This window comes from Diceros bicornis, chromosome 41 (genome assembly GCF_020826845.1).
Source record: "Diceros bicornis minor isolate mBicDic1 chromosome 41, mDicBic1.mat.cur, whole genome shotgun sequence".
Classification (NCBI taxonomy): Eukaryota; Metazoa; Chordata; class Mammalia; order Perissodactyla; family Rhinocerotidae; genus Diceros; species Diceros bicornis.
The window spans coordinates 10,324,051-10,396,139 of NC_080780.1; the positions used below are offsets into that span (position 1 = coordinate 10,324,051).

Consider the following 72,089-nt stretch of genomic DNA (forward strand, 5'->3'; position numbering starts at 1 on the left):
GTGTGTGTAGGATATGTTGTATCAATATTCTTAAAAATGTTCATGTACTTTGACTCAATAATTTAATGTTTGAGAATACACCTAAGGGTATAATTAAATATACACATCATGATTTATGAGCCATGATTTATTATATATTATTTTAAAAGTTTAAAATTATAAAATAACATCAGACTCAAATAATAGGAGAATTGTTAATTAAACTCTGTGCTAATAGTACAAAACATGTTATTATAATACATTTAAGGTGAAGGAAAAGTTCTCATGGAACTTTTTTTCCTTGATGGAAAAAAGAGTATGTTAAAATAATCATTTTGTAGGACAAAAGAAAAAGAAAATTATATGGAATATTTAGAAGAAAGCTGGGTTTTGTTTTGTTTTGTTTGCGATTGTCCTTCTAGTTGGCAAAGAGTAAAAGAATAACAACAAACATTTGGCAATTATCTCATGCATTGAATGATTACATTGATAGAGAAGAGGCAGATAATTTATTTATGAATTTTGAGTATATTTTACAAAATGCTTACTTGCTAAAACATTTTCTAGGAGCTGTACAAAAGTTCACAATAGAAAATCAATCTTAATTATGAAAATTATCAAGAAGAAAAGATATAGGATCCAACATTACAATTTGGAAAACTGAGCAGGCAAAGCAAATAAAACTAAAATATTCTGGTTTTGGATGGTAGATGTGTGATATCAGTAAAAAAAATGGTAAGAATAAGAATCTCTTTGCTTTGTGTCCCTCAACTACAGAAAGGTGACTTCTTGCATATAAACTGATTTCTTTGAAGTTAAGAGAGACATAAGGCAGTTTCAATGGGCCCCAGGCTTTCCCCTTACACAGCCGGAGCCCGGCTCACCCTAGGTTACTGAGCTTTGTTCATGTGCCCCAGTCTGGGAAAACTTCTCTCAACATGTATTTCCATATTCAGAAGAATATGTGGACAACAAAATGATATAATACACCACATCCTACACCACAGCCTTTATGGTGAAGAACAACAAACCACCAACCGACAGACAGACAAAAAACTTAATATGTTTCCTGTAAAAACAAATGAATACAATCCATTCATATAAATTCAAAAACATTTTGAAAAGAAAGTCTCATCTTCAGTTTCTACACCGCATATTCCATAAAGAAATAATTAAAGGGCCGGCCTCATGGCTTAGCGGTTAAGTGCGCGGGCTCCACTACTGGCAGCCCGGGTTCAGATCCCGGGCGCGCACCAACGCACTGCTTCTCCGGCCATGCTGAGGCCGCATCCCACATACAGCAACTAGAAGGATGTGCAACTATGACATACAACTGTCTACTGGGGCTTTGGGGGGACAAAATAAAAAAAAAAAAACGGAGGAGGATTGGCAATAGATGTTCGCTCAGAGCCTGTCCTCCTCAGCAAAAAGAGGAGGATTAGTATGGATGTTAGCTCAGGGCTGATCTTCCTCACAAAAAAAAAAAGAAAAAAGAAAAAGAAATAATTAAAGATGGAAATACAGTAAAAATACAAACCTCTTTGAATTTATATAGTAGTGGCATCAGCAAGGTGGTGGAGCAGGAAGCCTAGTCTTTATATTTGGCATATCTTTTTAAAATGCAGTTAGAAAGAACGAAGTTACATTTAATTCAGGGTTTAGAAAAATCTTATATGAAAAATTTCAATGAAATCTTCTAATGAAAGATACGCATCTTTAAACTGAAGCAAAATCCATTTGGAGTATTTTATATGCAAAAAATACTTTTATATATTTACACTTCTGTGTTTAGTTATATTTTATACGTAAAAATCATGTATTCTGTGGTTATATATATAGATATATACGCACACATATATTCATATTCAGAAATACACAAATCTACCTACATTTCAAAAGATTTTTTCTTAATTAAAATATTATAAGCAGTAAGGTTTAATAATTAGGAGTAAATAAAAAGAATTTCCTCCACAAAATCTTACCATTTCCCTACTAAAAACCTTCTTTAATTTTCTCTACATCTTGCTAAGAAAACTTAGGCTAATAGTTAAGTATTTTGAAAGTTTGTTTGTAATGTTAAACAGCCTGAGATGTTGCCACAGAAGATCAGCTAAGGCTATAGTGAGCCTGACTATGCCTGTCGTTTTTGATTGATGATAGCTATTTGAACAAACAAACAAAGCCTCAAGGCAGCTATTGAAGTAGACAGAGTAACCCATTAAATTATTTTAAGATAAAACCATAGTAAATGTCTGACACCATAGATTATTCACATGAGATTTCCCTTATTGTGTTTTCATCAGGAGAAAATTACATATTTCAAACCACGTTAAGCACATAGTTTTCATTAACTCTTGGTTTTATTTTGAACCGTTTAGTAAGCTGGAAAGCAGGAAACAAAGCTAAGTACTGGCCATTGACAGAATAACCTGTACTAAAATGTAAAAATTATGAAACTACTCTTTAAGTTGCTAATATAAATCTTTTTTTGTGATTTTATAAGTACTTCATGTAGAAATAGAGAAAATGTTAGGTCAAAATCTGCTTTGTATTGGCGATGAATGTTATCTGCTAACACAAGGAGCATACGTTTTTCCTTGGTAATTTAATTGCCACAGCATTATATTCCATAAGACTCTGAGACCCTGTCATTTTAATTACAGGTGAGAGAGCATGCTCTTTTCCACTTGTTCCATCCGAACCTACCTTGAAGCACCATATAAAACCAAATGATTACTTGGGACATTTCAAACTAAATTGCTTTCCGTCTGTGCTCTCTCTCAGGACCACCTCACTCACTACTCTATATCTCTAAAATCATTTTAGAAATTGTCTTCAGGGCAATAAGAATAAAAAAGGAATGACAGCCCATGAGCTACAGATATTTAACATATAAATATGCTATTTATAAGCAACAGATTTTTGCACTCTGGAATTTCAAGGTAGGTAATGGTTTATAATAAGAGATATACATTTAGGTTAAAGGACCCAAGTGCTTTGAGGGACATAATATTCCAGAATGTTCTGCTTCAGAGAACACTCTTTCTGAAAATCACTATCAAGGAGAGGGTCTGTTTTGGCTGAGTGTTGAATGACTGCCTTCCCAACACCGCTGTCCACTGGGGATCTGTGGTGTCAGAGAGACTGAAAGAAGCACCTGTTGTTATCTCAGAAGACACGTGGGAATGTGCCTGTCAGTGGGCTACTGAAATCTATGAATGTCACCAAAAGATTTGAAGATCATCTGTCATACCAGGAAAGATAATAGCTTTCTGAAAACAAAGAGTTCAAATACTTGGAATACCATATGGAGGAAATAGAAAGGAAGCATTTATCTTTGGCAATAGAACAAAGTAAAATCTACTGAATTTGAATTTAAACTAGTCTGCAAACCAAATTCTATAGGCAAAACCATCTTTATTTGTCTTTACATTTAAAAAAATAAAAACTACATTTGATTTTCAGAACATGAATGACTAAGAAATCATGATAATATAGTAATGACCTTGTTGAATAAATAACTTCCTTCAAATGACTTCTAGTTTTTATTGTTGTTTTTTTAATTGTTTGGTTTGGCAATAATTTTTTGAATCTGACACCAAAAGCAAAGGCAACTAAAGCAAAAATAAACAAGTGGGACTTCATCAAACTAAAAAGCTTCTGCACAGCAAAGAAAACCATCAACAAAATGGCAACCTATGGAATGGAAGAAAATATTAGCAAATCATATATCCAATAAGGGGTTAATATCCAAAATATATAAGGAACACATAAAACTCAATAGCAAAAAAACAAATAATCCAATTAAAAAATGGACAAAGGACCTGAATAGACATTTTTCTTTTAATTTTTTTATCTTTATTTTTTTTATTGTGGTAACATTGGCTTATAACATTATATAAATTTCAGATGTGCATCATTATATTTCGATTTCTGTATAGATTACATCATGTTCACCACCCAAAGACTTATTACAATCCATCACCACACACATGTGCTTAATCAGCCCTTTCCATCTCCTCCCTTCCCGATTCCCATCTGATACCCACTAATCCAATCCCTGTCTCTATGTAATTGTTTGTTGTTGTTTTTATCTTCTATTTATGAGTGAAATCATACGGTATTTGACTTTCTCTCTCTGACTTATTTCACATAGCATAATACACTCAAGGTCCATCTAGGTTGTTACAAATGGCCAGATTTCATCGTTTCTTATGGCTGAGTAGTATTCCATTGTGTATATATACCACATCTTCTTTATCCATTCATGCCTTGATGGGCACATAGGTTGCTTCCAAGTCTTGACTATTGCGAATAACACTGCAATGAATACAGGGGTGCATGTATCTTTACACATTCTTGTTTTCATGTTCTTTGGATAAATATCCAGCAGTGGAATAGCTGGATCATATGGTACTTCTATTCTTAATTTTTTGAGGAATATCCATACTGTTTTCCATAGTGTCTGAACCGATTTGCACTCCCACCAGCAGTGTATGAGTGTTCCCTTCTCTGGACATCCTCTCCAACACTTGTTGTTTCTTGTCTTGTTAATTATAGCCATTATAGGAGTGAGATGATATCTTACTGTAGTTTTGATTTGCATTTCCCTGATAGTTAATGATGTTGAACATCTTTTCATGTGCCTGTTGGCCATATGTATATCTTCTTTGGAGAAATGTCTGTTCAGATCTTTTGTCCATTTTTTAATTGGGTTGTTAATTTTTGGGGTTGAGATGTATAAGTTCTTTATATATTTTAGATATTAACTCCTTTTCAGATGTATGGTTTGCAAATATCGTCTCCTAATTGTTAGGTTGCTTTTTCATTTTGTTGATAGTTTCTTTTGCTGTGCAGAAGTTTTTAGTTTGATGTAGTCCCATATGTTTATTTTTTCTATAATTTCTCTTGCCTGGTCAGACATAGCGCTTGAAAATATGCAGCTAAGACTGATGTCGAAGAGTGTATTGCCTATGTTTTCTTTTGGAAGTTTCATGGTTTCAGGTCTTACATTCAAGTCTTTAATAAATTTTGAGTTAATTTTTGAGTGTGGTGTAAGATAATGGTCTACTTTCCTTCTTTTGCATGTTGCTGTCCAGTTTTCCCAACACCATTTATCGAAGAGACTTTCTTTTTTCCATTGTGTGTTCTTGGCTCCCTTGTCGAAAATTAGCTGTTCATAGATGTGTGGGTTTATTTCTGGGCTCTTGATTCTGTTCCATTGATCTGTGTGTCTGTATTTGTGCCAGTACCATGCTGTTTTGGTTACTGTAGCTTTGTAGTATATCTGAAATCAGGGAGTGTGATACCTCCAGCTTTGTCCTTTTTTTTCGGATTCCTTTGGCTATTTGGGGTCTTTTGTTGTTCCATATAAATTTTAGGGTTCTTTGTTCTATTTCTGTGAAAACTGTTGTTGGAATTTTGATAGGGATTGCATTGAATCTGTAGACTGCTTTAGGAAGTATAAACATTTTTAACTATATGTTAATTCTTCTAATCCAAGATCATGGAATATCTTTCCATTTCTTTGTGTGTTCTTCAATTTCTTTCAACAGTGTTTTATAGTTTTCAGTGTACAGATCGTCCACCTCTTTAGTTAAGTTTATTCCTAGGTATTTTATTCTTTTTGCTGCAACTGTAAATGGGATTGTATTCTTAATTTCTCTTTCTGCTACTTCGTTGTTATTGTGTAGAAATGCCACTGATTTTTGTGCATTGATTTTGTATCCTGCAACTTTACCATGTTCATTTATTATTTCTAAAAGTTTTTTGGTGGATTCTTTAGAGTTTTCTATATATAAAATCATGTCATCTGCAAATACTGACAGTTTCACTTCTTCCTTTCCAATTTGGATCCCTTTTATTTCTTTTTCTTGCCTGATTGTTCTGGCTAGGACTTCCAATACTGTGTTAAATGAGAGTGATGAAAGTGGGTATCCTTATCTAGTTCCTGTTCTTAGAGGGATAGCATACAGTTTTTCACCATTGAGAATGATATTAGATGTGATGTTGTCATATATGTCCTTTACTGTGTTGAGGTAGTTTCCGTCTATAATTATTTTATTCAGAGTTTCTATCATCAAAGGATGCTGTATCTTGTCAAATGTTTTCCGTGCATCTGTTGAGAAAATCGTGTGATTTTTACTCTTCATTTTGTTAATGTAGTGTATCACGTTGATTGATTTGCGGATGTTGAACCATCTCTGAATCCCTGGAATACATCCCACTTGATCGTGGTGGATGATTTGCTTAATGTATTATTGTATTCAATTTGCTAGTATTTTGTTGAGGATTTTTGCATCCATGTTCATCCGTGATATTGGCCTGTAATTTTCTTTCTGTGTGTTGTCCTTGTCTTGTTTTAGTATCAGGGTAATGTTGGCTTCATAGAATGAGTTAGGAAGCTGCCCCTGCTCTTCAATTTTTTGGAAGAGTTTGAGAAGGATAGGTATTAAGTCTTCTTTGAATGTTTGGAAGAATTCACCAGGAAAGCTGTCTGTTCCTGGGCTTTTATTTTTTGGGAGGTTTTTGATTACTGTTTTGATCTCCTTACTGGTGATTGGTCTATTCAAATTCTCTATTTCTTCTTGGTTCAGTTTTGGAAGGTTTGTATGATTCTAAATTTTTATCCATTTCTTCTAGATTATCCCATTTGGTGGTGTATAGCTTTTTGTAGTATTCTCTTATAATCTTTTGTATTTCTGAGGTGTGCATTGTAATTTCTCTTCTTTCATTCTGATTTCATTTATTTGAGCCTTCTCTCTTTTACCCTTTTTTCTTGGTGAGTCTAGCTAAATGTTTGTCCATTTTGTTTGTCTTTTCAAAGAACCAGCTCTTACTTTCATTGACTTTTTCTACTGTCTTTTTAGTCTCTATTTCATTTACTTCCACTTTGATTTTCATCATCTCCTCCCTTCTACTGATTTGGGGTCTGTTTGTTCTTCTTTTGCTGCTTCCTTTAGGCACACGGTTAGGTTGTTTATTTGAGATTTTTCTTGTTTGTTGGGGTAGGCCTGTATTGCTATAAACTTTCCTCTTAGAGCTGCTTTTGCTGTATCCCATAAATTTTGATATGTTGTATTTTCATTTTCATTTGTCTCCAGGTATTTTTCAATTTCCCCTTTGATTTCTTCATTGACTCAATCATTGTTCAGGAGAATTTTGTTTAATCTCCATATATTTTTGGCTTTTCTGAATTTCTTCCTATAGTTGATTTCTAGTTTCATACCATTGTGTTCAGAAAAGTTGCTTGGTATTATTTCAATCTTCTTAAATTTATTGAGACTTGTTTTGTGGCCTAATATGTGATTAATCTTGGGGAATAATCCATGTGCTGTTGAAAAGAATGTGTATTCTGTGGTTTTTGGATGGAATGTTCTGTATATATCTACTAAGTCCATCTGGTCTAATGTGTCATTTAAGGCCACTGTTTCCTTATTGATCTTCTGTTTGGATGATCTACCCATTTGTATAACTGGAGTGTTAAAGTCCCCTAATATTATTGTGTTACTGTCTATTTTTCTTTTTATGTCTGTTAATAATTGCTTTATACATTTAGGTGCTCCTACATTGGGTGCATAGATATTTACAAGTGTTATATCCTCCTGTTGGATTGGTCCCTTGATTATTATATAGTGCCCTTTTTGTCTCTTGTTACAGTTTTTAAGTCTATTTTGTCTGATATAAACATTGCTACCCCAACTTTCTTTTTATTGCCATTTGCATGGAGTATCTTTTTCCATCCCTTCACTTTCAGTTTGAGAGTGTCTTTAGGTCTGAAATGTGTCTCTTGTATGCAGCATATATATGGGTCTTGTGTTTTTATCCAATTGGCCACCCTCACCCTATGCCTTTTGATGGAGGATTTAGTCCACTGACATTTAAAGCTATTGATAAGTATGTGCTTATTACCATTTTGTTACTTTTTTTCTAGGTATTTTAGTAGTTCTTCTCTGTTCCATTCTTCTCTTGCTCTCTTCTCTTCTGGTTTTATGGCTTTCTTTAGTATTATGTTTTAGTTCCTTTCTCTTAGTTTTTTGTATATATATTATAGTTTTCTGGTTTGTGATTACCATGTGGTTCATATATAATAACCTACATATATAACAATCTATATTAATTTGTCTCTATAGTTTGACCTCTTTCTAAAAGCTCTCCTCTCTTACTCCCCTCCTGCCACATTTTATGTTTCTTATATCATATTTAACCTCTATTTTTATGTGTATGTATCCATTACCCTCTTGCCATGGAAACAGATAATCTTAGTACTTTTGTCTTTTAATCTTCATATTATATTCATAGGTGGTTGATCTGATAACTTTACTGTATTTTTGCCTTTACCAGTGATTTTACTGCTTTTTTTTTTTTGAAAATTTTCTTATTCTTATTTGTGGTCTTCTATTTCCCATTTAAATAAGTCCCTTTAGCATTTCTTGTAAGACTGATTTCTCGATGATAAACTCATTTAATTTTTGCTTTTCTTGAAAACTCTTTATCTTTGCTTCCACTCTGAATAATAACCTTGCTGGGTAAAGTATTCTTGGCTGTAGGTTTTTTGCTTCAGCACTGTAAATATATCATGCCACTCCCTTCTAGCCTGTAAGGTTTCTGTTGAGAAGTCAGATGATAGCCTTATGGGGTTTCCTTTGTATGTGACTTGTTGTCTTTCTCTTGCAGCTTTTAGGATTCTCTCTTTATCTTTAATTCTTGACATTTTAATTATAATGTGTCTTGGTGTGGGCCTCTTTGGGTTTATCTTGTTTGGGGCTCTCTGTGCTTCCTGTACCTGGATGTCTGTTTCCTTCCTTAGCTTAGGAAAGTTTTCAGCTATTATTTCTTCAAATAGATTTTCTGTCCCTTTGTCTCTCTCTTCTCCTTCTGGGACACCTATAACATGGATGTTACTGCCCTTGATGTTGTCCCAGAGGTCCCTTAGACTGTCCTCATTCTTTTTAATTCTTTTTTCTTTTAACTCTTCGGCTTTGGTGATTTCCTCTAGTCTTTTGCCCAGCTCGCTGATCCATTCTCCTGTATCATCTGCTCTGCTTTTGAGCCCCTTTAGTGAATTTTTCATTTCCAGTATTGTATTCTTCATTTCTGACTGGTTCTTTTTTATATTTTCCAATTCTTTGTAAACATTGTCACTTAATTCATCCAGTCTTCTCCCAAGAGCAGTGAGCATTCTTACAATTTTTTGTTTGAACTCTTTGTTAGTTAGATTCCTCATTTCTGTTTCATTTATTTCTTTTTCTGTGGTTTTGCCCTGTACCTTTACTTGGAACATACTCCTTTGCCTCCTTATTTTGCCTCTTCCTCTGTGCTTATATCTATGTATTGGGTAGGTCCACTATATCTCCTGATCTTAGAGAGGTGACCATATGTAAGAGGTGCCTTATGAGGCCCAGAAGTGTGCTTCTTTATCATCACCAGTTCCGAATATCTCAGGAATGTCCCTTGTGTGGGCTACATGTGTCCTTCTGTTGTGGCAGAGTTGTTCTTGCTGCAGGTGCCTGGGAAGTCTAGGCTATCCCTCTGGCTGTCTGGTTGTAAAATGCTGAACTGCATGTGGCTGCTATGGACCTTCAGTCACTTTATTGGGTGTGGGGAACCACAGCACAATTGGCTGCAAGGTCTAACAGCACATTCTTGTTGTAGTTTTTCTGTTAGTGAGTAGACCCCCAGTGTGGCTGGTTGTTAGGCTCAGGGGCTTACAATTGCTGAAGGCCACCAGCCTACAAGGCTCTTGTCAGCCTTCTCAGGATAGGAGCTGAGTGGGACTGGCCCCAGGCATGGGAGCACCCAGTTGTTTTAGGCTTTGGAAGGTGGGGCCAATCCCCTATGTGGCTGTTTGAGAAGCACAAGTCTTCTGCAGCTGACAAGCCCCACCGCACACAGGGCCACACATTTGTCAACACATTCCTGCCCCATGTGTTCACCCCAACCCCCTGAAGCAGACCCAGTCACCCCACTATAGAGGCCCCACATAGCCCACCAATACCCCACACACTCCATCTGCTCCTCACACATGCCCTGCCCCACAGAGGTGGACCCACTCATCTGGCTGCAGGCGATCCAGGCACCCAGCCTATGCAGGCCCACCAGTTGCCAGAGGGCTTGCTCTTGGGTGGGGCTAGTCCCTGGGGGGCCTGCCTGCCCTGGCTGAGCTGAATTAAATCATTGCTCTAGTGGGTGGGGCAGACCCTGTGCTAACAGGCCCCAGGGAGAACTCCAATGGTGTCTGCCAGTGACTGTGTCAGAATGCCCACACTAGGTCACAACAATGGCCACCACCAATGTCCCACTGGAGAGGGCTCACCTCTCACCAAGGTGCACCCAGAGCCTATCAGGTGAGTCTCTTTTCACCAAAGGACTGTGCCCCTTTCTTTCTGGTGATTTTAGGTTGCTTTCTGAAATGGATGAATTTGTGCATGGGCCCTTTAAGAGCCAGCTCCTTTTTCCCTTATGTCTGATAGCTTTTCTGGGGGTATTCCCAGTTGTTGTTAGCAGCCAGCAAAGCCAGATATTATGACTCTTGTTTCAGTTGTGCTGAGTCCAAAAGATGCTTATAGCAGTAATGCTCCCCCACTCAGGTCCCCGCTTCTCCAGGGAAGGCTGCATACTTTTGGATTGCTTCCAGGCAGCCATGAAGCACGATGGCTTGCAAAAGTGGCTTTTTTTTCTCTCCAGAAGGGAATTTCTGCCTCTTCCACCTCAGTCAGGACTGTCCCTTGTTGTGAGGGTTCTTTTTATCCAGATTTCAGTTCTCTCTCAGGGGTAACTGTTTCAAGAGTACTAGTAAATTTGTTGTGTCCATGGGAGGAGGTGAGTTCAGAGTCTGCCTACACTGCCATCTTGACATCAACCAAATAGACATTTTTCTAAAGAAAACATACAAATGGCCAACAGATACATGAAAAGATGCTCAATGTCACTAATCATTAGGGAAATGCAAATCAAAGCCACAGTGAGATAACACCTCATATCTGTTAGAATGGTTATTATCAAAAAGACTAGAAATGACAAGTGTTGGTGAAGATGTGGAGGAAAGGGAATGCTTGTGCCCTGTTAGTGAGAATGTAAATTGGCACAGTCATTATGGAATGCAATATGGAGGTTTCAAGAAATTAAAAATAGAACTACCATATGATCCAGCAATCTCACTTCTGGGTATATATCCAAAGAAAATGAAACCACTATCTCTAAGAGATATCTGCACTCTGACATTCATTGCAGCATTATTCACAGCAACCAAGGCATGGAGCAAACTAAATGTCCATCAAGTGATGAATGAATAAAGAAAATATGGTATATATATATACAATGAAACATTATTCAGCCATAAAAATGAAGGAATTCCTGTCATTTACAACAACATAAGATGAAACTGGAGGGTATAATGCTAAGTGAAATGAACAAGACAGAGAAAGAAAAATACTTACGTGTGGAATCTAAAAAAAAAAAATGATTGAACTCAAAGAAACAGAGTAAATTGGTGGTTGCCAGGGGCTGGGGGGTTGAGAGAAATGGAGACATGTTAGTTAAAGAGTACAAACTTCTAGTTATATGATGAATGAATTCTGGGGATCTAAAGGACAGCATGGTGACTGTAGTTAATAGTACTCTATTGTATATTTGAAATTAGCTAAGAGAGTAGATCTTAAGTGTTCTCACCAAAAAACTATAATAATAATAATAATGTGAGTTGATGGATGTGTTAATTAACTTGATTGTGGTCATCACTTCACAACATATACATATGTCAAATCATCACGTTGTATACTTTAAATATAGTATAATTTTATTTGCCAATTATACCTAAGTAAATCTGGAAAAAATATATCAAATATACTAAAATCAAATGTATAAAAGCATATGACTAATATTTTTCAGCTTAAAAAATGATGTTAAAACCAGTGTATTCATCTTATGAATCAGAATGTCATCAGTCCCTGTGAAACCTGCTCTTACCCCTCCCAACATGTCACTGCTCTCCACCTCAGAGGTAAGCACCTGCTATTCTGAATTCCTGTGGATTATCACCCTGAATTTCTTTAAAGGTTTTACCACATATAAATGATTCTCTAAACAATGTATTGTTCAGACTTGCCTGGTTTGACCTTTATATTGAAGCAATTATATTGTTTTTATTCTTCTGTGACTTGCTTTCTCCCCACTCAACATTGGGTATTTTTAATTCATCCATGTTGATGCCTTTAGCTGTGCTTCACCATTTTTTCCCTTTGAATTTATTTTGTGAATAAGCCAAAATTTATTCATTTTTTGATGCACATTTGAATTGTTCCCACTTGAGACCACGACAACCAATGCTGCCAAAAATATTCTGGGGCACAGACACAATAAATTCTCCTCAGTAAATATTTAGGACTGGTGTCTTTTATAGTCGTAAAATTGAGGAGAATTTTTCTTTTTCAGTTCTCTGAAAAAATTTGGATAAAATTCTAATTATTTGTGGTTTGAATGTTTGGTAAAAATCACCTATAAAACCATCTGGATTGGGTATTTCTTTTGGCAGAATTTTAGTTAATCTTTTTATTTTGCTAATGGTGATACTAGATTCTAAAGTTGTTCTTGCAAGCAGACTGGGTTGCATTTGCTTTGGATAGATGGGGTCTGGCCTCTACCTCTAAGGTTCAGCTCAACTGAACTGTGGCAAACAACAATAGTTACAATGTTAAGGCCACTCCCCATCTCAAGTGCGGCGGGTACATTTTTCACTTGATTTCACTCTCTTCTCCAATGCCTGCTGCAGGCATTGTTAACTGATAATGAACCCCTTTTCCAGGAACCCAGATTTAAGGCTACATGCTACATCTCATCATGGGGTTCTGAGCAGCCATAACAATGGTTCAATTCAGCGTATGTTATCTCTTTCCCATCTGAATTTGCAGATACTTTTCTCATGTTTTAATAATGTGTAATATTTTTTTGTCATACACCTTTTTCTAAAAAAAAATCTCAATTTGATTGTTTCCACAGTATTTGGCTTAGTTATTTTCAATTTAACTGTATTCTGTTCTGCTAGTAATTTATTTATATAATTAACTTTTCTAAAAGATAACAGAGCCAATTGAACCATTCTTGGGGAAATCTGTGGCTTTTAAATTAGATTGCTTTTTTAAGGAAATGACCTTTCTAACAGTTATTGATTCTTTTTCATCATATCTGGTTTCATCAAATACATTTTCTATTTTCTATGTCTTGTCCTATATACTGAATATACTTTGGCTAAGTTAATCATCACAGCATTCTTTTGAGTTTGGCATTAATATCACCTTTTACAGATAATAAAACTAAGACTCAGAACGGTTTAAGAAATTGTCATAAATCATCTTGCTAAGTGGGAGAGTCAGAATTAAAGAGCAAGTCTCCTAAATCCAAATGGTCTTCTCCCGCTAGCTATAATATAACTGTTCAATGGGATATGGTCTAGATATTTCTTCCCCGATATGTATTTTTTCATTCATTAAATTTACAACTTTTAAATTTATCTTTGTCGCAGGGGTGCTTCCTTTACCAGTTCATCCCCAAAATTCCCAATAGAACCAAAATTCTTTTCTCAGCATGTGCAAAGCAATAATCTACCTGATATATTATTTTTTTATTTTTCTCCTTAGAAGTTGCACTCTCTAGCACTCCGCCCTTCAGCTCCAATCAGATTGGTTGGTCCCTATTCCTGATGCATAGCTGTTTACAGTCATAATTCATCACACAATTCCCGCTGGCTCTCCCCAGTTTTGAGACACTCAGATCCGTGACTCCCAACCAAATTTTAAAGAATTATTAAGAATGAGAGCGCAGGAGATAAAAGCTTTGAGATCTTGTATTGCTAAAAATGTCTTTATGCTAACCTCACACTTGTTAGACAGTATGGCCATAAATGCCAGGTTTGAAAATATTTTTTTTCATAATTTAAAGACAGATCTCCATTGTCTCCTATAGTTTTTCTGCTTCCTGATGTGTTTTGTTGTCTGTGAGTTTGCTTGTTTGGGTCTGCACATTTCATGCCTGGCCCTCCTGGATTATCCAATAACATATGTAAAAGTGAGTTTCTAAAAAGGCTGATTGGAAAGTTTCCTGTGGGCAGAGCTTGTGCACAGACTTCATCCAGAGGCCAAATGAAGGGATAGTCTCATTTCACTGTATCTATGGGCCTTTCTTTAGGGATGAGCAGTTATTAAGCCTGATTGCCGCTTTTATGAGGACAGGTGGAGGAAGAGGGATGAGGATCTCACATTCAGTACTTTGAACATCACTCAACCCCTGTTTTCAATACTGGTCCTTGCCCTCCGTGCCTAGTGCCTTTCTTACGGAATCTTTTGTCTATTTTCAAACTTCTATCTGACTAAGAAAGTACATCAGAGGATGTAAGCTGCTTCAGCCCCACATTCAAAGATATCCAACACTGCCAGTTCCCTCACCTTTCTAGAATTCTGCAGTGTGAACCATCTACGTTTTAGTCTCCCCACACACTCAGACATAGGGTACGTCAGCTATTATTCAGCTCCCACTCACTCACTGGCTCGATGGATTCCAATGCTTTGTTGACATTTCTTTTCTCTTATTGCTTTCCATTCCCCTCCACCTTTCTGTCTTTTTATTTGATACTGATTTTTCTGTATTGTCAATTGTATGAAGAAGCAGAAATAAATATGTATTTTCAAACAATGACTTTTTACCTGAATCTCTCTCCACCACATCCAGTGTCTTTTTCCCATCTTACTCTTAAGTGAAATCAGAAAAAAATCAGAGATATATCAAATACCATCTCTAATAGATCTTGGGGGTAATTCAGCTACTCTCTACTATCCAGAAAGCAAGAAATGAAGGTTGGGTCAGGAGTCCTATAAAATTTCAGACAAAAAGTGAATCATTATTTTAATTGTCTAGGCTTCCCTCATCTCTGAACACTCTCTCCCATTTTCGTCATTCTTCAGCCACACTGGCCCCACACTTATTACCTGAGCACCTCAAGCCTGTTGCTACCTTCGGACCTTTATGTTCACTATTCCATCATCCTCAAATATGTCACCCTTTATAGGCCCTCTCTCACATTAACCTATCTAATGTGGTGTCCCTTTACCTACCACTCTCTACCCTGCTTTAGTTTCTTTATAATAGTTATCCACGCTGAAATCATTTTATCTATTTATATTCTGTCTATCTATCTATCTATCTATCTATCTATCTATCTATCTATCTAACTATCTATCTATCTATCTACCTATCTATCTACCTACCAACCTATGTACCTATGTTTTTGCCTGTTTCCCCTCTCTACTCTCTAGGATTTAAGTTCCATGAGAACATGGACCTTCTCTGCCTTGTTCACTGCTTTATATCGAAAGACTTCCTGGCACCTGGTAACCATTTCAGTGAAGAAATCAATGCATTTGGGGGATGAAAGTAACAACTGTACTGGTAGGTAACTGGAGATTCTCCTATTTCCAAATCAAAAATTGCTGAAGTGTTAACTATGAAATATATGTATATATTCTATAGATTTTTTTCAATTCATTGTTAAAGACTTTTTGTTTTATTTTTGCTAGGTTTTAACAACAGTTTTCCATTTCTGATTGTATTTGAGTGAATATGAGCTAAGCATGATGTGAAATTCTGCCTGTGGTGTCTGTTTTGTTTCCTTCTTTCTTGTGTATGTTTATGCTTCTAACATTCTTTATCTTTTAGATCTTGGGACCAACCATTACAATTCTGAAAATGTCTATATATGTTTTCTTCTCTCAGGATCAGTATTGGAACTATGTTTCTACCTACCTGTTATCATCAAAAAGGGCAATTTGGTCTCCTTGGCACAACATAGTTCCTTGAATGAAACCCAAAAATCTATTGAAAACCTACAGTTAAAAATTGATTCCTTTCAAATAAAGTAAAACTTTATGCCTTGTTTCCAACATTTTACTTACTTTATCATTTTGTTTAGCCATTTTGGACATAGATATCATAACTCCATGTATTATCTCCCTCCTCCTTGGGTTCATCTATTAACACTATTACTATGCTAACACTATTATTAACTCTGAAATTCAAGAAGAAAGAGTTAGTGAATTTTGCAGAGAGTAGGAAACTCTATTCTCTAGAAGTCCTTAAACATGATTAGAGTTTATAAATATAAACTCAAAAAATGTAATAGGCAAGATATAAGGGCAAACTTTTTAAATTAAGAATCCTTGAAAATTCCAGATAAAATATTTCTAAACATTATTTTAAATGCGTAGGAATTAAGGAAAATCTTCTGAAGCCAAAATTGACAAAACTCCACAAATTTAAAAAATTGAAAAAATATTGAAGCAAACATTTTATGGGGAGGAGGGGAGTGGAACATCTGCAAGTAAAGGAGCTCCTAGACTCTCTCTAAGGAGACTGCAAAAGAAAACAAACAAACGAAGCAAAAACTAGCCATCCCTATGAATTCTGAACTATAAACTGCCCTTTTCTTTAGGAAATGGAATCAACAATATGTGGACCTAAAAACAACAAATTAAATTTAAATTTAACTTAAAGTGACCCTAAATTGGAAGTGAACATAATCTTATTTGGAAGAAAGTATTTTAAACCTAGGCCTTAAAGAATTTATGCAGGTAAAGTTAAGGCAATGTGATTTCAGAATCAGAAATTAAAGAACACAGAAGGAAATAAAGCCCCATGAGCGAGACAGAAGAACTGATACACTTCAGAATTGAATTTATGAAGATCTTTGGATGATCTATTAGAGAACTTACAATAAGATGCCTTAATATAGTTTTAAAAATAAAAGAGGTTTCAACTAAAAATGAAAAGGCAAATGGGAAGTGAGCCTAACAGAATGTCTAGAAAGACAATAAATGGTTAAACAGCATGTGAGACAACACTGGAGAGAGAATTACTGAATTTGAAGATAGATTTGAAGAAACTACTTAGAAGGTAGCCCAAAGACAAAGAAATAGAAATATAAACTAGAAGTTAAAGCATATAGGGGAGAAAAATGAAGAGATCAAACATACTTCTGATCAGATTCAAAAGGAGATAATAGAGACAGTAAGCAAGGGTGGGGTAATATTCTAAGAAACAGCCAGCCCTGATGGTCTAGTGGTTAAAGTTCCATGCTCTCTTCAGTGGCCTGGGTTCATTTTTGGGTCAGAGAACCACACCACCCATCTGTCAGTTGCTGTGCTGTGGTGGTGGCTGACATAGAAGAACTAGAAGGCCTTACAACCAAGATATACAACCATGGACTGGGGCATTGGGGAGGAAAAAAAAGAGGAAGATTGGCAACAGATGTTAGCTCAGGGCAAATCTTTTCCTGCAAAAAAAAATAAATACTAAGAGACAATAGGTCAGAATTTTTTAGAACTAACAAACAAAACCAATTCTTAGATTCAGGAAGACTAATGAACCCCAAATAAGATAAATATAAAGAATAGAGTAAAACTGTAGAACAGGAACGGCAGAGAAAAGAATGTAAAACGACCAAGAGAACAGAGATTTCCTACGAAAGAACGGCAATGAGACCAACAACTGGTTTATCAACAAATCATTGGAAGCCAGAGACAAGGGAAAAATATTTTCCAAATTCCTGGAGCACATAGCTGCCGACTGGCACTTGATCCATAAGAAATCCTAGAGGCGTTTTGCACAAGTGTGTCAGGAAGCATGTACAAGAGTGTTTCTTGCAGTGTGGATATAAGCATAATACTGTATCACATCAAATATATTGAAGAAACAGGAGAATATCTAAATGCGAAGATAAATTTGAACAGTTAAATTTGGAAGATGATAAATGAGGGAGATTCAAAGATAATCCCAGGGATTCAAGACTTTTAGAATGGTTGAATCCTTGGCAGAAAATAAGGCTATGTCTCTTTTGGAGAAAATGAGAGACATCCTTGAAATACAGTCTAAAAGATAGATTCTTCATAAAAGCATATATGGTTCCAGAGGATACTCTAGAAAGGAACACTGCAGTTAGGATCTTTACTACTGAAATTACTGCCAAACTGAAAGTTTTAGTTATTTTGTTACAGAAAGAAGCATTCTTTATTATTACTTTGTGATAAGACTTTGACATGCTCTGGGATCCCCAAATTTGATTTTAGTTATGTGATTCTTTTATGCCATTTTTAAAGTCAAATTTAATTTATAATCAAATTTAATAATCCTATAATTTATAATCCTATAAATAGAAATTCTGTTGTTTTGTCAAGTGTATATGCATGTAATATTTACTTACATTTACCTTATCACTTCTAACCCCCTAGATCAACATCCATCACTTCTCCCATGAAGTGTACAGTAGCCCCATGATTTTTACTTGTGTTTCCAATCTGTGACAAGTGATCACTTCTGTATATGAGGCCTTTCCTAACCATTCAATTTAAATTACTTCTCCTTGTTTTACTCTTTGTAACACGCTGCACATTTCCTTATAATAACAAAGTATTCCTAATTCTTTCTTTCTGTCCCAGACATCATTACTGTTATTCATTTCACTTATACATAAACTATATCATTGAATACATTTGGTTTGTTATTATTTTGAATAAACCATTATCTGTTAGATCAATTAAGAATAAGAAAAATAAAAGTCCTTATTTTACCTTCACATTTCTTCTCTAATGCTCTTCGTTCATGTAGATCCAACTTTCTGAACTATATCATTTTCCTTCTCGCTGAAGAACTTCTTTTAACATTTCTTGTAAGTCTGGTCTACTGGCAACAAATGCTCTCAACTTTTATTTTTCTGAGAAAGTCTTTATTTCACCTACACTTCTGAAGGATATTTTTCAGGGTACAGAGTTCTAGGCTGGTGGGTTTTTTCTCTTAACACTTTCAATATTTCACTCTTCTTTTCTTGCTTGCATAGATTCTGAGGAGAAGTTAAATGTAAGTCTTATCTTTATTCACTCCAAGAAAAGAAAGAGCCAGTGTGACTGGAACTTAGTAAGAGAAGAGGAGAGTGGTGGGGCTGGAGAGGGAGGCAGGGGTGAGGTAAAGTAGAGGTGTGTAAGCCATGGGGACCAATTTGAATTAAATTTTACTGTCGTAGATGCTATTAGAGGATTTTTAAAAGAGGAGAAAATAACCTAATGTGTGATTTTAAAAGAATATTTCAGAGTCCGACCCTGGGGCCTAGTGTTTTGTTCCGCGCACTCCACTTTGGTGGCCTGGGTTTGGTTCCCGGGTGTGGATCTACACCACTTGTCAGCAGCCATGCTGTGGCGGTGACCCACATAGAGGAATTATTGGCACAGAGGAAGATTGGCACAGATGTTAGCTCAGGGCAAATCTTCCTCAGCAAAAAAAAAAGGAATACTTCATGTAGCATGGACTATAGAGGGCAAAAGTAGAAATAGTGAGACCAGCTAGAGCATAAAAGATGAGGACTTAGACTAGCATGGCATTATCAAGAGTTAAGAAAGAAATAAGCCAACAGAGCTGAGATACAGTTTGTGCATTTTGCTTCTAGGTGATGCACACGAATTGGACCTGGGAGGTGAGAGCAAAAGGAAGGCTGAGTCCTAGGAAATTCATGGAGGTTGCATGGTTTAATAAAGTGGGAGAAAGTGGTTTGGTGGGTGTTGGGGAAAAGTTGTTGAAGGACACCCTTGGGGGAAACCAAGGGGTGTTTTGAACATTTTAAATTTGAAATCTGTAGCAGACTTTGAAGTACAGCTATCAAAGGCAGTTGAACATTTGGCTCTGAACATCGGGGGAGAGGTTAGAACTTAGAGAGATGTCCATATTTTTATAGTTGGCATTTAGATGATATTTAAAGCATGGACTGGAAGAAGTCATGTAGGGAGAGAGTGTGTGAGCATCACCAGGAGGAGAGGACCCAAGATGGAGCCCTGAGCCTGGCAACACTTAGACAGAGTTTGTGTATCGTGAGTGTTCACTTCATTGTGGATATCCTGTTGACCCAGCATTATTTATTGATATAACTGCCCTTTCCCCACTGATCTGTACTGCCACCTTTATCATAAATCACATTTGTACATATATGGGACTCAGTGCCTGGACTTGCTACTTTGTTACTACTGTCTGTTTTCTATTATTGTACCCTGTGTTAGTTACTGAGTTTAATAAATCATGGGATCCAATAAACTAAGCTCTCTCATACTTTTCTTCTTCTAAATTCTCTTGGTTATTCCTGGCTGTGATTTTAGAATCAGCTCATCAAGGTCCATAAAACAAAATAAAACAGAAAACAAAAGTTTTCTGGAATTTTATTTGAGATTGCATTGAATCAATGTACCAACTTGGGGGAAAATGATATATTTACAATACTGAGTATTCCAAGCACAAACATGGTATATCTCCCCATTAATTTAAGCCTTTTTAAAATTCTCTCGACATTATTTATAGTTTCATGCTTTCATGCTTAGAGATCTTGTATATCTTTTGTTAAATTATTCCTAGCTATTTGAGTTTGTGATGCTACAGTAAAGGACATTATTTTAAATTTAATTTTCAATTTGTTGCAGGGTATACAAATAAGTTATATTTTTTGTATGTTGACCTTTATCTCCACAAGTTTGCTAAATTCATTTATTGTCTCATAATCCATCCAATAATTTTTTTGGATTTCTATTTATACAATCATATCATCTGTGAAAAATGACTTTTGTATTTCTTCCTTTCCAATCTTTGAATGTTTTGTCTCATTACAATGGATAGGAATCTAGAACTATAACATTTATTTTCTGCTTGCTGCAATCCCTTAAATTTTTGGAAAAAACTATGTGCAATTTTATCTTTTGCACTAAATTGACACTGAGAATTTATCATCACAAATTGAAATAGTTACCAAAGGATGTAATTCCTAGCATATGAGAATGTTCCCATTTAAAAATAAAACTGTTTCGACTCTCCTTTAAATGTATCAAATATTATCTAAATGTTATAGCACTTTGATATCTTGCATCTTTTATTAAAAATATACTCTTAGTTATTTCACATCGTTTCTTGTTCTCCTTCAACCCATATTTCGGTTTCATTTCCTTTACAAAATTTTGTTTTCATGAAATGTATTTTTATTCTTGAAAGTCTTTTATCAGTCTTCTTATTATAGTATTCTAAAACAAAACTACACATATTAATTATTATGATCTTTAAATTTTTCTCATGCACGTAAGGCAATAGAAGTTAAAATGCTGTTCTCGATTTTTATTACATTTATTATTAGTACACAATTAATCAAACAAAATAAATATATTACAAAATTTTATGAGAGGGAAATAGTCTTAGGCCATTAGTAAGTGCTGAACCTTCAAAGGTATATTAATGACTTACCTAAAAATGTTAGGACAGAATAAAGAGTTGGAAAGAGTGAGAGAAATGCTCAAGTATGGGGAAGATAGAAGTGCCAGTGTCAACAGCCTTTTAATAAGAACGCCAGAAAGAGAGAAAAGAATAAATGACACCAAAACAAAAAATAAAAAGCTTAAGAATGGCTAAGAATTTTCCAAAATTAAAAGTGCTACGTACAAGACCTTAGATTTAAAGTTTTGTTACTAGCATTATGTGCCAAAGAAGGTACGGGTGGACATCGTTAAAGCCATACAGAATAAATGTGAAATAAGGTTACTGGGAAATGTATAGGCAGAGAAGAGACAGTAGAGGACTTAGCCCCATTCTCTTCACCATCCTGGGAAAGCTATGCTTGGTGGTAAGTGGGGCTGGAGAGAGTTGCCTAAGTACACCATGGAAAGGAGTCCAGCGGTAGAACTAGGCCCTGTGATCCCACCCAGATGTATAAGCATGAAGGGCTGGCTGGGGTAGCCATGCAACTAAAGCAATGGGAACTTTCTGTTCACTGTGATGGGAAAAGTGAAACCAATGGTTCTCCAAGCTGGAAACAGCCTGTTCTTCCAATGAGTTAACCCAGACTTGTGAGTCAGTTCTTCTGGGAGCTACGAAGGGAGAAGTAAATAACCTTCTATGTTATCCAGATTCATCTCTCCTCATTATGATTATGAATATCATTGTCACTATTGCTTCCAACTTAAATGCATTTTGGCCAGACAATGTGGTCTCTATTACACCAATTCTTTGAAATTTCTTAATTGATTGGAACACAGTGAGTTTCTGTAAATGTTTTATGAGTGCAAGTTTCTCAAATGTTTTGTTCATATCTTCAACCATTCCCTTTTCCTATAGTGCTCTTCACCTCATTCTCCTCCAGCCAAATCCTATTATCCTCTAGGTCTCAAATTGAATGTGGCTTACTAAGGAGTTGTTGCCTCACTTGCCAATCAAAACTAGTCCCCCGTAGTATTCCTGTTTAGTAACCAGGACTATTATTTTTTGGCTTGGCTAAGACTTGATTAAAACTCTCTTTAAGTCAAATCATTTAACAGAATAGTGATTGGTAATTTAGTTATGTGTGTGCAAATGTGTATAAATTTATAAGCTCCATGAATGCAGTCTGTCTTGGTAAACTTTTATTCCTAATACCTTATTCTGGACTTGACTTGAGTTAGAGTTCAGTATATAAATATAAAGAATGAATGGATTATTGAGATCACAGATGGTATAAATTTGAGAGGAAGGATTAGAGATGATGAGCTCTGTTTCTACATGATAAACATGAAATGGTTCTAGAACATCCATTTGGGGGATGGCTAGTAGAGGTGAGATGTGTGAGTCTGGTCCTCAGAAGAGAAGTCTGGGCTAGAAGTATAGATTTGGAGACTCTCAGTTTCCAGTTGGCAAGTAAGACCATGGGAAACGGTGATCTCACACAAGTCTTTCTCGTAGTCTGGAGAGGGAAAGCAGCCAGGGATAGAATCTTGAGGCACAGGGATATTTGGAGAGTGAATGAGAAGCCCAGAGAAGAAATCAAGAAGTGTGTTCTCATACCCCTGCCTTGAACCAAGACAGTCACGTTCCTTGCACAGTCATTATTCTGTTTACCTATCTGTCTCTTCAAAGAACCATACTTTAATCATCATTGTATCTCGAGCAACTTGTACCTAACACTTATCGAATTTAATCCATTGTATGAATCGATGTTTCAATGAATATAAGCTTATCGTTTAAGTTTTGCTTTTTTTTTTTAATTTACATTTTCTCTTTTATTGCTAGTTAGGAAACAGAAAGATAAGATTGTTGTAAAAGAATTTACCTCCAATGTTTTGATCGCTTGAATGTGCTCTAACTTCTAATTTGCTGTGTTTCTTGTCAAATATCCTTTCTTAAGATCAACTTTTTGATAAAGTACTGATCTTAGGTGGTGAGCAACAGGAGTAGAAGAAATTTAATATATCTTTGGCTGACATGAATCAATAGGATTTTCCTGCCTTTTTTTTAATACCCTTAAAACTTTAGTCCTCAAAATTGATAGGAACAAGCCATTTAGTGAGTGAGTCACTAACAAAAATCACTTAGAGCTGCATATATCTGATTCTATAAAATGAATGCAACATTAGAAACTTATTCTTGGTAAAATCCACCTATGCTTTTCAGAAATTACTTTTTGATCCCCAAACCCAACTTTCTAAAAGTATGTGGTCAATATTAGGGTTTTCATTTGATATCAAAAAACATACTTGATTTCAAAGTTGTGGATAAAGGAGTTACCATCTGAATTAGGAAAATCAAATCTCATTTTCAGTGATTTAAAATCAAGGAAAAATAGATCACATTTTAGAAGATTGTATATTGAACTGTTTACATAAAATATATAATATCAAATATCAAATATGAATCATCCTAATGTAGTTAAGACTTCAGCTCTCATGGAACTACTAAAAAACACAGGAGTACATATACGTAAGTGGACAAATGATACAATGTGTATAATTGTATTATACACACATTTAATAATGTTTCAGAGAAAAATATGCATTTAGATAAACAGCAATTTATAAAGTTTAAGTTTCCTTTTTTTCAGTGACACGTGAAAATGTATGGAACTTGGGGGACTGAGATGGTTAGAAGATTCTTGAAGATGCCATGGTGGTGTGTTTTGGATATGAGTCATCTCCACAAACACATGAGTACAGAAATATTTCATGAAATTTTACTGACAATCTTCTGGCCACACAATGAGAAGGCAGGTATGAGTTCATAGGATGGTAGCAGATGCAAAACTGGTAATTTTAAAAAATCACTGCAAGGCTTTGTATTTAATAATGGAAGATGAATGTTTTCATCTAAATTGTCCATTATTTCACATAGTTTTAAATCTGACTATTGCTTTACTGTGGTCCAAAACCCCCAATCCAATACTGATAATAATGTAAAATATTAACTTAAGTTCTGTAACACATTATATGTTGAGTCAAGGTCAATATCATGTCTCAGTAGAAGCCAGCTGTTAAGAAAGCACATGATGGTGTTTCTTGCCGCTTTGAGTATGTAGTCAGACATGAGTAGTTTTGTACTCATTCCTAAAAATGCCGTTTCCTCTCCAGACACATGTACCCAGCGATGGATCCAGGTTTAGGGGGACTGAGGTTTACACCGTTCAGGGAACATGTCTTAAAACTGGTCGACAGAATTCTGAACCACATCTTAAAATTTGTAGATATTCAGAAACTAGCTCTGGCTGCACGCATTTCCATCCTCATTCCTCCTCCATTCCCACACACTTCTAGTGCCAGAGCCTGCGGGACACATCCTCTCAGCCATGCCACCTTTGGTTCTTGGCCTGGTTTATACTCACTTACTCATCCTTGGTCCCTGGGTCTCCAACATTGCCTCAAATTTACACAGGCACTTCTGAACTTCTAGGTATTTGGATTTTAGGCTTTTGCATTTTATAATGCAGTTATGCCAGCATACTGCCTTTCATTCACTGTTACTGATTTCATGCTACTTCCTGAGGATCATGCCTGCCAGCCTCCTCCTCTGATGGAAAGAATCTGGCCTCGACCAACTGAGTGGGAATGTCTGCAGACTAGAGTTGCAGAGCATTTAGCCTAGGGCACACCTTCTTCACAATGATATTTGTGGTCTGATTTATTTATTTATTGTTCCATACAAGTACATACAGATCCCTCTTTCTCTAAACCTAATAGCTCTACTTCAGAGTCATGTCTTCACCTGGTTGGCTGCCTCCTCAACACTACATGGTATACTGGTCACAATAACACACTTGGGCCAGGAAAAAGGCAGAGCACTGAGCCATTGCTCCATCTGCTAAATTCTGGGCAAGGCTTTCCCCAGAATCTACTATAGGAGAATTGTAATGCTAAGCCTTCTCTTTTTACGTTTGGAAGCATTCTTTTGACTTCTATTTTTACAACTATTTAATAAAGACCTTTCCCCAAACCAAGAGCAACTCATTTTTTTGTTTGTTTTTTTTCTTGGTGTTTTGTTGTTGTTGTTGTTGTTGTTTTGATAGCAAATGTTTTTATTGTGGTATAAAACACAACACAAAATTACCGTTTGAACCATTTTAAAGTGTAGAATTCAATGGCATTTAGTACATTCACAATGTTGTGTAAACATCACCACTATCTAGTTCCAAAATGCTCTCATCACCCCAAAAGGAAACCTCACACCCTTTAGCAGTCACTTCCCGCTACCACTGTCCCCAGCCCCTGTCAATCACCAATCTGTTTTCTGTCTGTATGGGTTTTCTTATACTGGACAATTCTTATAAATGGAATCATATAATATGTGGCCTTTGTGTCTGGCTTCTTTCACTTAGCATAATGTTTTCAAGATTCATCCATGTAATAGCATGTGTCAGTACTTCATTCCTTTTCATGGCTAAATAATATTCCCTAGTATGGATAGACCACAATTTGTTTATCCATCTTTTGGCTATTGTAAATAGTGATGCTATGAACATTCTGGTACAAAGGTTTTGTTTCAACTCTTGTTTTCAATTCTTTTGAGTGGAAATGTTGGGTCAAATTTAAAAGAAATAAGTACATGTCATAGAATACTATAAGAGGCACTAAACTGGTAGACCAGATTAAGCAACACTTCCTCCTAGCATGTGTTTCATGAGCACGGCACTCACTAGTTATCTAAGCTTTCTGGGCCTCTGATGGCTCATTTATAAAATGAGTACATTAGCTTTGCTTCCCATCCTGTGTTGTTGTGAAGTTCAAATAAATAATGATTGTCAAAGCATGTGAAAACTCACAATGTCCTTACAACCCATAAGCATGATTCTAAACTAATAGCAATAATTATGATTATTATTAGAGTGGGTCCTGGGATGCCCAACTCTGCATTTCTGTTGAAGTAGGAAATCTCTTATATACATTAAATTAATGATCCCCTGAAGAAATAGTCACATGGTAAAAGTGGAACTCCAAACAGTTTCGAGGTTTCTCAACAAGTTAAACACAGAATTATCAAGAGCAACTAATTCTTAACCATCTGCTAGTACCAAAGATTGATGTATCTTTATAATGTCCAAATAGAGCATTATTGTGCGTTGGCAATATCTGAAAGTATATATCTCAATAAAGTCAAGTATGTTCTTTAAAACGTTTTAGAAAAGCTAGAGGAACACACAAAGAAATGCTGCTTTCAATAATATTGTCATGGAGAGTTGCATAGTTTTATGGTTCCTTTTTTCTAAGAATGAGTCTATCAATAGCCTCCGCATACATCATCTCACATTATCTTCATCTCAACTCTGGGAGTCAGCAAAAGATGGTAAAACTCCCAACACCATCATTTTCTTGATGTTTCAGGAATAATATTTGAAGGCATTATTGGTGCAGTTCAACAGTTTTAGCAAAGATATACCTCTTTCAGCAGATCAGAAATTTAGCTTGAAAAAAAGGGAGGAGGTAGGGAACTGGTGTAGAAAACATTTCCGCCTTGCATTCTTCAACTTGAAGAAAGTATCACAGAACATGGGGCTGAATGAGTCACATAGTTTTGAATTTTATGTGGTGCCCCAAACACCACAGGCTGTATACCCTTCAATCAAAATGAAAATTACAGCCTCGAGTTGCATTTCTATCAGAGAAAAGCAAATGTTGTGATTTCTGCACTGAAATCAAATTTAACTGGAATGATTCAATAAAATGATGGTATCATTATGAATGTTGCACTTTTCCTAAGGTTGATTAGTCTAGACACCTGAATTGAGAAATGACTGTTGCTTCAAAGTACACTTGGTAACTTTGATTAAATATTTATGTTAAATGTGGATGACTTTAAATAAAAATGTGTTCCAATCAAGACACCAGCAAGCTGGAGAGACGTCCTTGTCAGTGTTAGAGTAATGGTTCAAGGTACAGCTTGAGGTTCAACCAACGTGAGTGGCGCAGCCCTCACACCCCCACCACTCTGAGGGAGGTCATGACAGGCCTTTGTTTCATGTGGCAGCATCTAAGCAATTCACTACGTAGCAATTCCCATGTATTGTCTACAAGAATAAAGAGCGACTGATGTACAGTTTGTTGTTTCTTTCTTCAACCTCTTCCATTTCAGCAGCCCAGGGTTTGTGGGTTCAGATTCTGGGCACAGACCTATACACTTATCAAGCCATGCTGTGGCAGGTGTCCCACATATTAAGTAGAGGAAGATGGGCACAGATATTAGCCCAGGGCCAATCTTCTTAAGCAAAAAGAGGAAGATTGGCAATGGATGTTAGCTCAGGGCTGATCTTCCTCACCAAAAAAAAAAAAGAGGGGACAAAAATTCCTAATATCAGAAATGAAAGACAGGGCATCACTCCACATGGTAATACAGAATACTTTGAACAACTCTATACCCACAAATTTGATAATCTAGATGAAATGAACAGGCTTTTTAAAAGAAACAGTTTGCCAAACTCACACAAGAAGTAATAGACAATATGAATAGGCCTGTATCTATTACATAAATTGAACCAATAATAAATTATGTTCCCAAACAGAAGGCACCAGCCACAGATAAGTTCACTGGTTAATTATAACAAAAATTTAAGGAAGAAATTATACCAATTCTCTACAGTCTCTTCCAAAAGCTTGAAGCAGAAGGTATTATTTCCTAACTTATTCTGTGAGAGCCAGCATTAGTCTAATACCAAAACCAGGTAAAGATATTACAAGCAAAGAAAACTACAGACTGATATCTCTCATTGATATAGATGTAGAAATCCTTAAGAAAATATTAGAAAACTGAATCCAACAATGTATAAAATGTGTTATACAGGGCCAGCCCAGTGGCATAGTGGTTAAGTTGGTGCGCTCCACTTTGGCGGCCTGGGGTTCACGAGTTTGGATCCTGAGTGCAGACCTACACACCACTCACCATGCCATGCTGTGGCAGCATCCCACATACAAAATAGAGAAAGACTGGCACAGATCTTAGCTTAGCGACAATCTTCCTCACCAGGAAAAAAAAAAAGGTATTATACACTGCGACCAAATGGGATTTATCCCAGGTATGCAAGGCTGATTTGACATTTGCAAATCAATTAAGGTAATCTATCACCTCAACAGGCTAAAAAAGAAAAACACATGATCAAATCAATAGATACCGAAAAAGCATTTGACAAAATCCAACATATGTTTAATATAAAGCATATAAAATGCAAAGGGAGAGGGAATCTATTACGGTCTTATCACATGATAATTGAGGTTGATGACCATGAGTTTGGTGCAAGAATGCTAGTTTTGATTGTCTCTTGTCCTCCAGTCATTCAGCACAGAGGCTCAAGGGAGGAGTGGTCACAGACTGGATCAAGCCAGGCTGTAGTGTTGCCACGTGATCATGACAAAGAATGATTATAGTGATCCACTGTGGAATGTAAGCCAAGTGAGAAGGTGAGTGGATCCATCAAAAGAGTAACGGCCAGAGGAAGCTGTTGGTAGGATCAGTACCATGGAGGTTCCCATGTGTTGAAAGATTGTTGAATTCGGAGTACTAGAGGGAGTAGCTGGAAAAAATAGGAGGAGTTCATAGAGCAGGATGCACGAAATTAAAGTTAAGAAGGAGTTGCAGTGATGAAAAGAACTCAGTTAAGATCATGGAAATGGTGACTGAGGTAGGGAAGAAAGCAAACTCATTTGAGGAGAGGAATATGACAAGGAACTGAGAGGCCTGAGCGTTGGGGATTGAAATCACCAAGAATTAAATAGGATTAGTGATCCAGAGAAATTATGGGGATGCCATTTGTGTTGGTGGAGAAGAGGCACAGTGAAGGGTTTCAAGTGATGTAATATAATAACATTATACTCAGTCCTGTTCCTGTTTTCTTTTGTCTCATTTTTGGAGCAAGAAGAGAAAGAGATCTGAAATGAAAGCAAGCATGAAGAAGGACACCGTCTCCATTTCCAGGCTTAGTGGCATGAAGGTTATAAGAAGGAAGACAAAAGAGACAGCCAATATTTGAGAAGCAAAGTAGGAACTCGTCAATGTTCTATTGGATCAAGGAGGTGAATGGAACATTCAGAGAATAGGGTGAGGATTTAGGAGATTTTGCTGATAATGCACCATAAATTCCATAGGAATCATTGGAACGGTCTCAGGTGCTGGGGAGAGGGGTCAGAAATGGGGACATAAGACAAATGAGTGCCTTAAGGGGTTTAGACTTGAGCAGATGAGAGGAAAGGAAATATGGTATTTAGTTTGATTTTGGGGGACATTTCTTTGTATATTCTAAGTAGATGTCTTTTCTATGATTTATGTGAAGATGTTTACATATGTTTACATCATGGATTGTTTTTCCAATCTATTGATTGCCTTTTACTTTATGTATGATATCTTTTTGTTTTAGTAAGTTTAGCTACTTTTATTTTTTAAGTTTAGTTTAGTACTTCCGCCTTTGAAATTATGTTTAAGAAAAAGTTTCCTGTTCAAGTTGATAAGCCCATTGTCCTAACACATTAACTTTTTTCTCCTTTTGCCTTTAATTCATCAGGATATCTTATTCTGTTTAGTTGATCCACTTGCCTATATCTGTGCCAATACCACACTGTTTTTATTGCCATAACTCTTTAACATAGTTTGATATATGGTAGACCAACCGTCCTTTCCCAATATTCACACATATTTCTAATTTTTTTCCAAAACTCTTTGACTGTTCTCAACCATTTACTATTCCATTTGAATTCTGAGTCCTAATGTAAAAAAACTAAATTGTAAAGTACTATTTCATGTAAGATATATTTTTTGAAATATAAAGATATTTCAAATGACTTTTAAGATTTTAATTAGCAGCAAAATTTTGAAAATAATTTTCTCAAGGAAAAGGCTAAGACAGAAATACATAACAGTTGAAAAGCTAGTATGAGCATGCAAGAAACCATAACTGAGAACTATAAATCAAATGCAACATTTATTATAAACCCAAAAGCACTTTGTATTGTATTTTATTGTATTGTATTGTGTTGTTAATGTAGAACTAAACTCACTGAATTTCAACTGTTGGTCCACCTAGCTTTTCTGGAATAAACCCGACTTGGTCATGATATGTTATCCTTTACTCATATTGCTGAATTTGACTTCTGATATTTTATATATATTTGCTTTGCTTCTATGTTCCTAATAGAGATTGAGTTGCAATTTTTCTTTCCTTTTATGTCCTTTTTAAGTTCTGGTATCAAGTTTATTCCAGCCTCATAAAATGCAGAGCTGTCCCTCATTTTCATTTCTATAACATTTTGTTATAGAATTTTTTTTTAAATGCTTGTAAGAAGTTACCAGTGAGATCATCTGGCCTGTAGATTTCTACATTCGATGGATAGATTTTCAACTCTAGATTTAATACTTTAAAGGAAGTAGGCCTATTCATATTTTCTTTTTCTTCTGATTTCAGTTTTGTTAGATTGTATTACACTTAGATAATTAAATTTTAGCCTTCTTCAGTTTCTAATATTGTATTAAAGACTATAAACTTTGTTCAAAGCAAATATTTAGTTACATTCCAAATTTTTATGTCATTGACTCATTATATGTCGTATTTTATATGTTATATGTATGTATGTATGTATATGGGCACTGGCAGAGCAATATAAACTTTCTTTTGAATAGTTTTGTGTGATAGTTTTTCTTTAGTTTAAATTTACTTTTACTTAAACTTACATCTTTATATTAAAAGAAACAACAACAAACAATCATATAGAGACAGAGATTGGTTTGGTGGTTACCAGAGGGGAAGTTGGGAGCGAGGAGGGTGAATGAGGTGATTAGGCACATGTGTGTGGTGATAGCTTGTAATTAGTCTTTGGGTGGTGAACATAATGTAATCTATACAGAAACTGAAATATAACGGTGTATACTTGAAATTTATATAGTGTTATAAACCAATGTTACTGCAATAAAAAAAAAAATGTGTCTCTTGTAAGCAACATATGGTCACTTTTTTATCCAGTATGACAGTCTTAGTCTTTTAATCAAAATATTTAGACATTTTCATTTAATAAATTTACTGATATATACATATATATATACATTTTTTCTATCTTGCATTTATTTTCTATTCAAACCGCTTCTCTATGTTTCTTTTTTTTCTTTTTTCTTTCTTTGTTTTGGATTAATCAAAAGATTTTTTATGCAACATTTCTCTCCATTAGCTTGTAAGCTATATATTTTTTAATGTATTTTTAAAATATTTTTTCTATTTTTTGAATATACATACATAGCTTTTTAAAATGCTTCTTTGAAAACTCCAATAACTAGACTGCCTCTAAAATTGTTTCTCTGAAATTGTTTTTTGTACTTCTTTTGTATTCATTTGATCCTATGGTAATGGTTTGTAATTTTTTCACTAAATACTATACATTATTTTAGAAAAATTATAGATATTTATAAGGTGTTTTCTTACAACAGATAGGATGGGGTTAATTACCACAATCCAAATAGAGACTGAGCTAACTCAAGATTTTATAGGACTGTATCTCCCTTAGATTTCTCTAACTTACTTCCAAAGACTAATTATGGGACACTCATCTGCAAACATTTACACACAGTATGCTTCTGGCCCTCATGTTTTAGAAAGCCTATCCCTTAAAACTGCTGTGGGATTAGCCACATTCAGAAACCTCTGGGATCTCTATCTTGCAAATTGTAGGTGGGGGTGGCGAGAGTAAGGCAGGATGAGTCCCTGAGATCTTTGCTCCTCTTTATTTGACTATTAAAATGATCTCAAAACCAAATTGGACCAGTATGTACACATACTGAATTCTTGCAACTAGTTTGATGAATGACTACTAATGAGGTCCTGTATATGGCTATCTGCTGCATTTATTTTTATTTATTACTATTTTTGAAGTACAATTAAAATACAGTATCCTATTAGTTTCAGGTGCACATCATAGTGATTGGATATTTATATACACTTTGAAATGATCACCATGATAAGTCTAGTTATCATCTATCACCATACAAGTTTTTACAATATTATTGACTAAATCCCTTATGCTATACATCATATGCCCATGACATTTATTTTATGACTGGAATTTTGTACTACTTAATCCCTTTCACCTATTTTGCACACCCCCAACAGCTTCCCCCTCTGGTAGCCAGCAGTTTGTTTCCTGTATCTATGAATCTGTTTCTGTTTTGTTTTTTTACTTGTTTGTTTTGTTTTTTAGATTTTGCATTTAAGTGAAATCATATAGTATTTGTCTTTCTCTGTCTAACATATTTGAAATAACATAACCCACTAGGTCCACCCATGTTGTTGCAAATGGCAAGACTCCATTCTTTTTTATGGTCAAATAATATTCCATTGTATATATGTATAACACATCTTCTTTATTAATTCATCTATTGATGGACCCTTAGGTTGCTTCCACATCTTGGCTGTTGTACATAATGCTGCAATGAACATGGGAGTGCATATATTTTTTCAAATTACTGTTTTGGGGTTTTTTTGAATAAATATCCAGAAGTAGAATTGCTGGATTGTATGGTAGTTCTATTTTTAATTTTATTATTTATGGAGGATTTAAATTTATTTATTTATGGAGGATCTTCCATACTGTTTTCCATAATGGCTACTCCAATTTACATTCCCACCAGCAACATACGAAGGTTCCCCTTTCTCCATGTCCTTGTCAAAACTTGTTATTTTTGGTCTTTTTGATAATGGTCATTCTGACAGGTGAGGTAATATCACATTGTGGTTTTGATTTGCATTTTCCTAGTTAGTGATATTGAGCGTCTTTTTACGTACCTATTGGCTATCTGTATGTCTTTGGAAAAATGTCTATTCAAGTCCTCTGCCCATTTTTCAATTGGGTTGTTTGTTTTTATTTTATATCAAGTTGTGTAAGTTCTTTATATATTTGGGATATTAACCCCTTATTGGATATATCACTTGGAAATATCTTCTCCCATTCGGTAGGTTGCCTTTTTGTTTTGCTGATGGTTTCCTTCACTGTGCAAAAGCTTTTCAGTTTGATGTAAACTTATTTATTTATTTTTGCTTTTGTTGCCCTTACCTGAAGAGACTGGTCCAAAAACATATTGCTAAGACCAATGTCAAGGGGCTGACTGCCTATTTTTCCTTCTAGAAGTTTTATGGTTTCAGATCTTACACTTAAGTCTTCATTCCATTTTGAATTTGTTTTTGTATATAGTGTAAGATAGTAGTCCAATTTCATTTTTTTTTGTATGTAGCTGTCCAGCTTTCTCAACACCACATATTGAAGAAATTGTCTTTTCCTCATTGTATATTCTTGCCTCCTTTGTCAAAGATTAATTGACATATAAGTGTGTTTGTTTTTTCTGGACTGTCTATTTTATTCCATTGATCTATGTGTCTGTTTTTGTGCCAGTACCATACTGTTTTCATTACCATAGCTTTGTAGTATAGTTTGAAAGCAGGGAGCATGATATCTACCGCTTTGTTCGTTTTGTTCTTCTTTTTCAAGATTGCTTTGGCTATTCAGGGTCTTTTGTGGTTTAACACAAATTTTAGAATCCTTTGTTCTAGTTCCATGAAAAACGCTATTAGTATTTTGATGGAGATTGCATTGAATCCATAGATTGCTTTGGGTAGTATGGACATTTTAACAATATTAATTTTTCAAATTCATGAACATGGTATATCTTTCTATTTATTTGTGTCATCTTCAATTTCTTTCATCAATGTCTTTCGTTTTCAGAGTACGAGTCTTTCACTGTTTTGGTTAAATTTATTCCTAGGTATTTTATTCATTTTTGTGTAATTGTAAATTGAATTGTTTTCTTAATTTCTCTTTCTGATAGCTCACTATTAGTATATAGAAATTCCACCCTTTTCTATACATTAATTTTGTATCCTGCAACTTTACCAAATTTATTTATTAGTTCTAATAGTTATTTTTGGTGGGATCTTTAGAGTTTTCTATATATAGTATCATGTCATCTGCAAATAGCGACAGTTTTACTTCTTTCTTTCCAATTTGGATGCCTTTTATTTCTTTTTCTTGTCTGATTGCTGTGGCTAGGACTTCTAATAATATGTTGAAAAATAGTGGAAGGATTTGGCATCCTTGTCTTGTTTCCTATCTTAGAGGAAAAGCTTTCAGCTTTTCATCATTAAGTATAATGTTAGCTGTGGTTTTGTCATATGTGGCTTTTATTATGTTAAGGTACTTTCTCTCTTTACCCATGAGTTTTTACTATAAATGGATGTTAATTTTGTCAAATGCTCTTTCTATATCTTTGGAGATAATCATATGATTTTTATATTTCATTTTGTTAATGTGGTGTATCAGATTGATTGATTTGCGGGTGTTGAACTATCTTTGCATCCCTGGAATAAATCCCACTTAACCGTGGGGTATGATCTTTTGAAGGTATTGTTGAATTTGGTTTGCTAATATTTGTTGAGGATTTTTGCATCTATGTTTATCATCAATATTGGCCTATAATTTTTGTGTGTGTATAGTGTCTTTGTCTGGTTTTGGTATCAAGGTTATGCTAGCCTCATAAACGGAGTTTGGAAGCATTCCTTCCTCTTCATTTTTTTTTGTAATAACTTGAAAAAGACAGGTAATAACTCCTCTTTAAATATGTGGTAGAATTCAGCTATGAAGCCATCTGATCCCAGACTGTTTTTGGGGAATTTTTAAATTATTGATTCAATTTCATTACTTGTAATCAGTCTATTTGGATTTTCTATTTCTCCATGATTCAGTTTTGGAAGGTTGTGTGTTTCTAGGAATTTATCCATTTCTTCTAGGTTTTCCAATTTGTTAGCATGTAATTGTTCATAGCAGTCTCTGATGATCTTTTTTATTTCTGTGGTGTCAGTTGTAACTTCCCCTCTTTCATTTCTGATTTTATTTATTTGGGCCCTCTCTTTTTCTTGATGTGTCTGGCTAAAGGTTTATCGATTTTGTTTATCTTTTCAAAGAAGCAGCTTTTAATTTCATTGATCTCTATTTTTTTTTTTTAGTCTATATTTTATTTATTTCACCTCTGGTCTTTATTATTTCCTTCCTTCTACTAACTTTGGTCTTTGTTTGTTCTTCTTTTTCTAGTTCCTTTAGGTATAAAGTTACATTGTTTATATGAGATTTTTCTTGATTGTTTAAGTACACCTGTATTGCTCTGAACTTCCCTGTGAGAACTGCTTTTGCTGAATCCAGTAGATTTTGGAAAGTTGTGTCTTCATTTTCATTTGTCTCAAGGTGTTTATTGATTTCCTTATTGATTTCTTCCTATTGGTCATTTAGTAGCATATTTAGTCTCCATGTATTTGCATTTTCCAGTTTTATATTTGTAATTGATTTCTAGTTTCATACCATTGTGGTCAGAAAAGATGTTTGATGTGATTTCAGTCTTCTTAAATTTATTGAGACTAAAACAAGTCCAAGACCACAAAACAGTGGTCTAACGTGACCTATCCTGGAGAATGTATCGTGCACTTGAATACAATTTGTATTCTGCAGTTTTGGGATGGAATGTTCTGTATTTATCTACTAAGTTCATCTAGTCTACTGTGTCATTTAAGGCTAATGCTTCCTTATTGATTTTCTGTCTAGATGATCTATCTATTAATGTTAATGGGGTATTAAAGTCCCCATTATTATTGCATTCATGTCAATTTCTCCCTTTATGTCTGTTTATATTTGCTTTATATATTTAGGTGCTCCTATATTGAGTGCATACATATTTACAAATGTTATATCATTTTCTTGGATTGACCCCTTCATCATTATGTAATGCCCTTCTTTGTCTTGTTTTTTGCATTTTTTTGTTTTAAAGTCTATTTTGTCTGATATAAGTATTGCTACCCAAGCTTTCTTTTCTTTTCCATTTGCATGAAACATCTTTTTCTGTCTTTTCACTTTTAGCACGTGTGTTTAGATCTGAAGTAAGTCTCCTGTAGGCAGCATATAGATGGAGCTTGTTTTCTAATCCATTCAGCCATTCTATGTCTTTTGATTCTAGCATTTAATCCATTTATATTCAAAGTAATTATTGATAGGTATGTACTTATTGCCAATTGTTAGTTGTTTTCTGGTTGTTTTTGTAGTTCTTCTCTGTTCCTTTCTTCTTCTCTTGGTCTCTTCCCTTGTGGTTTGATGGTTTTCTCTAATGTTACGTTTGAGTTCCTTTCTCTTTATTTTATTTTGTATCTATTGTAGGTTTTGGTTTGTGGTTACCATGAGGTTTGTATATATCTACCTATATAATAGCAGTCTATGTTAAACTGATAGTCACTTAAGTGGGAATGCATTCAAAAAGACTACAGTTTTATTCCCCCCCTCATGTTTTATGTTTTTGATACTATATTTTACATCTTTTTATTTTGTGTTTCCATTAACTACTTATTGTAGTTATAGTTGATTTTACTGACTTTTGTCTTTTAATCTTCATACTAGCTTTTTAAGTTGCTGATCCACTGCTTTTACTATGTATTTGCCTTTATCAGTGAGATTTTTTTCTTTCTTGTATTTTCTTATTTCTAGTTATGGCTTTTTCTTTTCCACTTAAAGAAGACCCTTTCTTGTAAGGCCAATTTAGTGGTGATGAACTCCTTTAGTTTTTGCTTGTCTGAGAAAGTCTTTATCTCTCTTTAAATTCTGAATGACAACCTTGCCAGGTAGAGTAATCTAAGTTGTAAGATTTTTTATTTCAGCACTTTAAATATATCCTTGCCACTCCCTCGTGGCCTGCAAAGTTTTTGCTGAAAAATCAGCTAATTGTCTTATGAGTTTTCCTTGTATGTGACTAGTCGTTTTTCTCTCACTGCCTTTAAAGTCTCTTTTTATCTTTAACTTTTGCCATTTTAATGAGAATATGTCTTGGTGTAGATCTTTTTGGGTTCATCTTGTTTGAGACTCTCTGTCTTCCTGGACCTGGATATCTGTTTCCTTCCCCAGATTAAGGAAGTTTTCAACTGTTATTTCCTCAGATCAGTTTCCTGACCCTTTCTCCTTCTCTTCTCCTTCTGGGACCCCCATAATGTGGATGTTGGTAAGCTTGATGTTGTCCTATGGGTCACTTAAGCTAGTGTCATTTATTTTTATTCTTTTTTTTTTTTTTTGCTGTTTCGATTGGGTGATATTCACTATTCTGTATTCCAGATTGCTGACCTATTCTTCTGTATCATCTAATCTGCTGTGATTCCCTCTACTGTATCTGTTATTTTAGGTATTGTATTCTTCAGCTCTGATTGGTTCTTTCTTATATTGTCTAACTCTTTGTTGAAGTTCTCACCATGTTCTTCAACTATTCCTCTGAGTTCAGTGAGCATCTTTATAATCATTACTTTGAACTCCTTATCAGGTAAATTACTTATCTTCATTTCATTAGGGGATTTTTCCTGGAATTTTACTTTGTTATTTCATTTGTAACATATTGCTCTGTCTCTTCATTTTGTTTGACTTTCTGTGTTTGTTTTTATGAATTAGGTATAATGGCTACCTCTCCCAGTCTTGAAGGAGTGACTTTATGTAGGAGCATCCCCTGTGTAGACTGCATGTGCTGGGTGGCTTTAGCAGTCCAGTTGGAGCTGGAGTGGGGTGCAGGCCAGGGAGGGTCCAGAGGTGTGCTGCACCAGGGCCTCCTTGGGTGGATGGCTGGAGCTGGTGTGGGCCAGGTGCCCAAGGCATGCTGGGGAGCCATGGCAGGCTGGCTAAAGCCCCTGGATCGTGCTTCCACCTGCACTATCAAGGTGGAGGGTAAATGCAAAAAATGGCACTCACCAGCTCCTCCAACCCCCGGAGAGAGTTCCAGCAGTTCTCTGCCTGTTCGGCAGATGCTTTAGGGTTAGTAAATGAATTTCCTTCACACATAGTCTAGGTGCCCTTAAGCTGCTGTCTTTTCACTGTGCCCTGGGGTGGGTGACACTGTGCATATGTCCCCTCAGTGATATCCGTCCCTATTGCAGGTCACTGCACTGAGAGTGGGCTTCCTATCAATACCCTGTCTCCCATCTCTCCTACCAGTCTCTGTGTGGTCCTTCCAATATTTGTTGTGTAGAAGCTGTTCATTCAGCTCTCAGTTCTTCCTCAGGAGGAATTGCTCTATACATCGATATAGAGTCAGTGTGTCTGTGGTAGGAGGTGTGTTCACCATCTTTCTACACGATAATCTTAAACTTTTTCCCTCTATTGCGTTTTAAAAACATACCTCAAAAGTTCTACTTATATTCCTGGCATTTGTGCCACTTCATTAGCAATATGTGGCCATTTGAATTAAAAGAAACAGCGAGAGAAGGATTCTCAGTGTTTATATGATCCACTGGGATGCTAGTTCACCATAGCACCTGTCACAGAAACACTAAAATGGGTTCAGCAAGAGGAACCATAGCAAAGTTAAGTAATGAAGTAGATGATAATATTGATGTATGTATTTATTCCTAAATCCTAGCTTGCCAGATTATTTGTGCTAAAAAGTGTGGTAGTATCTATGATAATTTATGTGACTAATGAAAATAGTTGAAGGATATAATGTTATATGCATTCTCTCATTTCACACACATACACACAGGGACACAAAACAGAATTACCATACATTTATAGTAACTCAATAGTGTGAAAGCAAGGTACCAAATTCAACCATTAGATGAAACAAACAAACAAACAACAGACTTAGTACACTGACAATGTCGAATATTACTTGAGTCCCTTGCTCTTGGAAAGCAGAAAATGTTGAGAAATCTCCCCACCTTTTTGGGTTCTGAGAGATGGCTAACCTCAAAAGACCACCTTATATTCCGAGATAAGACCTGCTTCCATCTTTCCTTAAGACTTACTTGTTAACCTGTCTTTATAAAACCCGAGATTCCATTCCTTCTCTCTCAGACATTCCTCATTAATGAACATTTTCCTTATTGCAATATCCTGAATAAAGTCATCTCCTTTCATCTTTAACAACAGAAAAGAGAAGACTTTAATAAAAATATAATTTGTACCTTTAAAGAGTGTTATTCTAGGGGCTGGCCCCATGGCGGAGTGGTTAAGTGCTCGAGCTCCATTGCTGGTGGTCCGGGTTTGGATCCCTGGGCATGGACTGAGGCAGTGCTTGTCAGGCACTGCTGTGGCAGTGTCCCACATAAAGTGGAGGAAAATGGGCACAGATGTTAGCCCAGGGCCAGTCTTCCTTGGCAAAAAGAGGAGGATTGGCATGGATGTTAGCTCAGGGCTGATCTTCCTCACAAAAACAAAAAAAAAGTGTTATTCTATATTACAAATGAGCATGATAGTATACAAAGAAGCAAACTAAGTTATTTAGAAAATTACAAGCAAAAGTGCCAAACGAATACAATTCAAAGGCAACATTAAGTAAAGAATTTGTGATTTGGATAACTAAGCTGAAAGACTTTCAAGAACATAGTGTAAAAAGACAGAGAGATGGAAACTGTGTGAAAAGTGAGGTAAGTGACATGGAACATTGATCATGAAGTCTCCACATCTACATAATAAGAGTTCTGTAGGAAGAGCCATCAGAATGGAAAAAAGGCAAAAATCAAGGCCGCCCTGTGGCTTAGCGGTTAAGTGCGCGCACTCCACTACTGGCGGCCTGGGGTTGGGATCCCGGGCGCGCACCGAAGCACCGCTTCTCCGGCCATGCTGAGGCCGCCGTCCCACATACAGCAACTAGAAGGATGTGCAACTGTCACATATAACTATCTACTGGGGCTTTGGGGAAAAAAAGGAGGAGGATTGGCAATAGATGTTAGCTCAGAGCCGGTCTTCCTCAGCTAAAAGAGGAGGATTAGCATGGATGTTAGCTCAGGGCTGATCTTCCTCACAAAAAAAAAAAAAAAAAAGAATTGATTGTTGAAACATTTCGAGAACTGAAGAGATATAGACTTTCAGATTGAAAGGATTACCAAGTGCCAAGGTGATATATTTTGGGAGAAAAAAAAAGATTCTCAAGTTATCCTAGTGAAATTTCTATGCTGCAAGAGGAAATCCTAAAACCTTTCAGAATGGAAAATCTTGAAGTGGTTACTTACAAAGTAACAAGACACAGAATAGCATCAGCTATTCTAATACATAATGTCATCAAATAATAATGATAGTTAACATAGCACTGGCTTTGGTCTAAGTTCTTTCTGCATGTTTCCTCTTTTTTTTTTTTTTATGGTGAATTATATTTATTAGTGTCTTCATCAGTCAGAGTACAGTTGTAGGTAATAGAAACCAATGTCATGATTTCAAGCAGTAGGTATTCAAAACCAGGAGTCCAAGTCTAGTTTGGCCCTTCAGATCCTCCCAGAATAGTTGTGCAGAACTGACCCTCCAAAGCAGCTGCTGCCTTAGCCATGCCAGGAGGCAGTAGAATCAGGAAAACTGAGCCTACTGCTGGCTCCAATATCACACCACCTTAGCAGGGGTCTTGGAATCAGAGAGCTGCCTCCACTCCTGATAACTTGAGGAAATCACTGTTTCAGCTGAGATCTGGATAAGATACCGTCACCTTCATAATTGTTGGTCTTGTCAGCTAACATCAAAATTATTAGTCGTGTCTGTCTCTCTCCCATAGGGAATGTGTAATATGTAGAAGTTTAGCTGTTCAGTCTCTTCAGTACACGTGTGCTCACTCTAAGGAAACTGGCATACATCTTGAATGAAACAACCTACTATGTTTTCTATGTTATTCTAACAGTGAACCACACTTGCACACTCACCATTTGGATTATGATGTATTTTATTTTTGAAATAGACTGAATTATATTTTCTTATATGTAATTTTAAAGGTTTTACCTTAATATTCATAAGTTGATCTATATTTTTCCATTGTTGTTGCTCTCTTTGTTTTTGGCATAGTTAAAATAATTGTGAAAGTATCATGTAATAGGGATGCCTTAAGGACTCCCCCTACTCTTAGATTGATGTCAATTTCTCTTTATCCTTCACTTATTTTTGCTGCTATGTTATTATAGGCACTTGTCCCTCTTTTTATATTTAACATTTTTGAGTCACAATGTTTTAGATATGTTTCTTGCATGTAATACATATTGGGCATTGCTTTTCAATGCAATCAGAGCCTTTAATGCTTTCAATAAATTAAAGTTGGTATCATTTTTCCATTGAACTAACAGGATAGATCTCTCTAGTGTCTTCTTATGTAACTTTCTTCTTTTTAATGGTTTCTGTCTTTTTGCTATGTAGGTATGTATTTTTCAGGATATGCGGGGTACGTGTGTTTGTGCGTGATTTCCTTCTTATAGTTTAGAAGATCTGTGATCTCCTTATGGTTTCTCGAGTGGTTAAGTTTATTTTTTACAGTATGCTTAACTTTCTAAGTCTTTTTTTTTTATAATTTTTTGTTTATTGCAGTAACATTGGTTTATAACATTGTAAAAATTTCAGGTGTACATCATTGTACCTCTATTTCTGCATAGATTACATCATGTTCACCACCAAAATACTAATTACAACCCATCACCACACACATGTACCGAATTATCCCTTTCACCCTCCTCCCTCCCCCCTTCCCCTCTGGTAACCACCAATCCAATCTCTGTCCCTATGTGTTTGTTTATTGCTGTTGTTATCTACTACTTAATGAAGGAAATCATATGGTGTTTGACCTTCTCCCTCTGACTTATTTCACTTTGCATTATACCCTCAATGTCCATCCATGTTGTCACAAATGGCTGGATTTCATCGTTTCTTATGGCTGAGTAGTATTCCATTGTGTATATATACCACAGCTTCTTTATCCATTCGTCCCTTGATGGGCACTTAGGTTGCTTCCAAGTCTTGGCTATTGTGAATAACGCTGCAATGAACACAGAGGTGCATGTACCTTTACAAATTGGTGTTTTCAAGTTCTTTGGATAAATACCCAGCAGTGGAATAGCTGGATCATATGGTAGTTCTATCCTTGATTTTTTGAGGAATCTCCATACTGTTTTCCATAGTGGCTGCACCAGTTTGCACTCCCACCAGCAGTGTATGAGACTTGCCTTCTCTCCACATCCTCTCCAATACTTGTTGTTTCCTGTCTTGTTAATTATAGCCATTCTGACGGGCGTGAGGTGATATCTCATTGTAGTTTTGATTTGCATTTCCCTGATAGCGATTTTGAACATCTTTTCATGTGTCCTCTTTGAATCTTCTTAACAATCTGATGAGGTGGGTACTTATTATTACCCCCATTTTTCAGAAAAGGTAGTTTAGACACAAAAATGTTAAATAACTTGCCTAAAGTCACACAGCTGGTAAGTGGAGGAAGGAGATTCAAACACACACAGCACAGCTCCAGAGTCCCTGCTCTGTTCTGACGTGGGAAATACATTTATGTAGAGCAAACTATCATCCAAATGTTAGGGAAAAATAAATATTTTTAGGCAGGCCAATACTGAGCCATTTTGCTTGATGAAATCACATAGGAAGAGAATGCACACACTGAGAAGTCCAAGGACTGAGCCCTGGGTGTTCTAATATTTAGAGTTTGAGCCAAGGAGACACTAAGAGAATCAAGAGTGGCGTTTCAGATAGTGAGTGAAGAAAGCATTCCAAGAACGATGGATGAATGTCAACATCAAATGACGCTATTGTTTGCATGTGGAGGAAGGAAGTATAAATGTCGGATTTGGTAACGTGGAGATCACTGGAGAAGCTGCTGAAGACAAAAATCTGACAGGGGTTGCTTCATGAAGAAATAGAGGAGAGGCTGTAGAGACAGGAGGGGTCAACCCGCTCTGATTACAGGTCCATATGTGACCATTGGTCTGTACACGACATAGAGACTCAAGTCCAACTTAATAAAAGATTTAAACTTAAATTACAAAATTTTAAAATTCTTGATAAAAGTATGTAGAGATATATTTATAACTTATAGTGCATCTACTTAAGCAAGGCAAGAAATTGAGAAGTTGGACTATAGAAAAAGTGAAATTACTGTAAACAAAGGTTAAAAAGCAACAACAGGCTGGTGAAAGTATTTGCCATCAATAAAACAGGGAAATGGGGCTGGCCCGGTGGCACAAGCAGTTAAGTGCATGCTCCCCTGTGGCGGCCTGGGGTTCTCCGGTTCAGATCCCGGGCACACACCAATGCACCACTTGGCAAGCCATGCTGTGGCGGCGTCCCATATAAAGTGGAGGAAGACGGACATGGATGTTAGCCCAGGGCCAGTCTTCCTCAGTAAAAAGAGGAGGATTGGCAGATGTTAGCTCAGGGCCGATCTTCCTCACAAAAACAAAAAAAAATCAGGGAAATGATTTTAATCTCAACAAAAAGTGAGTATAAAAACTTCTAACAATTTGAAAATACAATTTAAATTGAACATTCAATTTAAAGAAGATAAATACAATAAATAATACAAACAGAAAAAGGAAAAATTTCATACACAAGAAAGTATGGGAATGCAAATTAATCAAACTGGATACTATTTCTTGTCCATTAGTTGTGAAAAAATGAAGATAATTTTAAATATGCTAAGTTGGGGATGATGTGGGAAAAAAGACTACTCTTATATGTTGGTGGGAATGTAGATTGATACAAACTTTCTGGAACTAGTTTGGAAGTCTCTGTTAAAATTTAATTTATAATTTAAATTTTACAGTTTAGTCCTGCAAACATCGTAACTTTTGCATAAAATGAAATGTGCACAGGACTATTTGTTACAATATTATTTGCAAAAGAAAAAAAACATATAGAAACAAATGAAATTATTTTAGTAACATGAAATGACCTCCAAAAATGTTAACTATGAAAAAGCAAGTTGTAGTATAATTTATTAATCAATTTGATAAGAAAAAGACATAACTACCCTACTGATGATACATAAAAGAAAGAGTGTCTGGAAATCTACGTGAAAAATATAAACTGTGGTAAGCTCTGAGGTGTGGGTTTAGAGTGTGGAGAGAGAAGCAATAATGGATCACTATCTCATTTTACTCAAAGGCTTACTGAATCGCTTGAACTTTTTAATAAGTAATGCTTTTTTTTGAATTTTAAAGGAAGAAAGCTTTTTTTTACTTTAAAAGGGAGAAAAAGAAAAGAAGCATAATTATATTCTCACATTGCAACATATACCAAAACCAATTCTACGTGGATAAAAGACATAGATATAAGAGTGAAATCTAAAGGATCTAAAGGGTTTCTCAAAATTAAAAGGATCACTATAAAGCTAAAACATTGGAAAAAAAATCAGTAAATAGCATATTTGCATTTTTGTTTAATATGTATGTTTGCATAAAGTATACACGCATATTTTAATATATGCATAGAAAATTAGACACATGGAAAAATGTGTTGAGTGGCTATTTTTTAAATGACAACATTTGCCACTTTTACAGATTTCTGTAAACTTTCTGGTTTTTTTTTCTTCCAAGGAGTAGTGATTATGTTTTATAATAAAGTGGAACATTGTATCACATTTATTTTACCTGACTGCTGTATAAGGTCTAGGCGTCCAGCCTTGGACAACAGCCTGTGCGTCGGGAAGCATGTCTCGGTCAGCCTGACCAGCAGCAGAACAAAGGGGGCAGCAGAACAGAAAGAATAGATTGGCCTTGAGTCTTGCATACAAGTTTGCTTTGGCATTGTTAGATGCAATAATGAGAACTTGAACTAGGGGACTGAATATTGATTATTTGTATACTTTGTTTTTAGCTGCTCGAGAAGGTGAACTGAGGAGTGAACTGCTTCTTGGTTATCAACTTCATACGATCATTAAGTGGATTTTTAGATTCTGAACAGTTTCCTTTGAATCCTTTGACTCTTCTGCCTTGAAACTGCATCTGTCCCATGGACTGAACCCCAGTCATGGGGAGAGGCCAGGTCATGGTGAAGCCACGTGGATCACAGACATTTTGTTTGGTGAGTCTGTGTCTGGGGACCTCCAGTCAAGCAAAAGGAAAGCTGGCTCTGAGTTTGTTGTATCCCTCTTTCCTGACCGTGACCCTGGCGTTCCATAGGAAACAAGCTAACCTTGACCCTTCTGTGGGGCAGACACTGGAGGGTGCTTCAGATTCAGCACTGAGCACCACAGCAGGGGAGGACGTTAAAAATAACCTAACTACAGTTCTAAGAAGAGCTGCAATGCAGAAGTTTGCTCTGTTGAAGCCCTAATATCCAGAACCTCAGAATATGACTGTATTCGGACACAGGGCCTTTAAAAAGATGATTAAGTTAAAATGAGGTGGTTTTTTTTTTTAGAGTGGGCCCTAGTCCAATCTGCCTGGTGTTTTTTATAAAAGGAGGTCAATACACACAGAGAGACACCAAGGATGTGCTCGCAAAGAGAAAATGCCATGTGAGGACACAGTGAGACAGTGAGAAGGTGGCCCTCTGCGAGCCAAGAGGGAGGCCTCAGAAGAAACCAATCCTGCCAGTAACCTTGAGCTTGGACTCCCAGCCTCCAGAACTGGGAGAAGATAGATTTCTATTGTCTAAGATGTCCAGTCTGTGGCATTTTGTCATAGCAGCCCTAGTAAACGAATACAAACTTTAAGGCACTCTTAGAAAGTGTAATTGGCAAGGACTGCTTTCCACAGGGAAAGTCTTTAAGCCTCAATGTGAACAATAACTAGTAAGTAATAAAATCCAGGTAGAAGAAACCCTAAGAGAAGTGGGAAGAAATTTAAGGAATTTGAACAGGGCATTCATATGATCTCATTGGAATTTTTAGGAGATAAACCTAGCTACAATGTAGAAACCACTGAGCTACTCGGATCAACAAAGGAGACCAAAAATAAGTAAATGCACTGGTGTCCCAGAGCAAAACAAGAAAGATGAGCTGTTACCAAAAGCCAGAGCGTAAAGTGGTCAGCAAGGTACCTTGAGGTTGAGAGGTCTGCTTAGATGTTGGAGGGGCTTGGCAATCCCAGCTGGCAGCTTCTGAAGCAAGACTGAAGTAGACATCAAATTGAAGTGGGCTGAGGAGGGCATGGGAGGTCAGGAGACAGATTCAGTATCTTCAGAGAGCTTCTTTGAGAAGTTTGGCTGTGGAAGCCTGGAGGGAGTTTGAACGGGACCCTCTGGCCATCTGGAGAGATGCATTTGTAGATTTCTCTAACTGTGTGCAGCGGTTCTCAGTGTAAGGAAACAGCAGCACCAGCATCAGCTGGGAATTTGGAAAACACAAATTCTCAGTCCCCCTCCCTCCAACCTACTGAGTCTGAAACTCTGGGGGCTGGGCCCAGAGAAGCACTGCTTTGGGAATGTTAGTTAACGGTTTATGGAGACGGATTATAGGCATAGAAAGTGCTCATAATTGATGGAGTTTCTGTCTAAATTTTTAATTCTTTTAGTTCATTTATTGTTGTCCAATGAGGGGAGATATGCATGTGTACACACACACTGCTGTCCATACCAGAAATAGTAATGCGTGAACCTAAGACATATGAAATGCCTTGTCAGAATATCATAGCCAAGTTTTGTGAGGTTGCTGTCTTAACTTATATGTTCAAAGACATTTGATTGTTTGGTGTGTTTCTTCTTCTCCATCCACTCCCAATCCTTCGTGCATTGACTTAACATAACATTTATTATGCGCACTCAGTTTATTTAAGGAAATTTTTTTTAGTTTTGATAACCTCTCTCTCCTTTATATAGGTAGTAATTTCCCTAAGTTATTGTTCAAGACTTCTCTCAAACTTTAAACTCTGAAATATTTATCTCCTTTAGATTAACATTCTTATACCCATCATCCTTTTCAAGCTCTTTATTAATTCATACTTTTGAAAATTTTGGCATAATCATGATTTAACCATTTATAGATTTTATAACTTGTTTCTCACTTACTGTTGTTTCTCACTTACTGGTGTTTCTCCTATCTCTGAATTCAGCAGTGATGTCTTCTGTACCTTGTCATCAGTAGGGAATGTGAATGACAGTGAAGGATAAAGAGATCCTGCATGCCCCCATGTATTATGTATAGGGCTTAGCACTTAATTGGGGTCAAGAAATTTTAGCTGCTATTATCATTATCAGAATAACTACAACCGCTACAAGTGCTAACACTAACACCAGCCCTATGTTCTGCACTAGGTCTTCATTATTTGATTGACACATTCACTCTTTCAAACCCTAGTCAGCTTTTTGACTGTGTGAACTTGATCTTGTTTAGCTTTATAGGTCTCATGTGCAAAAAAACTCTTTTGTTATTTTCTTTCTTAGTAAGAACTGTAAAATAACCATAATCTTTTCCTTGTGTATTCAAAATAGTCTGCCTGAAAACATACTTCAATTCTAGAAAGTTTATACTAATTTAAATTACAATGGCACCATCTTTTGTGCTTGTCATTATCTTTCCTAGGCTTTGTTACTTCCATGGCAACACATACTGTATTTTACTTTGTGTTTAAAAATTATTTATGCTGAGCAATAAACTAGTTTTCATGAATATTCAACAATGCCTTCCAAGTGCTGAAATGTTCTGAGTCTTCTCTTAAATCCTTCCTACACACAACTTCTAAATTAATCCTTTAAAGTACAGCCCTGATCATGTCTCTCCCCTGCTCAAAAACCACCAATGACCCTCACCGTTTACCAAGTAAAGCCCACACTCTTTGATCTGGCTTCTGCTTCCTTGATAATCTTATCTTGACCTGCCTTTACAGCCTTACCACCTTACCTCCAACCTCCTAACATATGTCTAAGAATGCTTTGCCTACAAACAACAGAATCATATTTTAAATGGCATAAACAACAAAGACGTTATTATATCATAAAAAAGGAAATAGAAGGTAAGGGGCAATGGTTGTTTAATTAAAAGTCTCAGTATCATCATGGAACCAGTTCACTTCTACAGTTCTAGGGTATTCCTCTAATGGTGCTGGGATGGCTGCTTCCATTCAAATTGTCACCTGCACAAAGAGACAGGAGAGAGAAAATCCCTATCTTATGTCTGTATCACGAATAAGAAAAACTTTCCCAGGGCCTTCCAGCAAACTTTTCTGTCTTTCTTTCCTTCTTTCTTCCTTCCTTCCTTCCTTCTTTTTTTGTAACATCTGCTGGGCAGAGTTTATTTCACACTTGTGTTGAAACCACATATCTAGTCAGAGGAAGCAAACCATCAAAACTGGCCTGGGCTGATGAATGCAGCTCCTGCCTCTGGGAGGATTCCAGCTTCCAATGAAAGGCAAGACTACTCGGAGGAAGATGAAGAAAATCTGGATTCAGAAGCTGAAGAAAGGAGGAAATCGTTGTTGTATAAATGACAAGCTGTGTCTTCCACATCAACTAAGCTATTCATTTTAAAATTAAGACTAACAATCAAGCATTTTTTACCATGACAATTACATTGCATGGTATGCAGTGGCACTTACCCCTGGAAAAGCCTTTATAATATATGCTGTTTCTATTTCTTTCTTAAATCAGGTTCATATACTAGGCCTCGTGATATCTGAGTCCATTTATCTCCACTTGGGACTTTTGGGCCTCCCTTTGGCCAACATCAAAGGCTCTTTCATAGACTCTACCTTCTGTACCACTTTTCCAAGGTAAAAGCTTATTTATGAGCTTATTTATGACTGATCAGTCCTAGAAATGATCCTCACCTGGGTGCCTTCCAACGAGCAAAAAGCACTCATGCAGTCATGCAAGGGAACCAGGCTGGGCCATTCCGTACTATTGGAGGCTTTGGAGTCGATGCATAACCCAAGACTCTGTAATACTTGTTACTTAAGCATTCCTGGGTACATCCACCTGTGTCACTCTCCTACGTTGTTGTTTATAAAATTCCCTCTCCCTGAATTGCAGCTGTTTCCATTCCCTCCCCCCTAAATCCAAGTGTGTATTTGATTTATATAGTTTGTCAAAGAATAGTTTCTTTTATCAAGTATTAATATGAAAAAAATAACACGTAGAAGAGTTGATTTTGGGGGATCCATGTGGTTGGATTATTTAGGTCACAAATTAAATAAAAACATAGATATACAAACTTTTAGAGAATTATTTATGGTTTTCTTTGAAAAAAATTAATTACAAGTACCTTCGTAAAGGCAAGCATTTGTCTTTAGATTTCATCATTTATGTACATATGAGAGAGAGAGGTATTAATTTTATTAATGCATTAATGAGGGAAAATATACAAGTTTATACATATTGCACAAAATAACTCTTGAATTATTTTTACTGACTACATCTCTGACAGTGTTTTCTGGTTTTAATATGTAAGATCATTGGTTATGCAGCCAACATAAAGAATCAGTCACATAGAGGAAATGTGTTACTAACCAAATAAACTCCTTGCATTATTTACAGGAAGCATGAATTATTCATCCACTTGTTTAATTGATTTGAACTATTCATAGGAATAAAACATAAGGGTCTTTTGCAATAGGTTTAGGGAATGAAGAATTTAATCTCATGGGTATTGTAACAAATGATTTTTTTCCCCCTAGTACTCTACCTCTGGTAAGCATCGCTTGGGAGACACCTGTATATTAACTCTGCCAATGTTTATATTATTTGAAATGTCTTAAAAAAAAAACACATAATTAAAGCTATTATTTTAATATATCACTGAATTATTGAAAACTAAAATGTCTATTCACAAGTCTGAGTAAGACTGAATAGAACACCTAGTTATTCTCTTTTACTGGTGCCCTTTATTTTCCAAGGTAATTATGATGTATTTTTTGTTATTTTACTTTTATTCTTTAGGTTGTGCTTAATAAGTGGTGTATTTCCTACAAACATCTTTAACTTTGAGAAAATAGGTACAATACATAACATTTTTAACGCTCTCTTTGAAAACTAATGATACTTCCAGGTAAGAAACAAAGTTTATGCATCTTATCTTGGTAAATTGTCTGTTTTAATTTGTTTCAAATATCATATTATTTGCAAATTTTGTTTTATTGAATATTCAATAATTAATATCAAGTAGTATGATTGTTTTGCAAACCTCATTTTAGTAATACAGATCTTCCTTGACTTACAGTGGGGTTACGCCCTGATAAACCCATTGGTAAGTTGAAAATATCATAAGTTAAAAATGCATTTAATACACCTAACCTAACTGAACATCTTAGCTTAGCCTAGCCTACCTTAAACATGCCCAGAACACTTACATTAGCTTACAGTTGGGCAAAATCATCTAACACAAAACCTATTTTGTAATACAGTCTTGAATATCTCGTGTACTTTATTGAATACTTTACTGAAAGTGAAAAACAGATGTTTGTATGGGTACAGAATGGTTGTAAGTGTATTAGTTGTTTACCCTTAGGATCATGGGGTTGACTGGATGCTGCAGCTTGCTGCCACTGCCCAGCATCTTAAGGAAAGATTGTACCACATACCACTAGCCCAGGAAAAGATCAAAATTCAAAATACGAAGTACAGTTTCTACTGAATCTGTATCACTTTCGCACCATTGTAAAGTTGAAAAATCATAAGTTGAACCCTCGTAAGTCAAGGATAAAATATACTTTCATCTTCCTCCCATAGCTTGTTTTCCTAATTAATATGTCACCAATAAACACAAATGATCCAATGATCATTTCTAATGGTTTACGTTAAATTCACATATTTGAATTGGCCCAGAGAATTTATGGTCTTTGATGAATTTAATACAGGGGAACTTCTGAAAATGGATTGATTCACAAACTCCCTGCCTTTCTAGGAAGGCCCTTGCCTTAGTTTGTACTACAGAAGGGCCCCTTTAACCTCCAACTGATAGATTCCATGAACTTGCCTTGCCCTGCTTATATAACGTGACGCAGGAGTCTTCTGGGGCAAGAGACTAATTTGCTCCTCTGTGAATCTGCACAATATTTGGAAATTGCCTGTGTTGAGAGTAAAACTGCTTGACTGACAGGGTGTGCTGACTACACACATACACACACATACGCATGATGTATGGTAAATGAAAAAAAATCCGGTAAACAAACTAATGATCTAACTTAGTAGAAGAGGAAATCAACAACTGATAAAACTTTTAGCAGGAGCTTTTTACTTGTTATCTATATCTAACTGGAGGGGACTTTCATTATCTAAATTGTTTTTCAGAATGTAACCTATGACAAGGTCCACCTCCAGTGAATGTCTTCTACAAAGAGAAATGGTTGTGGCATGGTGTCCCCAAACAGCATTTTCTGTTGAGGAAGCTGGATAAGGAGGATACTCAAGTAGAATTTAAGTGAGTGCCATCGTGTGCCATTAAGGACCACTGGTCCAGAGTCTATTTTAAAATTACCTTGTCGGCCATTTTTCTCTCGTCTTTTTCTTGAGAGAGGGCCTGCATAACCGGCGGTGTATCTATCCCCCGGAGACACTGTAAAAGTCTTCTTCTGTTATAAATTATTTTATGGCATCATAGAGTTTTATGGTCTCAGCTGAGATTCTTCAAATTTGTGTACTTGTGGCATTTGGGGTTAGAGATCTTTAGATCTATGTCATATGTAGGATCCATCTGGAGTCTTGCCCAATATTAATGGACAAATGCTACACCTCATAAGATACAAGAGCCCAGAAGACCATGGTAAGATCTGTGGCTGGAAATTCCAGTGACAGTTACCTCTCATTTGCCAGCCAAGTTCCAGGCTTCTTCCAGATAGTGCTGCAATGAATGTGGGATGCAGATACCTCTTCAAGACAGTGATTTCATTTCCTTTGGATATATACTCAGAAGTGGGATTGCTGCATCATATGGCAGTTATATTCTTAGTTTTTTGAGGAGCTTCCATGCTGTTTTTCATAAGGGCTCTACCAAGTTATATTTCTACCAACAGTGATGAAATCTTCCTTTTTCTCCACATTATCGTCACACTTATCGCTTGTCTTTTTGATGATAGTCATTCTAACAGGTGTAAGGTGATGTCTTGTGCTTTTGATTTGCATTTCCCTGATTATTTGGACCTCTATCTTATGCAAAAATTAGCTCAAAATGGATTAAATACTTAAGACATGAAAGTGTAAAACTGTTAGAAGAAAACAGGGAAAAAGGTCCTTGACATTAGTCTTGGAGATAATTTTTTAAATATGACACCAAAAGCACAAGCAGCAAAAGCAAAAATAAACAAGTGGGATTACATCAAACTGAAAAGCTTCTGCACAGCAAAGGAAGCCATCAACCAAATGAAAAGGCAATCTACGGGATGGGAGAAAATGTCTGATAAGGGGTTAATACCAAAAATATGTAAAGTACTCATACAACTCAATTGAAAAAAATCAAACAATTCAATTGAAAAATGGGCAGAGGATCTGAATAGACATTTTTCCAAAGAAGACATACAAATGGCCAATAAGTACATGAAAAAGTGCTCAAGATCACTAGTCATCACATACATATTTTTAAAAAGCCAAAACTTCCCACTATGCACTGAGCTCCCACTCACCATCCCTGACCTGACGTAGAGGCAAGTCCCTGGTGGCTGCCATTTTTCATCCTTTTAGCTGTTGTGTTTCTTCTGCTGTTTACCTCCGTATTTCTAAATGACAAGCTCATCATGCTGTTTTTGATTTTTATAATTAAGACTTTCACTAAATTTTGACTACATGTATTGACTTCCTGCTGTGGAAAATGAATAGTTAGCTTTTTTGCATGCTATGTAACACCACTTCATTGGCACACATACCCACTGCACCACCTCATCTTTCCATATAGTGATGCTAATTTTTGGCTAAATTGGTTTGAATTTACCTGTGTTTACATCATTATAAATATGTGACTATGGTTGACTGGTAAGCTTACATTTCCTTCCCTTTCTAATTTTTTCCCTTGAATTAATAATTGCCCTCTTTTATCATTTGCTTAGTTTTCTCTAAAATCTCGCATAACACTGAAAATTTCCTTTCAGTGGAAAGGAAATTCAACAAATAAGGTAATCCATCTTTCTTAATTCTTTTTTCCTTAAAGGTATTCCTCCCTACTAGAACCCTCCACAATTGTGGTTCAGATCTAAACTGTTGCTCTCTAGGACTCTGGTTCAGCTGTTATCCTGAGATTTTCCTTATGGTTCTGAGAATCTCCTTTCCTTTTATGATGATTATATCCCGTGCTCCCTGGCTCTGTGTATTTCTATTTCTTGTTTATTTCTCCTTTTTAGTAGCACATCCTCTGCATTAGTTTGCCAAAAAGTAGTTCAAGGGAGGCAAATTATTTGATAACTTGCATGTCTAAACATTTCTTTATTTCTCCTTCGAAATTAAATGATACCAGATTTATAGATTCTGGATGGCAACAACATTCCCTCTGAAACGTTACATTCAATCATCTTTTAGCTTCCAGTATCGTAATAAATATGATAATAATCTTACTCTAAAAAGCTGTGACTATTTTTTAGTGCTCTCTTTGGAAGAAAATTTTAGGACCTTCTTTTTATTTCTGGTCTGAAATTTTACTATATTGAGTTAATATCTTATTTCTTTTTTCTTTATTGTTAATTGTACTGTGCCATTAGTAAGCCCTCTTAATTTGGTAACTCAGGTCTTTCAATCCTGAGAAACTTTTCGGTAATATTTATTCAATGTTCTTTTTCCCAGGATTTTCTCAATTCCTCTTTTCCAGTACTCTGGCTATTCTGATTTGAAATATGGATTTATAAACTATATTTCTTGTATTTTTTATTTCTTTGCCTTTTCTGCTTTTGGGGGAAATTCTTCAACTGTATTTCCCCAAATTTTATTTATTTATTTATTTAAACAATCTGCTCATATTTTAAACATTGATAAGCTCAAAAGCTCTCAAAATGTTCCCTTTCCACTTTCCCTTCTCTTCCCTCTCGTCTTCCTCCTCCTCCTCCTCTTCCCCTTCTTCTTCTTCTTCTTCTTTTCCTCCTTTCCTACTTTTTTCTTCATATAGCACTCAATGTTTGCGGATGCAGAACCTTGTCTATTTTTTCTAAGCAGGTAATTATTGACGTTCTTGGGGTTCTGTTCTGCTTTCTGCATCCAGTTTTCAATATAAGCTATAACCCAACAGGTAGAATTATTTTAAAAAACAAACATATTATTTTTTAAAACATATTCTTTCTCAACACATTTTACTCTTCACTTATCACCATGTATCCCTGAAATTATTTCTTCATGGCCCTTACTTTTTATAAAATTACCTTGTTTGTTTTTTATTAACTTCTACTGATAGTCTCTACTCTACTTCCTCCTCAGAATAAATCCCTTGAGGGAAAAGATCTTCTCTGTCTTATTACCACTAATGTCCCAGCTTCAACAGGGCTCAACAAATATGTGTCAGTGGATCAATAGAAGACTAGCAAAAAATATGCTGATTTTCTCTGAGAAACCATGAAGAGATAAATTTCCCTGGAAAGATTGCTAGACCTCTGCTATTGTCCTCTCCACTCAGTCTACTGGACCATTAACCCAGCAATTCAAAACTAATAAATGAGTCTAGCAACGCTGTTGACCTTAAACAGACAGCCAGTTATTTCTTCAGCAGAGAAATGGGTTTATTCAGGATGAGCAAAGAATTGTGATTCAGGGTGTGCAACCATGGCGAGCCACATGGAAGCCCCTCAGCAGTAAAGGAGGAGCAAATCTTTTATAGAGGGGAAGAGGAAGTTGAGAGAGCTATTGTAAATAGCTTGAGGTGTGAAAGCTCTTCATTGGCTGAGTTCTGACAGTCTCTCATTGGCTGAGCTTCTTGCCAGTCAAGAAGAGGAAGTCTTTCTTCTTCCTGTTGCCCTCTCTATGGATGTAGGGCACAGGAGCTTCCCCGTTTGGCCTCTGAATTCCAATTTAATGAGGTCTCTGTTTATTAATTTGACAACACTCAAGAGGAAAATGAGGAGAAATATTGGTAAGAAGAATAAAAGCAGAAGTTTTCGTTCAATCACAAGGAGCACATAGAATTCAAGTAATTCTCGTATAAAATAAAAACAAAAAACAATATAAGCCTATGAAAAGATCTTGGAGTACAATGGCAGAAGATTAGCGTAGTCAAGGGCAGAGCAGAGGCTTCTACAAGGTGGTAAGAACACAATGATCAAACAGTGGTCTCCAGCCAGGGCAAAGCCCTCGAACATAGGCACCAGGAAGGGTGGCATCCATGCACTGAAACTTTGGTCAATTTATGGGCAAAATAGAGGAACATAATAGGAAAGAGCCTAGTAAATGTGAATTCACTTCTTGAAAGGAAGAATCCTGTCGGCCGTGTAATTAAAATGAACGTGCAGCAAAACTGTACCAACTCCTCCTGGCTCAGCACAGAAGAGAGGTGCAAGAAGAATACAGACAGCTGGAAAGCAAATAAGAGAAGTATCACATTCCTTCTAGTGATCCCAAGTCATTTACTGGGAGAAGAATGCTTGAAGAGTAGGTAAAGTGGCACAGTGGGGATCATTAATGAAGAAAATGGCAGCACGTCTGCTAAAGCCATCTACCACAACAAGCACAGAAAACGCAATGTGCTGCCAAATATAATGCTCCCGGTGGCAATTTCCGTTGGTTTTAACTCTCTCCTTTCTGACTGTCTGATCCAGTACACAGAGCCACGTAGGAGTGTAAACTTGCCCTTTCTCTCTTCATCTGTGAATAACTTGAACAGGCGGTTACTTCTGAGAGCACCACTCTTGATTTATATCAGAAAATATTCCTGAAAATACTACATGAAGAAGTGATACAGCTTATTGAGAATGAAATTAAAATTAAATAATGAATTTAAAATGAGGAAAGATATGTGCTTTTTAAATTGTGACACATAAACATATCTTTACTATTCTGATTAGCACTAAATAAATTATGTGCCACATACACTGCAGACAAATGATTAGTCTCCACAATTTTAAAAACTTGTCAGAGGTTAGTAACAAATTAACTGCCCCCTCCCAAATGAAATGGCATGCAGAATATTTGTGCTCAGTAGCAATTAAAGACATTTTAATTGAAAAGTGAAAGAGGAGCTCTACTCCCCTGACTGCTCACTTTCCCCTGCAAAACCAGCTGCCCCTTGAAAGTTGGGGGCACAGCCCTGGCTAGACTGTGAGGTTACTGAGGGGATCGAATGTTGTAGAGACATTCTATAGAGATGTTTGAGAATGTATATGAAAAAAACGTTAAAATTTAGCATAGGCTTGGGTGAGACAGTTCCTTTCCCGGTAATTTTCCATAATTTTGTGCACAGAATATATGTTTTAGCATTATTTACAATAGTAAAAAGAGGCTAACAATTTTATATATACAGTATATAAATAACTATATAAACAACATATATAGAGAGAGAGAGACAGAGTGAAGAACATACCATTTTAAGTGTTTATCATCTCCTTTTTTTCTGTATTTCCATGAATTTTCAGTTCCAGTACAAAACAAGGTGCTCCTCCAAGGATGAGATGACGTTTAAACAGATTCAAGCCCAGGCCCTACTGTCACGTCCCATCCTGTATGCTCGCTCCATCTGGAACCCAGAACATCACACAGTGAAGTCATGAAAGTGTACATCATAGAGTAATATTTACTGATGGAGAAAATGTTCATAGCATATTGGTCATTTTAAAAACAGACACAAAACAGATTTATGTCATAATATTGTTTTTCAAAGGAATGTGCAGGTACATAGAGGGTGTACTATTTGTATATATGCAAATATGCTAACTGTGATGAGATTTAAAAATTAATCTGAAGAGACTAAAATTTAGAAATTAATTTTTTGAGTTTTTCTTATTTATGCATTGAACATACAGTGTTAGGTAATATAAAAGCTAAGCAAAATTCTGATCCATTTTGGTTTTATTCAAATGAAAAAAAATGTATTTTTAGCTCGACGTTTTGTGTTTTGGCAATTGGGAGACCAAGCATGCCACCACACCCTCCTTTCCACACTTGTTCTCTCCCAGAATTAACACTCATGAAGAAGAGAAGGGCAATACTGTAAGTCAAACTTTCTACCTTACTTCTCATCGCTGCAGGTTTAGCACTATTTCCTTTGGAAACAATACAGTCCGGAAGGAATCAGTAATTTTCCCCATAAAGGGGATCAGGGAAGTAGTCCAGGGAAGTGACATTTCAACTGTTCTTTAAAGCTAAGCATCTTTCTGACAAGTGAAAACGTAAACAAAAACACATCTTAAGCGCTAACAGCTGCATGGCAAAAAGCAAGGAGGCATAAATGTTTTTGGCATCTTTAAGGGTCACAAAGTAATGATAATAGTAACAATTTGGAGAAATTACTAGGTGCCAGGCACGTGATAACTGATTTACTTTGGGTCACATTTAGTCCTCCCATCATCTCACAAGGCATGGATCTTTTTCTTCTCTCTCCTCTCTCTTTCTTTCGCCTCCTCTGTGTTGCTTCTGGAAAAAGTGAATATGCAAATTTGACAAATTCTGCAGAAAGTTTAGATGAGATGAAAACTGAGGAGAGAGTTTTGGCAGTGGCAGTCAGTTGACTGTTTTCCTTTCAGATTCTGGGAGATGTGGAATGGTGGTGAAGAACGCACAGCAGGAGAGAGGGGAAGTTGAGGAAGCTCACGTCTGCAGTCCTAATAATTTTTTTCATATTTAAATTTAAGACACATTTATTAAGTGCCATATAAGGCAAAAAGCATTTATCGAGTGTCTGCTGAGTCCGGGGAGTACAAAGAAAAACATGATCCCTACTCTTAGAGATCTGCCTATGGGGCGATTTATTGTACTTTGTTTTGTCTGCTTACATGTCTAGTTGACTGAATGAATGGATAAGTGAATACGAGGATGGGTAGTTAATAGGTTTGGCTAAAAGAAGAATGCAGACTTACTCAGTGTGCATCAAGCACCAGGGTCAAGATCAATTAGAATCTCTATTTGCTATGAAATAAGCAGATAAAATTGTTATATATTTGGCCAAAAAAAAGAAAAAATGATAAAACAATGTCTCTTCAGGTTACAAATATATTTTTAATCCTAGTTTTAGCACTGCAAGTTCCCTTTGCCTGTATCACAAATGAGTAACTGTGAGCATCTGTGCTCATGCAGAGCTCAGCAGGAGCAAGGATAAGACACTGGAGGGAATCAGGGCAGGACCGAGTGGCACTCAGTGTGTATTTGGGCCACCTAGACACAAGAGGAAGGGACCACTGACAGAGGAAACAAGACAATAGCAAAAACGCTTGCTTTGACCTGTCAACTGAGGTGGAAACTGGCTGTATTTTAGTTTCCATTATACAAATATTTGAGGGAGAAAAATTCCTGACAAGTCATATTAAGAATTGAATGTATTTTATTAAATATTAGTATTTCATTAAAGAAAGAAATGGTAATGTCAAACATTACATGGGAAAGAAAAAAGAAAAATTGCTCATTGTAAATGAAAATATGGTCAAATGCATACAGATCAGAAACATTTTAAAATATGTTAATTAAAATTACAGGCTTCACTCCCATTTCATGATTTACTATACTGGAGTGTTGTTGACATGTAATGAAGGATATAGTATTAAGTGAAAGTGTTGAACAATAACCTCGAGTTGCATCATCAGTAGTGGTCAGGATTGAATGAGGTAGTTCTATAGTCCTATTTTTAGTACTATTATTGAGCTCCTCCTGCCCTCCTCTTACTCAATCCTATCAACTCTGTCCTCCTTTTCATTGTTCTCTGAACTCTAACCAGTTCACTTCATCATGCTTCCATCTGAGTCATCAGCACAGAACAGAGTATTCCAGGTGCCGGTCAGCAGAAGATTTTAGTGTCCTAAAATGGAGCACGGTGTTCCTGTTCCATGACAGAATATCTGTATCTCACGCTGTATCTCAACTTTATATTAGCTTTTCTTGTTTTAACTACAAACTACTTGTTTTAGCAGAAAAACTATGTATATAATTTTGCCTCCAAAACATCATGAAGTTTTTTTAAAAAGTTAGAAATATACTTTAATATATTAAAATGTATAGGTCATTATTTATTGCTCCAGGCATTTAAAACCATATGGCTTAGTAAGGGAATTTATATGTATGTAAAAGCAAAAGTCTTATTGTTGCTATAGTCAAAATACTGTATGTGGTTGGCGCAATAGCGTGAGTGCACATGGATCATTTTCTTTCTCTTACACATTATAGACCTGCTTCTGAGGTGTGGCAACCCAACAAGGGACTCCAATTCCAGGTTCTCTTGAAAATGTGTGAGAACTCGTTATTTGTTCTTATCAATGCAATGTGAGTGGAACTGATGTGTGTCCCTTCTGGACCAAGTTGCCTAACAGAAGAGGGTAACTGCTCCACTTTATTTCTTTACCCACCGTCTGGATGGAAGGGCACTGAGGCTTTCAGGAAGGCAAAGGCATGTGATAGGAGAGGCCTGAGTGCCTTTCACCGTGTGAAACCAGCTGCTCACCAGGAACACACACTATGTGAGCAAGACGCGAATTTCTATTCTCAATGCAGATGTCTCAGAGCTTATTTGTAATGGCAATTAACATTACCATAATAATACAGCATAGCCCTGTCGAAGTACTTTATGGTGTCAACTATCATCTTCTTGAAATGGAGATTACTCTGTATCAGTCCTGGTTCTCCAGAGAAACAGAACCAATAGGACAGATATGACTTTCCTATAGATGACAGATAGATAAATAGATGGATTTATTTTAAGAAATTGGATTGGCTCATGCAATTGTGGGGGCTGGTAAGTCTGAAATCAGTAAGGCAGCCCGAAGGCTGGAAACTCAGGCAGGAGCTCTATGTTACAGTCATGACGCAGGATTCCTTTTTCTCAAAGAAATCTCAGTTTTTGCTCTCAAGGCCTTCAACTGATTGGATGAGTCCTACCCACATTATCCAGGGCAATCCCCTTTACTTAGAGTCGATTGTAAATGTTAATTACGTCTACAAAATACCTTTATAGTAACATATAGAGTAGTGTTTGACCAAACAACTGGGCACCACGGCCCAGCCAAGTTGACACACATAGTAAATCAGCACAGCCCACCCCTTGTCAACTTGGCACCCATACACATTTCCTTATACCACACTTAATCTTCAAATAAAGACAATAATAAAGTAATACTTTCATTTAACATGATACACCTATCCTGCATACAACAGAAAATACACTAACCTTTTCCCCAGAATAGGATGCAAATTCCTTGGGTGACATTTACTCTTCTTCTTTATATCCTGTAACTTAAATATTATGATGTAAAGTTAACAATACTTAAATACTATGATTTAAGGTCAATATATCTTATGTTACAATGATAAGGGAATAGAGAGGGAAGAAAGCAAGGATATTATACACACACACATATACACACACACACAAGCACAAACATTTATAACAATAAGGAATAATTATTCATAGTAATTTTAGTCTTCATTTCTGCAACTGGTCACATGGTTGTAGCCAATTTTTATAACTACCTTTTTATGTTACCCATTCTATATTCATGTTGCCTTCAGCAAGCACTTCAGCTGGTCCTGGTTCTTTACCAGGTGAAATGACCCAAAGATTCATTCCTGAAGGATCTCGGCCATTAATTGTCCTGCCTGGATTAGGTTGTTGTCATTTTCCATTGCCTTTATTCACAGGACATGGTAATACTAAGAGACACCCTAAGGGATCTCCTGTATTCCAGACATGCTCTTCCTTACCTCCACTGTGGAGTAGCAGTCCAATTTCCCCTTGGTAGTCAAGGTTAATCACTTCAGCAATAACTTGCCTGTTCGTTCAGAGATATGAGGAGCCCATTGTGGCCAGGTGGCAGTCTTCACTTACAATTCAATGGAATCCTTTTTGTGTCTCCTGGTGGAAGCATTCTTCCCTTTGCAACTAAGACCTCTAGACCAGTAGAGAATAAGGTCAATGGAGCAGGAATTAAAAGTTTTGCTAATGAGTAAGCAGGAATAATAGTGATTGGTGTTACTCCCATTTCTACCCCTTAAATCCTGGATGCGTGAAACCTGGCTAGGGGAGAAACAGCACCACATATTGGAGGCCAATTCAGGGCATATCCAGCCTTCTGGGGAAGCTTGGCCCAGTCCTGCAACATATTGCCATCTAGCTGGTGCTGTAACTGAGTCTTCAAAAGTTTATTCCGCCATTGTATCAAGCCAGCTGCTTCAGCATGGTGGGGAACATAGTAAAATCACTGACTTCCATAAGCATGGGACCATTGCTGTACTTAATTTGCTGTGAAGTGGGTTTTTGATCAGAGGTAATGCTGTGTGGAATATCATGACAGTGGATAAGCCATTCTGTAGGTCCACAGATGATAGTTTTAGCAAAAGTATTGTGCACAGAGAAGGCAAATTCATATCTAGACTGTGTCTATTCCAGTAAGAACAAAACATTGCCTCATTGTGATGAAAGAGGTCCAATGTAGTCAAATTGCCATCAGGTACCTCGGTGAATATCCTGGGGGATGATGTCATATGGAAAACTCAGTGTTTGCTGCTGACAGATTGGGCACTCAATGGTAGCTTTAGCTAGGTTGGCTTTGGTCAGTGGAAGTTTGTATTGCTGAGTCCATATATTCCTTCCACCATGGCCACTTTGTTCATGAGCCCATTGGACAATGACAGGAGAGGTTGGGGAAAGATGTTGACTGGTATCCACAGAACGAGTCATCTTATCCACTTGATTATTAAATCCTGGACTGCTGAGGCCACCCTTTGGTGTGCATTCTAATGAGACACAAATATGTTCATGTTTTTCTTGCCCATGCAGAGACATTTGCCCACATACCTCTTCCTCAGACCTTCTTTTTTTTTTTTTTTGTGAGGAAGATCAGCCCTGAGCTAACATCCATGCTAATCCTCCTCTTTTTGCTGAAGAAGACAGGCTCTGAGCTAACATCCATTGCCAATCCTCCTCCTTTTTCCCCAAAGCCCCAGGAGATAGTTGTATGTCATAGTTGCACATCCTTCTAGGTGCTGTATGTGGGACATGGCCTCATCATGGCCGGAGAAGTGGTGCGTCGGTGCATGCCCGGGATCCGAACCCGGGCCACCAGTAGCGGACCGCGCACACTTAACTGCTAAGCCACCAGGCCGGCCCCCTTCAGACCTTCTTGTCTTCAATTTTCCAATCATATTGTTTCCAAGTCCCTGACCACCCAGCCAAATCATTGGCCATAGCCCATAAATCAGTATACAATCACATGTCTGACCATTTCTCCTACCAAGCACAATGAACAGCTAGGTACATTGCTCAAAGTTCTGTCCCCCTGGAGGATTTCCCTTCACTTCTGTCCTACAGGAATGTCCCAGAAAGGAGCTGCAGTGCTGAAGCTGTCCGCTTTCAGGTGGTGCCTGCATATAGTGCAGAACAATTTATAAACCAAGTCTGAATTTTCTTTTCCTCAGTCAACTAATCATAGAGAATTTCCCATGAGGGCATAGCTAATAATTGGGAGAGAGAGGATAAAGTAACAAGAACCTGGTCCATGTGCATCTGGATCATCTCCTCATATAACTTACTTGTGCCTTCAGGGCTTACCGAGCCCAATTTCAAAACCACCACTTCTATTTTATGAGGGAGTGATGCTATGCATGCCCAATTTTATGGCTTGGTGGGGCAGACAACATCTAGTCCATGAAGGACTGGTCAGTTTGCATGGTAACTTGGTGGGCCATGGTTAAGTGTTCTATCTCTACTGAAGCCCAGTAGCAAGCCAAAAGCTAGTTTTTAAAGGTAGTTGTCTTCAGAGTATGGTAGGCCTTTGCTCCAAAATTCTAAGGGTCTGCACTGTGATTTACCTATGGGGGCGTGCCCAGGGCTCCGAACAGCATCTCTAGCTGCCCTGGACACTTCAAGCACCATTTGATATGCTGGATCATATGGTCCAATTGTCAGAGCAGTTGGCACAGAAGCAGAACTCTTAGCAGCCTGAACGTGTTGCAGAGCCGTGTCTTGTTTTGGGTCTTACCCCAAGCTAGCAGCTTTCTAGGTCACTTGGTAAGTGGGCTGGAGTAGCACACTCAAATGAGAAATATGTTGCCTCCAAAATCCTAAGAGGCCCACTAGGTATTATGCTTCTTTTTTGGTTGTAGAAGGGGCCAGATGCAACAACTTATCCTTCACCTTAGAAGGGATATCTTGACATGCCCCCACACTACTTGGACCCCAAGAAATTTCACTGAGATGAAAGGCCTCTGAATTTTTTTTGGATTTGTTTCACACCCTCTGACACACAAATGTCTTACCAATAAGTCTAGAGTAATTTCTATATCTTGCTCGCTGGTCCAATCAGCACAATGCCATCAATATAATGGAGCAGTGTGATATCCTGTGGAAAGGGAAAGTGATCGAGATCCCTAAGTACTAAATTATGACATAGGGGTGGAGAGTTATTCCTCCTGAGATAGGACAGTGAGGGTGTATTGCTGGCTTTGCCAGCTGAAAACAAACTGCTTCTGGTGGTCTTCACTAACAGGCATCAAGAAGAAAGCATTTGCCAGGTCAATCATTGCATACCAGGTACAAGGGGAAATGTTAATTTTCTCAAGCAATGAAACCACATCTGGAATAGTAGCTGTAATTGCAGTTACCACTTGGTTAAGTTTACAATAATCCACTGTCATTCTCAAAGACCCATTTATTTTCTGCACAGGTCAAATAGGTGAGTTGAATGGAGATGTGGGAATCACCACTTCTGAAACCTTCAAATCCTTAATGGTGACACTAATTTCTGAAATTCCTCCAGAAATACAGTATTGCTCTTGGCTTACTGTGTTCTTAAGTAGAGGCAGTTCTAATGACTTCCACTTGGCCTTTCCTACCATCATAGCCCTCATGCACTATTGGGAACCAATGTGAGGATTCTACCAGTTGCCGGGTATGTCTATTCTAATTATGCATTCCAGAACCAGGGAAATAACCACAGAATGGGTTTAGGGATCCACTGGGCCCACTGTGAGATGGACCTAAACTAAACCTCCACTGATCACCTGACCACAATTAGCCCCTACTCTGACTGGAGGATCACAGTGACATTTTCAGTGTTCTTGAATTAATGTGAGTTCAGAGCCAGTGTGTAGTAATCCCCCAAAAGTCTAATTATTTCCTTTCTACACAGTCCAGTCATCCTGGCAAAAGGCCATAGATCCCTTTGAGAAAGGCTAGGAGAAATATTAACAGTATACATTTTGACAGTATACCTAGGTCCTTCCTCAAGGGGACCTAAGCTCCTTTTCATTCAAGGTGTTCTGGATCTGCAAACTAGCTCATATGTGGGAATTGAATGAGGGAATGTGAGTCTCTAGAATTGACCTAGAAGTCTTCCTCTTGTATAGATCAGGTAAGAATTTAGTAGACTGCCCAACTAGTTCTCTTCTAGGAACATCATAATTAACTAGCCAAGACCATAGGCCTCTACAAGTCATACTCTTCTGATCACTGCTTTGATTCCACTGTACATTTGGTAACTATGTCCACCTTGTCTTTGACAATTGTTTACCATCACTTGACCTCTCTCACCCTGGATCGAATTATCCCTATTGCATTTAAGGGTCCCAGTTCACTGGTAGCAGTTCTCACTGTAATTTCTCGCCTACAGAGTTCTTTAAGAATGCTGGGGTTTCTCTCACCAATTTATTCCTCAAAGTTTTAGTGAAAAATATGTCCTCTGGACCCTCCTAGTGTAGGTGACCAGGTTGCACATGATAAATCCATTCTAACATTCCAATCTCCCTAAGCATTTTGATCCTTCCAAGACAGTTCTGGCACTTCAACTTCATTTAATGTAGGACACCTTCTGGTCCATGTTTTAGCTAACCAACCAGACAAACTGTTAGAGCCCTTTCTAACCAATCTAGCTATATGTTACATCCAGAATCTCTGCTTAGTTGGGCTCCTATTCTATAAGTTTGGTCTGATTCAACTTTATGTTCCTTCCACCACTATCCCACATCCTTCATATCCATCCCCATGCCTATTCCCTGGAATTCTGTCTGTGTAAATTGGAAAAATCATGCAGTTCTTTTGGAGTGTAGGACATCTACTCATGGGTCACACTTTGTAACTCAACTTTTGGGTCCTGTCAGGATGTAAGTCTGGTTATAAGTCTAAAAGCAAAGAGGCATGGTGTGTGTGGATCTTGAAGAGAATCAGCACTGCCTTGCAAGGTAAGTACCTCAGGGGAGACCAACCACCTCAGGAAAAGCAGGATTAACCTCCTCAGGCAGGGATGGGTGTACTGCCTCTACTGTCAAAGATGATTCAGCAGTATTTAGTTCAGTGTCCCCAAATTCATTAGGATCTGCCCATATGTTCCCAATCCAATTTCCAGGATCCTATTTCTTCCCAATCAGTGCTCTCACTTTAACAGTAAACACTCTGCACTTTGTGTTGTAATTCAGCAACTCACAGGGTGAGACTCTGGGCTTCATTTTTAGCAATCTCAGTTCTGTCTATACAGGAAATAAAGGTCTCCTTCAGGGAAGACATAGAAAATTTCAAGTCATTTATGTAGAATTTGAGCTGGGAATTTGAAACCCTGAGCTCCTCCTTTTCTCTCTCTATTCTGTCCAACACAATTGGAAGCAAACTACCCATCTCATTATGTTCCTTAGCTTGACAAAAACGTTCAAAAGTATTAAATATGTGGTCACCCAGAATCTTGCCTCCTATAAGTATTAGATTAAGAGTATCCAATGGTGATATTTTGCACATATCTATTACTATATCATGTCATGGGCGATCAGTGCTCTCTTTACTAGTGGAAATAAAATCTTTAATATGTTTAAATATAATAAAAATATAGAATCAATTCCAGAAACCAAGAACCAATTCAGAAAATTCATCCTTAAGATCTGTTCCTCTAGAAACACTCTTGGTAATCTGTATCATCAGCGTTCTCCAGAAAAGCAGAAGCAATAGGATATATAATATGTAGGTATAAATATAGATATAGATATAGAGGATGTATCTTTGAGGACTTATTTTAAAGAGTTGGCTCACATGATTGTGAAGGCTAGAAGACCAAAATTTCTAGGGCAGGCTGACAGGCTGGAAACTCAGGTAAGAGTTGATATTATAGTATTGAGTTCGAAATCTGTAGGGAAGGCCTTTAGGCCAGAAACTCAGGCAGAATTTCTATGTTACAGTCTTGAGGTGGAATTTCTTCTTCTTTGGGAAATCTGTTTTAGGTCTTAAAGCCTTCAGCTGATTGAATGATGCCTACCCACATTGAGGGTAATCTCCTTTACTTAAAGTCACCTGGTTTGTAAATGTTAATCACATCTAAAAAATACCTTCACAGCTGGGGCCGGCCTGGTGGCGCAAGTGGTTAAGTGCATGCACTCGCTGCGGTGGCCCCGGGTTCGCGGTTCGGATTCTGGGCGCGCACCAACACACTGCTTGTAGATCCATGCTGTGGCAGTGTCCCATATAAAGTAGAGGAAGATGGGCATGGATCAGGGCCAATCTTCCTCAGCAAAAAGAGGAGCATTGGCATCAGATGTTAGCTCAGTGTTGATCTTCCTCATGAAAAGAAAAAAAACAAATACCTTCACAGCAACTTCTAGACTAGTGTTTGACCAAACAACTGTATACCAAGCCAAGTCAACACATACAATTAATCATCATATTCCGCACGGACATGCTGAGGGTTAATTTCCATCTTTAGTAACCTGTGACCTCTTGTCTCTAGGTGGGATGGGCATCTGACCTGGGAGAATCCAGGGAGGGCCTGGAAAGCAATTTATGTCTTGTGACCCAGATGGAAAAAGTACATTGTACCAAAAATATTTTTATTCTAGGAATTTACAATTGGAAAATATAAAAGTGGGAGAAACAACCAGAGAGGCAAAAGGTGAAAGTTTGTGTAACTTTAAGTATGGCCAACACAATCAAAATTGCTTGTAAATTGGGGTCAGCCCAGTGGCATAGTGGTTAAATTCTCAAGCTCCACTTCGGCAGCCCGGGGTTTGTGGGTTTGGATCCCAGGCGCAGACCTACAAACCGCTCATAAAGCCACACTGTGGTGGGGCCTCATACATAAAATAGAGGGAGACTGGCACAGATGTTAGCTCAGGGACAATCTTCATCACCAAAAAAAAAAATTGCTTGTAAATTAAAATCATATAGAAATAGTAAATAAAAGTGTTCAATTCAATTATTGAGAAGAAGGTCTTGGATTCAGAGAACATTAGAAATGACATAGATAAACATGGAGACAAGATGAAAGGCAGTAATGATGACACCTCTGTTCTAATTCCAGTTTCTATGAAATCTATCATAATTGAAGGTCTTTTGTTATTTCCTGAGGAAGATTCATCCTGAGCTAACATCTGTGCCAATCTTCCTCTGTTTTGTTTGTAGGTTGTCGCCACAGCATGGCCACTGATGAGTAGTGTAGGTCCATGGCTGGGAATCGAACCTGGGCCACAGAAGTGGAGAGTGGTGAACTTAACCACTAAGCCATGGGGCCAGCACCTGAAGCTTTTATTTTAAAATAACCTGATGCATCCTAAAAAGCTTCTGCTATTTCCCATCTTCAGTTGGCTTGAGCAGCTGTTTTTTAAAAATAAAAAGCCCCAACTAGAAGAGAAGTCAATAAGAAAACATTGCTAAGAGAAAAGTTGCTTAACCTGAAGTTTGAGAGATGAATGAGTGCAGCAAAACAGGGGCACCTGTTCAAAGACATTCTGCATTTTTCTCCCATCACAGTCTCTGCTCCAATAGGCAAGGAACAAGAGAGGGAAGGTCCAAAAAAGGAACTCCAAGGAGACAGTAATTTATTCTGTCAGCAATGAGAAGCCAAGGAAGAAATTTAAAGTCCTAGGAAGCACACAATGCACTGCTAACATTGATTATGCTTAAGTGAGTGAACACAGCAGACTTTCATTGTCACACCTAAAAATATGTGTTGTTGGGCTAGCGATACTTATGTCAGACAAAATAGACTTTGAAACAAAAACTGTAACAAGAGACAAAGAAGGGCACTACATAATGATAAAACGAACAATCCAACAAGAGGATATAACACGTGTAAATATCTATGCACACAATGTAAGAGGATCTAAATATATAAAACAATTATTAACAGACGTAAAAGGAGAAATAGACAGTAACACAATAATAGTAGGGGACTTTAACACTCCACTTAGATCAATGGATAGATCATCCAAACAGAAGATCAATAAGGAAACATTGGCCTTAAACGACACATTAGACCAGATGGACTTAGTAGATGTATACAGAACATTCCATCCAAAAACCGCAGAATACACATTCTTTTCAAATGCACATGGAACATTCTCTGGGATAGATCACATATTAGTCCACAAAACAAGTCTGAATACATTTAAGAAGATTTAAATAATACCAAAAATCTTTTCTGACCACAGTGGTATGAAACTAGAATCAACTCCAGGAAGAAAACCAGAAAAGCCACAAATATGTGGAGATTAAACAAAATACTACTGAACAATGATTCAGTCAATGAAGAAATCAAAGGAAAAATCAAAAATACCTGAAACAAATCAAAGTGAAAATACAACATGCTGAAGTTAATGGGATACAGCAAAAGTAGTTCTAGGAGGGAAGCAATACAGGCCTACCTCAACAGACAAGAAAAATCTCAAATGAGCAATCTAACGGTGCACCTAAAGGAACCAGAAAAAGAAGAACAAATAAAGCCCAAAATCAGTAGAAGGAAGGAAATAATAAAAATCAGAGCAGAAATAAATGAAATAGAGACTAAAAAAACATTAGAAAAAAATCAATGAAACTAAGAGCTGGTTCTTTGAGAAGATAAAATTGACAAACCTTTAGCTAGACTCACCAAGAAAAAAAGAGAGAAGGTTCAAATAAATAATCAGAAATGAAAGAGGAGAAATTACAATGGACACCTCAGAAATACAAAAGATTATAAAAATTCTATGAAAATCTATATGCCAACAAGTTGGATAATCTAGAAGTAATGGATAAATTCTTAGAATCATACAACCTTCCAAAAGTGAATCAAGAAGAAATAGAGAATTTGAAGAGACCAATCACCAGTAAGGAGATTGAAACAGTAATCAAAAACCTCCCCCAAAATAAAAGTCCAGGACCAGACGGCTTCCCTAGTGAATTTTACAAAACACTCAAAAAAGATATAACACCTATCCTTCTCAAACTTTTCGAAAAAATTGAAGAGAAGGGAATGCTTCTTAATGCATTCTATGAAGCCAACATTACCGTGATACCAAAACTAGACAAGGGTAACACAAAAAAAGAAAATTATAGGCCAATGTCACTGATGAACATGGATGCAAAAATCCTCAACAAAATACTAGCCAATTGAAAACAACAATACATTAAATAGATCATCCACCATGCACAAGTCAGATTTATTCTGGTGATGCAGGGATGGTTCAACATCCACAAATCAATCAATGTGATACACCACATTAACAAAATGAAGAATAAAAATCACATGACCATCTCAATCAATACAGAGAAAGGATGTGATAAGATACAGCTTCCACTAATGATAGAAAGTGAAAAAAATGGGTATAGAAGGAAAGAACCTCAACATAATAAAGCCACATATGACAAAACCACAGCTAATATCATTCTTAATGGAGAAAAACTATAAGCTATCCATCTAAGAACAGGAACCAGACAAGAATACACACTTTCACCACTCTTATTTGACATAGCATTGGAAGTCCTAGCCAGAGCAACGACGCAAGAAAAAGAAATGAAAGGGATCCAAATTGGAAAGGAAGAAGTGAAACTCTCACTATTTGCAGATGACATGATTTTATATATAGAAAACCCTAAGGAATCCACCAAAAAACTTTCAGAAATAATAAATGAATACAGTAAAGTTGCAGGATGCAAAATCAGCACACAAAAATCACCTGTGTTTCTATACAATAACAACAAAATAGCAGAAAGAAAAATTAAGAAGACAATCCCATTTACAGTTGCAACAAAAGGAACAAAATATCTAGGAGGAATAAACTTAGCCAAAGAGGTGAAAGATCTGTACTCTGAAAACTATAAAACATTGTTGAAAGAGATAGAAGACACAAAGAAATGGAAAGAAATTCCATGCTCTTGGATTGGAAGAATTAACATAGTTAAAATGTCCATACTTCCTAAAGCAATCTACAGATTCAATGCAATCCCTATCAAAGTTCCAATAACATTTTTCAAATTTTAGGAACAAAGATTCCTAAAATTTATATGGAACAAAAGACCCCGAATAGCCACAGAAATTCCAAGAAAAAAAAAAAAAAGCTGGAGGTATCACACTCCCTCATTTCAAACTATACTGCAAAGGCATAGTAACCAAAACAGCATGGTACTGGCACAGGAACAGAATCACAGATCAATGGAACAGAATTGAGAGCCCAGAAATAAACCCACATATCTACGGACAGCTAATTTTTGACAAAGGAGCCAAGAACATACAATGGAGAAAGGAAAATCTCTTCAATAAATGGTGTTGGGAAAACTGGACAGCAACATGCAAAAGAAAGAAAGTAGACCATTATATTACACCACACACAAAAATTAACTCAAACTGGGTTAAAGACTTGAATGTAAGACCTGAAACCATGAAACTTCTAGAAGAAAACATGAGCAGTATGCTCTTCAACATTGGTCTTAACAGCATATTTTCAAGTACCGTGTCTGACTGGGCAAGAGAAACAATAGAAAAAATAAATAAATGGACTACATCAAATTAAAAAGCTTCTGCACAGCAAATGAAACCATCAACAAAACGAAAAGACAGGGGCCGACCCCGTGGCTTAGAGGTTAAGCGCACACGCTCCGCTACTGGCGGCCTGGGTTTGGATCCCCAGTGCACACCGACGCACCGCTTCTCCAGCCATGCTGAGGCCACATCCCACATACAGCAACTAGAAGGATGTGCAACTATGACACACAACTGTCTACTGGAGCTTTGAGGGAAAAAAAAAGGAGGAGGATTGGCAATAGATGTTAGCTCAGAGCCGGTCTTCCTCAGCAAAAAGAGGAGGATTATCATGGATGTTAGCTCAGGGCTGATCTTCCTCACAAAAAAAAAAAAAAATGAAAAAACAACCTAACAGTTAGGAGAAAGTATTTGCAAGCCATATATCTAATAAGGGGTTAATATCCAAAATATATAAGGAACTCATACATCTCAACAACAAAAATCAAACAACACAATTAAAAAATGGGCAAAAGATCTGAACAGATATTTCTCCAAGGAAGATATACAGATGACCAATAGCACATGAAAATATGTTCGACATCATTAACTATCAGGGAAATGCAAATCAAAACTACAATAAGATATCACCTCACTCCCGTCAGAATGGCTATAATTAACAAGGCAGGAAACAAGTGTTAGAGAGGATGTGGAGAGAAGGAAACTCTCTTACACCTGCTTGTGGGAGTGCAAACTGGTGCAACCACTATGGAAAACAATATGGAGATTCCTCAAAAAATTAAGAATAGAACTACCATATGATCCAGCTATTCCACTGCTGGGTATTTATCCAAAGAACATGAAAACATGAATGCGTAAAAATACATGCACCCCTGTGTTCATTGCAGCGTTATTCACAATATCCAAGACTTGGAAGCAACCTAGGTGCCCATCAAGGGACGAATGGATGAAGAAGATGTGGTGTATATACACAATGGAATACTACTCAGCCATAAAAAACGATGAAATCTGGCCATTTGTGACAATGTAGATGGACCTTGAGGGTATTATTCTAAATGGAACTTGAGGGTATTATTCTAAATGGACCTTGAGGGTATTATTCTAAATGAAATAAGTCAGAGGAAGAAAATCAAATACTGTATGATCTCACTCATAAATGGAAGATAAAAACAACAACAAACAAACACATAGGGACAGAGATTGGATTGGTGGTTACCAGAGGGGAAGGGGGAGGGAGGAGGGAAAAAGGGGTGATTAGGCACATGTGTGTGGTGATGGATTGTAATTAGTTTTTGGGTGGTGAACA

General features: G+C 36.7%; 1 long non-coding RNA gene and 1 pseudogene across 1 annotated transcript; one reads left to right on the forward strand and one right to left on the reverse strand.

Annotated features, from left to right (window-relative positions):
• The first annotated feature begins 28,604 nt into the window (after positions 1-28,604).
• LOC131400119 (uncharacterized) lies at positions 28,605-45,573 on the forward strand. The gene is made up of 3 exons (XR_009217296.1): positions 28,605-28,721; positions 29,177-29,358; positions 44,922-45,573. It is a non-coding gene; the product is annotated as an uncharacterized LOC131400119 (long non-coding RNA).
• Positions 45,574-60,895: 15,322 nt separating this feature from the next.
• The window catches only part of LOC131400110 (uncharacterized), a 24,135-nt pseudogene continuing 12,941 nt past the window's right edge, over positions 60,896-72,089 (reverse strand).